Below are 55,063 nucleotides of genomic sequence, written 5' to 3'. Positions count from 1 at the left end.
ACCGGAGTTACTCCTGAGCACTGCAACTCTACAGCTTATTTTTGGGAGCTCGCAACATGCATGAATTTGAACCCTGGTGTTCTTCTATTTTGAGTGACCTGTTATTGCACTTATGATTCCAGCTGCCTTCACTAATAGTCTGTAGTAGCTGATTAGTGCTCTGACCTTAACCTCAATGTGTAGAGGTGTGGTATTGGTTATGATTTCAAGTGCTAGGGTGGGTGTAGTCGAAAATGCTCCTGTCATCATCAAACAATGTAGTCTTTGAAATGACCTTAATTTGTTTCTATTCCCTTTATTCTCTAGACTTTTCCACCATACTGCGAAAAATAATCTAGGTAGAATAATCGCAATATATAGCCATTTGGCTACCCATGGTTTGATACTCCAAGTTTTACCGACAATTCTCCTACATTGTACCTTTCCTGTATATGTTATTAATGTGACCTTTCCAAACAAGTATCCTGTCATACCAAGGAATTTGATTGAATCCACTAACTTTAATTATATGCCCTGAAATTTAGGGTTTTTAAAATTACCTAATGTTCTTCTCCTACTAAACATCAATTCCAGTTTAGCTGGATTAATTGATAAACCTTTATCATAACACCACTCATAAAGCAACCCAATGGCATTTTCCATCAGTAGTGAAAGAGTCAGGGGATCCTTACCTGTAGGCATTATGATATGTACCATCATCTGAAAATAGTTGACTATAGAAACCTGGTTTGACCAGAAGTTCTATTAAACTGTTTACTGTAATTAACCATAAAAGAGGTGACAAGCAGCCTCTCAATGGACAGCCTCCTTTGACATAAAAGTGCTACCACCTAAGCACATATTGACTATCCTTTCTTCCAAGGTCTTCACCCATCTTGTAAGGTGATGGTCGACATTGTAATTATCTATTGCTGATATAACGCAAGAAGTATCAGCATTATCTAACTCCTTGTATATCGAAGAAACAATCTAATATATCGTTATTAAATAATAATTTCTCAATCCAGCCTATTAGTGAATGGAAAGCAGTTTTTCCTGGTAAATAGGCATACTGATTGGGATGTATCATTGTATTAATTCCACAATTCCAGCATTTTGGAATATGCCCCAATGCCAGACTACGTATCCTGTTGAATGAGGGCAGGGAATATTCCATCCTTCCTGGCTGCCTTGTATTTCTTGAAGGCATTTGTAGGCCTCCCAAGAAATTAGCCTTATCCCAGTTTGATACTGGTAATTCATCCTCGGCTAGAATAGTGGAAGAGTCTGACCTGGGGAAATGAATTCTAGCCATCAGGTTCAGGCTGTCGTCACAGGATGTGGTATACACCCCATTATCATCCTGTAATAAACCTAAAGGATTAATATCTTTTTCCAGAAGTTTAAAAATACGGGCACTTCCTTAATAGTTTCTATTTACAAACAATAGTCCCTCCAGGCTTTACGCTTAGTTTTCCTTTACTCTTTTTTTATATTCTTTAATCATGAAGAAATAATCCCTCCAGTACAGTTCAGAATTCCACTGCAGGGCTTTTTTTATGTAATGCTCCGACCCTTTTCCTTAAAACTAGCCAGATCTTTATTCCACCAGTGATGTCGATTCTGACAGTATTTTTTCAGGATATGCTTCTACATAGGCAGAGTTTATGACCTGTATAATGTTATTAGCAACCTGCTCCAGCTCTGTTACATTAGTAGGAGTAGGTATGCAACTTGTAATATTATTAATAATGTTTCGTTAGTTTTGGATTCCTAAACCTTATTTTGTTAACTTCTGAGATTTTAAAATCAATGATACAATGATCTGAGGGAATCTTACCTGGTGTCACCTTCCACTCCATTATCCAATTAGCAATTGGCAGAGGCTAGCGATACATCCAATACTTCCCTTCTATTTTTTGTTATAAAAGTGGGAGTGCTGCCTACATTCAGAATGGATAAATTTTTGCTTAATATAGATTCCAAGAATGTTATACCTCTTGCATTTAACTATTTAAACTACTACTTCCTTCTGTTTTGTTGGTTGATTGCCTTTCCTTCACTTGATTGATTCTTACAAAGAAATGAAATGCCAAAATGGCATTAGTGAATGAATGTTTGAAGCATTTATTGTTTTTTTCTTTGTTCGAATAAAACATGATTTTGTAAACTTTAAGGCTTACAATTTAATTTAGTGGTTCCAAAACTTAGTAAAATTTGTTTCAATGATGAAAATTTATTTGTTAAAAATTTTGCTACACAAGTTGGACTTTATTTTTTCTGTCATCTTTATGGGACAATATAATTAAAAAAAAAAGAAATTGCAGAAACATTTTATTAGTCTGTTTAACCACCGTGGTGTCAAGCTTTTTAATTTTGCCTCTTTTTTTATTTATTTTTAAAAATCTAAGTGATACATAATTTTTTTAATAAGTAATTTATATAACAATTGATACAATGAATGATTGAAAGGATAACAATAAATACATATTATTTACATATGTTGTTGTGTATGTACAGTATAAATATATTTTTCTTATTATATATAATTAGTTATAGGGCTTCAGTGTCCTCTGATATCACATTGTCTTCTTTTACTTTTTCATCTTCCTGAGGAGGTAACGGCCCGAAGAATTCTTCTTCAGGATACATTTTCTTAAATATTCTTTCAGCTTCTTCTATTGAAGAATGATAATCAATATCATATGGAGTCGGCCCTGAACACGGATGGACGTTATGAGGAATGCTGTTTGAAAATTCATAGCTTGTATTTTCAATTGTGAAAAAACACTTGAAAACTATTTCAGGTTTCTCATGAGTCTCTACATCTTCATTTTTAAAGAGGCATTTTATAGCAAAGTTTAAATCATCGTAAGTATCGTCTTGCTTAATGCTAATCATGTGCACGACGAAGGTATCTTTTGGGCAGGAGCAAGTGGTACTGTCTAATTCAATCACTTTTAATGTATTTTTTCCTTGTTCAAATAAGGGGAATTGAAGTAGAGATACACCGTTTTTGCCTTTTTTGTAAAGTGATTTGTTTGTGATTAAAATTGCCCTGTTGTACTTTAAAAATGAAGTTTTTGAGCTGAATGACGAAGGAATTTCATTACCAGCGATGACGACATGACTACAATAAAGATTCTTTCCACATGATACAATCCCTTTGCAGGTGTTTTCTTCATCTAAAATCAATTCATCAGTAGCTTTATCAAGACAGTATATGCCACCAAACACAGCACTAAGACGGCAAAATGCTTGAAGCAAATCAGAACTTCCGTACATAGTCCATAAAAATGGAGAGTTTCCATAAAATCCGAGCGAACTGAGGAAGTCTTGCGCATTCTTGACACCTTCTAAACAAGGCGTTTCTCTTGTCACCATTGCAATGCTGTATAAAATTTGATTTGTTATTTTTACTGGCAGTTTTTGGTCTTGGAGAAATTCAAAAAAGGTCTTGTCTCTGTACGGTTCGAATTTGTCATTTTCAGGTTTGTGCTCTTGAATTTGAGTCAATATCCTCATTAATATTCTTTTCTCTACTACATTGACTGCTCTAGATGAAAATACATCCGATTTAGAATATGGTACAGGTTCAATTTGTGAATCTAAATAAACTAAAATGTTTGCAACATTTAAAAATTCTATGTATCTTGAAACTTCTGATTCTAATAATAATTTGACCATTGGACCTTTTGAAAGAATAAGCTTGGGTGTTATGTCTAAATTGAATTTTCGAGACAACGATTTAATTTTTTCCTCTGACAAAACTGTTTTAACTACACCATTCTCTTTGTTTTCATCATGGCTTTTTTTATCAGACTCTTCATCATCAGGCGATTCTTTGATACATTCTTTACTCTCTTCTTTGTGCGTTTCTACTGTATTCCATTCATATTCAACATTGGAAATAACATTGGAATAATCAATTTTTTTATATTTAAATTCCCCATTGCTGTCATGATTGGATGTCTGGGAAGCCTCTTTACAAACTTTGAAATTATCGAGCCACTGAAGCAAGTGTTCAATGTTGAAAGTCCCCCAGGACTGGCCGTAATAATTATTTCTATCGATGTGAAGGACCTTTTTTCCTATTCGTGAAACAGCGGCTGAAACTATGGATTCGACCACCCCAGTCCCGATGATAATGACATCAAAATTTGTTGGAAGTTCATCCATAGTTTAAGATTTATTCCTCTACAAAATCCTGAAACAGAAAATATTAGTTAATTAAAATCATTGTTTATTCATTTTTAAAATACAATAAAAGGCTTTTTTTTTTTCATTTTTGATGATAATTTCTTGCATAGTTCAGGAAATTTCATTTTGCTGTCCAATCCCATAATACTTTTTTGTCCAAATTATTTTTTTTTGCCCATACTCCACCCCTTAGCAAGCGCTCAATTCCAACCTCATTCTATGGCAAGAATCTCTCATCGAGGTATGGGCAAATGGCACTACATGTTCTTCGATTATGTAATGTGAAGTTAGAGATCTCCCTTGCGCAACAACAAATTTGTGCGGGCATCCAAGGAAATTCATCCCAGAACATCAATGACCCACCATGGAAACCGTACAGCATGAGGCGCACCTTTCACCTGAGCATCTACATATGAAATTACACCCATCTGAAGATTTGAGGTGAACGCTCATCTGTAAAGAGAACTCGTCCACAATATTCTAGTGTTCGATTCATATGTGAATTGAAGCTTGGCCATTTTCTGAGCTGTGATAAGAAGAGGTCCATGAGGTGGGTGCCGGGCCCTCAGGTTATTTTCATTGAGCCTTCTTCTTACAGTCAAAATTGAAACATTTCAGACCTGTCTCATCATATTTCTTATCTCATTTCCCATAATGCTGCAGTTTCGTAGAGCCTGATGGATGAATCTATCATCTCTTTCCTGTAGACCTAGGTCAACCCTTTCCTGGACATCTAGTATGAGTGAAGCCCTGTTTCTCTGAAGCGCCAAAGAACCCTACCTACTATAGATCGATTTACACTCGGTCTCCTGGTGACAGTGCTGGATGTATCCTTCCTCTAATAATGTTATGACCCTCACCCAAATGCCTGACTGTAGCCATTGAAATCATAATATCAAATGAAATCAATGAAGGACAAAGATTAATTGAAAGCGATCTTCAAACGTAACAGAGTGAATTGGCATAATGCTAACTTTTGTGCAAATAGGGTTAATCAGTACGTAAGTAAATAAAGGATGTAAACAAAGCCAACAAATTTACTGTTTATTTTGACTATGATAGCTCCTAATTACCTGTAACTAATGTAAAAAGATAATGGATTTAATTTTAAACTAAATAAAGTGGTGCGTTAAATGTATCCACCATTGTATTTGTTTAGAGAAACGGAACAATCAGACAGATAGGTGCTAAAGATTTTCTGGTATGACTCATAGGAACTTATCCATTGTTCGAGTAATGTTAGTACGTTGAATTATAATTAAATTAATATATTACAAACTTACATTAAAATTAAAATTGTTGATCTGCGTATGTTAGATGACTCATTATGTTAGACATTTTCGTGTTATCACTTAACTACTTTTAAACTTTAGACACGGACGAATCAAAAACTGAAATATTAAAATTTGTTTTGAGAAATGATAGAAACTGGAACCTCTAGCCTTGATAAAGAAATTTCCCCATTCGTTGTCAAGAAGTTACGTCACATTATTACGAAAGAGACGGAGAGAGAATATCTTATTTTTTATATTTACGTATATTCTTGTTATTAATAATTAAAGAAGAAAATAATTAAAAGGAAGAACTGTTTTGTTTAATGTTCGTACTTTTATATTTTAGCCTAAAAAGTTCGACAAAGAGATCTCGCATCATGTTCCCAACTGTTGATTGAAAATTTTTGATTTTCAAATTTCTTAAACACTTGTTTTTGCTATTTAGACTTTTAGCTGTTTTTTAATTTCATTTTCAAACTTGACTGCGGTCTGAGCAATTTTTGAATGAAAAATTAGGTTTTTTGTACAATTGATTTTTAATTTCACCACTTCTCTTCATGATTTAGGCTTTTAGTTCTTTTTAACTTCATGTCACGAATGTTCTGCGGTCTGAACAATTTTTGATGAGAAACTTGCTTTTGAGACAATTGATTTTCCATTCCACTACTTCTCTTAATTATTTAGGCTTTTATCTGTTTTTTAACTTCATGCCACAAATATTCTGCTGTCTGAGCAACTTTTTGACAAGAAACTATCTTTTGGGGTCAATGGATTTAAAATTTAAACTCTTCCCTTCATTATTTATGTTGTTAGCTGTTTTTTAACTCCATATCACGAACATACTTTGTTCTGAGCAACTTTCTAATGGGAAACTACTTTTTTTTGTACAATTGATTTTTCATTTCGACACATCTCTTCATTATTTTGACTTTTAGCTGATTCACGAATGTTCATAACTTCATATCACAAATGTTGTTTGGTTTGAGCAACTTTGTGATTGGAACTAGCTTTTTAGTACAATTGATTTACCATTTCACTACTTTTATTCATTATTTATGTCATTAACTCATTTTTAAGTTTATGCCACAAATGTTCCGTGGTTTGAACAACTTGTAGATGAGAAACTTTTGAGACAATTGATTTAGTGTTTCACCACTTCTCTTTATCTTTTATTTTCTTCTTTTCTTTTTTAGCTTCTTTCCGACTTCATACCATGAATGTTCTTTGGTACAAAAACGTAATTTTAGCTCTAGATTTGCTCCTTGGAGTTTCTCAAGGTTCAATCATTGGGCCATTGTTATTTTTCATGAACATAAATGATTTCCTCCTCTCTTTCCTGCTCCTAATATCACATTCAAGCAAGTACCTAATACTAATGGAAATATTATATTTCATATTATGAAAATCCTGTCTGTGCTATCATTTTTTTAATACTTTTTTTTTGTTATGATTTACATATTTATTTATTTCATACTTCCATTAATTTTTTAAAGCCTCAGCACGCAATGTGTAAAAAAAATGATATATATTAAAAAATTCTATTTTTTCATTGCAATTCAGTTTTTATGCAGGTGTTATTTTGAATTAAATGTGTTTTTAACCATTTTTTAACTTCCCTTTTCAAATATTCAAACTGGTTCAAAACTGATATTTGTAGTTATTTTTAATTGTCTGAGCTAGATGTTCAGGGCCAATGTTTTTTAGAAAATAAATTTTATTGATAGTCATGATTTTGAGCGACTTAAATCGGTCTAAAGCATGTTTGGAAAACATTTAAACATTTTTTCAGATGCTCTCAGAGGAACAGTTCCTCAATGAAGATAGCGCAAAGTATGAAAATATTGAATAACATCAAAACCTGTAAACAGAGTGTCCTAGTTAAACTTTGTACCTGGTACATTCCTTTTATTATTCTTTTCCTTTTAATAAATTACAATACCTCATGTTCTGTTTGATTATAAAATCCAAATGCTTGTTTAGATTAAATTGTCTCAAAAATTACAATGTATGCAATAAGTTACTGAAAATAAAGTACAATAAACTAAACTATTAACTTAAAAATATAATATTATAAAATTATGTACAAATAAATGGTTCAAATGCATTTTTTGTTCAAGACGTTTTATTTGTTGTTTGTTATTTTGAGAAAATGAAAAATTGTTCATAATCACATGTTTCAAGTTTTATCCCTTCAAATTATTTTTCAAGCACAAAAGCATTTCGCTTCCTCATCTTGTAGTTCCAAAATTTTTAGCCGACATGACGTTCTCCTGTCACAAATATATACCGGCTACAACAGTTCTTCCGCTTGACCTCAAACCTGTGCTCAAGCTTACAAATCCTTCCCCTCATTTATCAATGTCGATGAAGGAAAATGAGACTTTTGTGCCAAAGTCATTTAGCCAGTTGGAGCACTTGTTTGGCCCCTCAAAAATCGTAAGTGATTTACATAGTGTGTGCCCGGTTGTGTCGAAGGAAGAGACATTGGATCAGGATAAAATCGTTAAAAAGGAATCGCTGATGCAGAAGCCACATCTGATAAAGAATGATAACATGTCATTTAATGGTGATGAATCAGATGTATCCATCCATGTCAAGTCAGAGCAGAAAGTTGAAGTTGAAGGTAAATTTTGAGTTGTGTGAATTATATATAAATAAAAAACTATCACATGACAAAGTGCAATTTGTTTTACCAATAACAAAAACATTTGTTTCTTTTAAAAATTTTACATTCTACTATCTGCCTACTGAATAAGAAATAGGGAACTAATATTTAAAAAAAATCATCCTTCTAAAACGAGACACAGAAAAAGAGAATAGTTAATAAATTTTGCATTTTGTTTATTAGGACAGAATTATTCATCTTTCTTGTTATTTCACTCATATGTTTTGATTATTCAGGATTACTCCAGTTAAATTCTATACTTTTTTTTTAAATGTACCTTTTATAGAATTGCAATAAAGGATTTTATAAGATAAGAGTCATAATCTGTTCATAAACTTGTTATTAAATTTAAAAATAAATATTTAATGACCCTAATATAATATACATAATTAATTCTAAATTTAAAAAGTAAAGTGATTTTATTAAAAAGTAAAGCAAAATCAAAGTAAAAAAAATCCTTTAATACTGGGAATTTATGCTCAATTATCTCCCATCAAAGGTAGACTATTTTTCAATATTTTGATGGTCTTTTGGCCTAGATAAAAGTGCACTCAATAACCAATTACTGATGTTATACGCATAAATTTGCACATCGTACATTCAGAGAATAATTTAAGACTTCCCAGCTAAACTGGATTAATTTACTGGGCTGTAATTACCAGTTAGTTCTAATTTAATTTAACAATTTTATTGTTATTGTAAACTTTATTGTAGAAAATTATCAATTAATTAGATAAGTTAATTTTTATCAGACTACTGATGAGTAAATTTCACTGAGAGGCACCCATTCAGAAGTTTCTATTTCTTTCGAGATTGGGAAATATGCTAAGAAACTGTAATGAAAAAATAAAATATGTACAAACCTTTACTAATCATCTATTCAAAACCGTGGTTGCCGAGTGGTTAGGGCGCCTGACTCGTATTTCTTATGCATGAGTGTCCATGTAAAGACCATGGCATTTAATTTATAATAGTTTGAAAAATGTAAAGTGGTTTTACTCCTCACACCCAACAGGTTATTATAAAATTGTTGCCTGTATTAATAACCAACAAGCACACAACTGATAAAATCTTAAAGTCTTAAATTGAAAAAAGCTAGAAATTTAAGTCGCTTCCCAATTCTTTATATCTTACTTTACTAGTTTATACAATTTAAATTGTAGTTTAGTTTACTAATTTCATGATAGATTAAATCTTGTATAGTTGAACAGGATGAAAGTAAATCTGAAGAAGAAATACCAATGCTCATTGAATATATGGATTACAATGTTGAATGGAATGGAAAAACGCACAAAACTCATTTCTACCATTATTATTCAAATGACAGCTTGGTAGTGAGAAGAGGACAGCTATTCAAGATCACGTTTATCACAACAAAACCATTACCAGAAGGCGATTACTTCACAATCCTTTTAGAATTTCAAAGTCTGTTTGAGTCATGCTTATTTGTTACAATTTTATAAATTAATTATTATTTTCCAGATTGTTCAAATCCTGATTTTGGAAATGGTACTAAAGCTTTAGTAAGGGTGTACCCATTAAATCAAAAACGGCCTCCAGCCCATGGAAACTGGTCAGCGTACCACGGGGAAATATCCTCAGAAACAAACCAATCCATCACTATTGATGTACACATTATTTCATAAATGCAGATACATTATTTTTGTTTGGAAATAATTTTAATTTTTTTCAGATTATACCACATATACATTGTATGCTAGGTAGTTGGAAAATGTCATTTTATAATAAAAACGTTAATATGCATATATGCAAAACACCAATTTATGTAATTTTCAATCCATGGTTAGAATGTGCGTATTCTAATGTGTAAATGTTAATTTTCAATATTCAACTTTTTGCTTCTTTAATGAATTTGACTCCTAATTCAGACGGAGATGAAATTCCATTGGAAGAAAACCAACTAGTTGAATACCTGATCAAAGATGTTGGTGATATCATATTAGGAAAACCCGATAAGCCAAAGTTGGAATTTTGGAAATATTCTCAGTATGAAAATAATGTTTTACCTGCAGTATTTTCAATGCTTTATGACAACGGACAGTTGAAATATCTCGATGCTGGAAATATTGTTAATATTACAAGGGCATTAATCAAAGCAGTAAGTTTAAATTGTGTTTTAAAATAATATGCATTAAATATAAAACAAAATGTAAGTTTTGACAGAACTATTTATATTGTATGTATCTGTATTCTGCAGGATGATGAACCTGGTCATTACTGATCATTTCAGTCTGTCACCTCTCACAATTTTATAAAAGGAAACTTGACTTTTCAAAAATAATCCTTGTCTAACACTGAATATGATGAAAGTCTGATAGACTAAAACAGTGAGAATGGGCAAACCAAAATGATTGGTATTGGGCAAATTACAAAATTTTTTAATATATATTGGCCTTGTTTAAAAGCACACACTTTTAATTATAACATTTTTAAAAACAAAACTAATTATTATAACAACAAACAACAAATTATTACTATTATTAATTAGATGTCTAACAGTAGACTTAAATTCATAAATAATTGTATGACAATCTTACTAAACACTCAAATTATAAGGGGGAAGATATAATTACTATACTAATGTTAAATATTTTGGTTTTAAGAAGTCTTTTCAGAGGATCTTCGGAAAAGACTTCTTTTATCCAGCAGGTCGATAATCTAGTTCATCTTTATATTTTGGTTTTATTGAAATAAAATTGTAATTTGGATAGCATTCGTTATGTCATTGATGATAAAAACATTTGTCTGGCCCTGATCAAATTTTGCTTAAGTACATTGCTCAAAACTTTTAAACACTGGCTAAATAAACAATTTTTTATTTTTCAGTGCTGTTTGACATTATGGACATGTAAATGAATTGGCATTATTTAGTCAGTAATTTATAATTAATTAGTCAGTAATTAATTTATATTTTAATAAGTTTACTATATTAAACATTAATAATGATAATATACTTTTCTTAACAATAAAATTTAGATAATGAATCCTATGGTAGATGAATACAAGTGGGGGCATATCAAGGAAAAACTCACTTTAGCAGGAAGCAAATCATTAATCGAAGCGTATCAAAGGAATAAAATAGTAGATACTAAAAAATACTTTCTTGGTGAAGTTGGACTGATGGTGACAGGTATAGTTGATGATGCAATTATATATACTTAGTTGTAATCAATGGATTTTTCAGCATTTCGAGCGTTAGGAATTCCAGCGAGAGTTGTAACCGGATTTGGTGTCGTTAGACGCCTTGTAAACGATTGTAGTTTTGCCTGCAACAAATATTACACGACAGACCATCGGACCATACATGATATATATGAAGAACTTTGGTAATCGCGCTCATTTATAACAAGCGATTTTCAAATATTTTTTGATATATTTAATGTAAAGGTATTTACGACCTTGGATCGAAGTTTTTATTCCTCGCAAAGACATCTGTGAGGAATACTGCGAATGGCAATGGGTCTGTGAATATGGACCTGTATCTCGTGACGCTCTCCGAAGGAGGCATCTAGAAAGGCCCTTTGGAACCCTGTATGCATACAATTCTTTATATTCAGGAGTTTTGCAGTGGGAGTATGATGAGAGAGATCCACAAAAGCACAAAAAATTAGTAGATTATGACAATTCAGTGTAAGACAAAATTATTATCTGTAAAGAATACCTTCACAACATTTGTAATTTTTGATATATATTTTACAATTTATAAAAATACTTTTAGGCTTCATAAGCGAATCTTCACAAAGGGCACTCATCCTCGAACTGTGTGCGATCTCACTCAAAGCTACACTATAATCAAAGGTACATTTCTGACAATATTTTTGAAATTGGGTTGCTAATAATTGGTGAAAATAATTTTAGAAAGCGAGCCAAAGATACACAAAATTCTGAAGACAACCAAAAGTGTAGGTGATTATATTGCAAATTCCCATAACGATGACTTAGAAGTAGATTTTCAATATGAGGACGAAGTTTTAATTGGGAATACCATTAAGTAATATCATATACATTCTCAAGGATGTTGAATTGAATGATTATTATGAATTTTATTTTCTAGATTCCTCATGATTCTCAAAAATAAATCTGAAATAAACAATTTATTCCTTAACTATATTCTAGTGTTTGAATCGATATATTTAAATGGAAAGTTGCATAAAATTATTCACAATTCTGAGGACAATTGCATGTTGAAAAAGAAAACAAGTAATAATTACACTTTTATCATAAAATAATGCTTTTCTGAAATAAAATTGTTTCAGTGGAGTGCCGTGAGATTGAATTCAAGTCAGAGCGATACATTGACAAAATTGAACCAGAGTATGGACTTTGCAAAGTCTGTCTGCAAGTTAGAGCAAAACGTATCAATTTTACATATATTACTGAAAAATACATTACAGTTAAACAACCTCCATTATTAATGACTGTAAATTATATTTCTACCTTATATTCCTACATTACGCGTTATTTACAAAGTTTAACTTCTGATAGATATTGAAAGATGAGATGAATCAGGATAGTCATTTTGTTCACATCGAACTGACTAACAGTCTTGATAAAGACATTATAGACAGTAATCTAATATTGCAAGAGATTGACACAAACAACAAAATAATCTTGAAAATACAAAAGTAAGGAAAGATTTTTTTTGTGTGAATAAGCAGTATTAAAAACATTGACTTTCAGAATCGCTGGCCTTGGTAAATTTATTGCAGATGTAGAGCTTGGAAACAAAGTCAATGTTGGTACATTTTATTTTGTGGTTAAATTCCTTTCTGAGGTGATTAACTGCAAAGTTTTTGGACAGTTGGAGTTGAAAGAGGAAGAGACTAAATGTGAATCTTAGAATGTGCTTAACCTAGAAAAGATTTAAAAATAAATAAATAAAACAATAGTATTTATTTTCTTATAATTTATTACATTATTTTACATTACAGCTTGCAACTTCATTATGGACTTTCATTTTTTTTTCTCTTATGCACTTGCCTTTGTTGATTTTGTCTGAACTATATTTTTGATTTTCCCTGAGACTTCTGATTCTTCATTATTGTATAGAATTCTTCTAGGAATCAAGGTCTTATTGTTTGCTTTTGCTTTGTTTTGTCTCTTCTAGACACAGTCAAAGTGGTATTTGCTAGAGCATGTCCTGTAAATACCAGTTTGAATTTTTACTCCCTTTCTGTTGAGAAGGAATTTCTCTTTCTCCCATTGGGTTGTATTTGTAAGCAGTCTTTCTACTTGCTTCATGTCACCATGCTTCATGTCACCATTGTTTTGTTCAAAGAGATCGGTGAGAAAAGAAGATGGAACATTAATCACTATAACAACCTGCACAATGGTGACATGTGAAAAGAAGAAAGTACATTGGAAACATAAGACAAATATGAATATTCAACCACTAAATTCTGAAGAAATTAGGAATGCAATAGATAAAATGAAAACTAATAAGTTCCCTGGAATTAATGGTCTGCAGATAGAGCTATTTAAGAATGGCAGAGGAGATTATTATAGAATTCTCCATAATGTAATTATATACATATGGGTGAAAGAATCTATACTGCACCAGTGGACCAGTACTCTTACTACTACCAGTCTGCAATACACCAGATCTTTCCTTTTCGGTTGTTTCTTGAAAGAGGTACTGAATTTCAAGTGTCCCCACCTCTTTATAAATTTTAAAAGTGCTTGTAATAGTGTCGTAAGCCCAAGACTGTATGAGGCTATTCAAGAAATGAATATACCACCCAAGCACATTAGGTTAGTAAAAATGACAATGATGGATATGTCAAGTGTAGTCTAGATTCAGGCTGATGCATCTCCTGATTTCAGGACAGATAAATAACTAGGTAAGGTGAGTGATCTCAGGAACCGCTCAGGAATACAGCTGATGGCATATGCGGATGATATAGATATCATAGCATGTTCACTTCCAGAACTATGTAAATACAAAGACAAGCAGCTTTAACCATGGGTTAACCATTAACAAAGAAGACCATATAGGAATTACCCGCTGAGAGACAGATTGCAAATAGTCTCTAACTTTTTTCAGAGAATCAATGGATTTATCTTTCTCGGGCACAAAATTAACTCCTATAATATCAGGAGAGAACCATAGCTGCTAATAGGAGGTATTTGGGCTTTACAAAGAATATGAAAGATTAATCTCCAGGAATATAAAAATCAGGCTTTATAAAACCCTCTTCTGCCCTGTACTGACATATGCATTTCAAACTTGGGCCATCTCCAAGACAGGTTAAAAAATCTCTTGATTTTCTCAAGGAAAATTCTTTGAAGTATATTCAGTGCCATAAAAGAAAGGTATGAATGGGAAGAAAAAAATAAATAAGGTGTACAAAAAACTGAATGTCTTAAATGTAATTTAGTTTAAGATTAAATTGGGCTGATCATGTTGTGAGGATGGAGGAGGAGGAAGTGCTACCAAAGATGATGGATGGACAACTGGGCACAAGCAGAAAGGTGGGAAAGCCTAGGTGGCTTGATTGTGTGCATGATGATCTAAGAGCTCACTACTGAAAAGCAGCCGCACATGAAAGGACTTATGGCATAAACTTATTGGGGAGGCCAGGACCTGCAAAGGGTTTTGGCGCTCTTAAGATAGATTTGTTGTATTCTCTAGTAACCCAAGATTTCAATTCTTATTTAATGTGATTATGGATTTCACCAAGATGTGTTTTCAACAATTAATTTACCTGTTATTAAGTTATATTAGCAGTGAATATCTTTACGATTAATTGTATTTAAATATCATTTCAGTAATTTTATTTCTCTACTGGATTGCTCAAACTCAATAGCAGATTTTATTTTGTTAACACACCTGAGCTATGTTTAAAAACTTAATAAGTAAAAAAATACATATGTCCTTGTTAATTGTGATAATTTATTACTATTTAATCGTTTAGCTGGTAGACTGGTAATCTACTATTTACTGTTAACAGTAGAATGCACAAAATTATAAGGAAATTTTCAGCAAAGAATGTTTAATTATAACAGATGATTTGTGTGCTTATACTGCATCATGGGGCCCATCAAGAGACACCAAAAGGGTTCAGTAAAACCATCAAGCATGACAGATTCCGAATACCAGGCTAGAGTTCACGGCTCAGGCTTCGATATAAGTAGAATCTGTAAGGATGATTTCAAGATTGAGCACCCAACTTTGATTTCGAGTCTTCATGATACTGTCACCACTTCAACAGAGGAACCACATATCCCTTCCAATATTGGTTCGTATGTTGTCAAATGTGAAATTAGAAACGAAGGTTTAGATCTGTTAAACGACGTGTACATTTTGTCTTTTTTCTGTAGTTTTCTTTTAAAAAGTTTTCAAATTACCATCTTTTAGTCAATCAAAAGGAATTTTGTTGCTTTACATGGAGAATTTCATTGCCAAATTTGTAACCACTTGAACCACTATAATTTACAAATTGAATAGCATTTAATGTAAAAATTAAACTTTCATTCCAAAAAAACAAAACATTATTAAACATATGTTCTATACTACTTATTTATAATTTATTTAATTAATATAACTTTTTAATATGGTATCATGTCCAATATACAGTATGTAAAATTAATATGGTTGGCTGGGAAGGGCACAATAATAATTTAAAAAAAATAATAATAATAAAGGTCATGATGGCTCAAGTGGTTAGAACCTAGAAACTTAGGTTAGAACGGCTTATTAAGCTGAGGGTCGTGGGTTCGAATCGTGACACTAACTTTTTCATCTCAACCAAAGCCTTACTTAAAAATAATAATTAATTGAAAGAAGTAATTTGGACAATTTGACTAAACATAAATGGATTAATAAATAATAATAATAAAAATGAAATAAAATATGAAATTATTTGTAATCGTTAACAAATAAGATAAAAGTTGTATATAATATGAAAAATATGGATATACACAAAATATGAAAACATTATTATTTTTTAAATTAAATATTTTTTATGGGGGCATTTCAACTACTAGGTCATATTAACCCCTGGGGTTCCAGTTGAAGAAATGTAAAAATTGTAATGTGTTGCTGAAAATATATTTTTGTTCTCAAAAATTCTTTACAATTCTTTTGTGCTTATTAGTTAGTGTTGGATCCAGTGCTAAAAACATAATGAAGCATGCTTGAATGGGAATTTTTCAAAATTTTTAATTAATATATATGTAGAAAGTGTTGGTTAGCTAATTTAAAAGGGAGGACATTACAAGGGCAAAATTGAAGCCCTAGACCTGTGAGGATTGTGGATGGGGTGGCACAACATGTACCACTAGTAAATATTAAAAAAAAAGAAGAAAAGAAATGACTTTCCTATATCTCTCGTCGTGGTGTGGCAGTTCTGTGGTCTCCGTGGTTTCCGCCTGTCTCGGGTTTATCATTAAATATGTACTATTGTAATTAAAGTCAAAATAGAAAATGACCCAGTCATTCACCTCTTATGGTGTGAGAAACGCCTTACTGATGTGGCTGTATAACCAGGCTATGTGTTGAGGTGGCTATGAAAGGATATTAGCTGATGTCTCTGGTTCACTCTGGCAGGGTCGGTGCTGCCTCTATTTTGCCCATTTTCTTTAGGTTATAGTTAAGAACAGCAGAGGTCTATAATTTGCCTCAAATCCTGCCTGCTGAGAGAGAAAAGTTCCTTCACCTTCCTTTTTGAGAAATTTATAAATCTCTTAAACTGCCTCATACCTGGTGTCGTCTTTCTCAAGCTGTTGTGTACAATCCAGTGCACCTAGTTGTAGTTCTGGTCCCATGGGTGGGAGGGCCACCATTTTTTTTTCTAGTTGGTCATTTCCTATTTACTTGCATCTCCCGGGACCCATTTTAAGCTAATCTTATGCTTTTACAAAGCTACTAGGAATTTAGGCACTTTCAGACAATTTGAAGTTGAAAGCATACGAACTTAGTGACATTATGGAGTGCCTGTTGGTCTGAAAGATATGTCAATCCGTTCATCTTTCAAATTTTTCTTCAGTACAACTCCTGTGGAGAGTTGTATTACATGGACCTCAGCTTGGAAATTTGTTGGGATTAGTCCAAAGGGCTTTGCTACAGCCATCTGTGCACCGTATGTCATAAGGCTCCTTACTTTAGTCTACCTTTCTTCCTAAAGTTTCTATTGGACTTGGAAGGGTCTGTCAAATTAGGCTTTATTTCATTTATATCTCTAGAGTCTATTGTCACTCTCAAAAGCCACCTTTTGTACCCGTTATAGGCAGTAGAAAATGACCCAAGTGGTTGAATACCTTTATTTATTTAATTAAAAAAATAATCTTATTTACAGTTGAATAGCACTAAATAAATATAATTAAAAAATATCATTAAATGTTTTAAACTTTCATATTTGCAGAAAAACAAGCTGAAATAACTTCTGTTATTAAAATTGTTAATGTTCATTTGAATAAAGATGAAAATGGAGTGGAGCATAACACTTACTGTTATGAATGCATGAAAATAAACAAACCAAATATGTATTTGGTAGTCAGACGGGGGAGCTTGTTTTCGATTTTTGTTGAATTCTCAAGAGGCTTTGACCTACAAGATGATAAACTTTTATTAACATTTTTTATAAAAGGTAAAACCATTTTGTTTTATTTTTGACGAACCTCCCTTTCCTAACAATTTGTTTTAAAGGCTGTGCATATCCCAGGACTGGAAATGGGACTAAGGTTGTGGTGCCCGTACTTCCAAAAACGTTCTTTGCGAACAACTCATATTCATGGAATGCTTATTGTGAACCAGTGTCAGGCAATGGAAAATACGTTAAAGTATTTGTGAGTAGATACAAATGGACGTAATTAGTAGTTTCATTAAATTTAAACATCTTTCACTAGATTCGACCACCAGCAAATGCAATTGTGCACAAATGGAAAATGCTAGTCAGTGCTGTGATTAGTAAAACAATTTGTAACTTTCAGTGTCCTGGTGAAATTTACATCCTTTTTAATGCTTGGTGTAAAGGTGAATTAACGCTTATTAAATTAGTTTATATACATAGTACATGAATTAATGGAATACTATTTAAATAGTGATTTATAAAAATTGTAGATGATGAAACATATATAGAAAGGAATGAAAGAAGGATGGAATATATTATAAATGATGTCGGATTAGTGTTCAAAGGCACTGATCAATCTTACGAAAAAAATGTTTGGAAATATGGACAGTTTGAACAAAATATTATAGATTGCTCACTCATTATAATAAGCGATATTGCAAAAATACCATATTCACAATGCCAAAGTGCAATACAAGTTGCTATTGGAGTGAGAAAAGCTGTACGAAAATATCTAAACATGTATCTCTTATCCATGCCAATTTTTTGTTTTACACTTCTTCATTTATAGCTTATAAATCCACTTTTTATTGATAATTTGAGACGTCTAAAAAAATGTTGTAAAAAAGAAATAATTCATAAAAATAATGGCAGCCAATCGCCCCTAAAACAATTCTTCAAATCTGGGATGCCAATAGTAAATGCAACACATTCACTAAAAATTGGAATTATTGTGACTGGTTTGTTGTTGGCTTTTTGCTGTTATCACCTTACCTTTCTATAAATTACAATGTACTGACTTTTACTATTTTATAGTACTGAGATCATTGGGCATCGCTGCTCGTACAATAACTGGTTTTAGGATTTTATTCAGTGAAGACCCATCTTCCGTTATAGACTACTTTTACAGTGAAGCAGGCCACCATCCTTGGAGAGGGACAGATGTGGTAAAGTAAGTAACGCTTGATACATTTAATGTATACAAATTCATTATAACATAAAGGATTTCTTTTTGGTTAGAGAGTATGCTGAGTGGGTTGAAGTCTACTTGAATAGGAATGATGTTGGTAAAGAACATTCTGGTTGGTGCTACCTTGATGTTCAATATGGGCCTTCTCCTGTCACTGCTATTAAAAATAAACAATCTCAAATTCCATACGATACAGCGTTAGTGGTCCAGAAATTGAATGCTTCTATAGTGTACTGGAAAGTTTTGCAGGGTGACAAGCCTCTTAAATTTATACGAAAAAGTAGTTTGAGGTATGTGTATCATAATGTTGTGGATATATATTTTTTTGTCTATGTTACTTTCCATTTACTAATTTATGTAAAATGGTTTTCCAAACCGAATTTTTGTCAGTTTGATCAAATTTGATTTGATTTTTTCATTTTTTGTGTGGTATTTTCAATCTTTTGCAAGTAATAACATTGTACATTTTCATTTGTTTCAGGGTTTGCTCAAAAATACTGACGAAAAAAATTAACTCTTTTGAGGAAGAGGATATTTCTCAAAATTATAGGGAGGGGAAAATAATAGATAGAAAAAACTCTATTGCTTACACAAGTATAATAAAATTTATGGATAACACCACATTAAAAAAATCATTCAATTCTATCACTTTGTATTTGTAGCTCCCCCTCCACCGGAAAAGAGACAGACAAAACAGTCCACCATAGATCTCAGAGCTGCAGGTATTTTCCAAATGAATTTTCCTGTTGCTTTGTATCAAGTAGGAGAGTAATTTTTTTTTCATTTAAGAAAATATTACCCTTTGGAAGGATGGTTGGTTGTTTTAAGTTTTTTATGTTCACAAACAATGGATTGATGACTGTGGTCAGAGTAAAATGCCAAAAACTAGCAATGGAAAACCATTTCCAAAAAATGGAAAACAAAATCATCAAAGCTTTGTTATCAAGCATACTAATATTTTTATACTGGCCAATGTCCTTTGGCCTTCTCCTTTAATTAGCGATGAGAATATTGGAGTAAACTGAAAATAAATATGGAATAAATATAATATTTTACATATAATAATTATTATAATTCTGAAAATGAATATGATGATTATATTATTTACTTTTCTAAACTTAATAACTATTGTATTTTTGTTTTCAGGCATTCCTTTTCTATGTAACAATACTGATAGTACTGCAAGAGCATTTTTTACTTACTCATATAATAATGAGCCATCAAATAATGTGAGTTTAGAGTTTTGTCCACAGGGATTTCCAAACGACGTGTTAATAGGGAATCCTTTTAGGTATGAGATATAAAATTGAAAATAGCTTTAGAACAACAACAATATTTTTAATTAAACTTGTAGAGCTACAGCAGTTCTGTCAAACCTTGCTGAAGGAACTAATTATACAATTAGAATAATTTGGCAAGTATGGTCAAAAATAACATTTACAAAAAGAATGAATATGATTACCCGGGTAGCAAAAACATTTATATTGAATGCAGAAAGCAGTAATGACACACAACACGATTACAAATAAGTTTATGTACAGCTTTGCTAAATACTTTTTTTTTTTAAATTTCAGGTGTAACACAAGAACTTGTCTTAACGTTTAACGATTATATTAAACAGCTGAATGAAGTTGGCACATTCAGTGTTCTCTGTCAGGCGACAGTCCTTGAAACCAATTATGATTATTTTTTTGAAAACGATTTTAGGGTTATACAACCTGAGTTACGAATAAAAGTATGGTCATCTTAATGAAATTATTTAAATTAGTTACATGTACTTTTTTTGTAGCTCATTGGAGATTTAGAATTGTATAAGAAATCAATATTAGAAGTCTTTTTAATAAACACACTGCCGATCAATATAGTGCAACCAAAAATGATTATGGCGGAGTGCGATTGTCATAAATGCGTGTTCATAAATTTTGACGTGTAAGTTTAACTTTATTACCATTGAACACTAAAGTTAAAATCTGGAGTGAAATTGTTGAAAATGTTTTAGAATAAAACCACAGGATAGAGTTGTAGGTAGATTTACAATTATACCCTACGGCATTGGAAAATACACAATAACGGCAAGATTGATTGGAAATAATATAGAAGCAACTACATTTCTAGACACGATTGTTCTTAAATGAAGGTATCAAGGATATACAATTTTGAGAATGTGAGTACAAGATATAGTGAACTAACAAAGTTAATAAGTTAAGTAACAACTTACAACTTATTATGACTGTAAAAATTAAAGATATTTTAACCAGATATTAAAATTTGTCGATTGATAACTTGTTAAGAAGCTGTCATGTTCTTAGGCAAGACGAGGAGTCACAATATCAAATCAAATTTCAGGAATAACTGACCAATTTTTTTTAGGTATGTTATTATAATGTTTTATAAATATTATAATCACTTAATAAATATTTGTTTTTGTTAGTAGATACTTATGTTTTTTACTGAGAATTTACCAATGATAGGGGAATTCAGAAATGAAATGCTCACTTGTTCTACAATGCAAGCTGATATGCTGATTAAAATCAAGTTATTTTCCTGGCAGTGCTGCAAAGTTGGTGCCTAAGTTCTGTTTTGTACAAAGAGCTTTTTATTTTATACTAATTTATGTTATAAATTTGTAGCAGTATTTGCACAATCTATTTAAAGCCTTTTGAATAAGGAAAATACGGAAGAAAAATATCCATGATGGTATAGCACTGATCTTTCTAATGAAGTTTATGTACATGATTAATCTTTATACCCAATACAGATTTTATTAATTATGTATCCTTCTTTCCTGTTGTGCAATTTATCTGTAAAATGTTTTGAAGTTTCATTATAGATTCGTAAATAGAACTATGCTAAAAGCTCATTATAAATCCTCATAACCAACTGGTGGACTAGATTGAACAAGGAAAATCACCGAAAAGTAATGTTCCAACTCAAACACCACACCTGCCCACCAGTTCACATAAGATAATCTCTCCAACCCAGTCTGCTTCCTTGGGCTTTACTTAGATAGCAGTCTTACATGGGACACACATACAAGATTAAAAAGATAAGAAATCAACAAATGATATGGACTACTAGGATCAAAATCGAAACAAAGCAAACATAACAAACTAACCATTTACAAAACACTTATCAGACAAATTTGGACTTACTGAGTCAAACTGTGTGGCTTGGCCAGATCCTCCAACAAATCCAATCCTTGCAATCCAAAGCTCTCCGCCGGTCCATTCTAGGTCACTAATCAAATGGTCTGTAAAGCCCTTAAAATCCCATTCGTTGATCTGAACATGCCATTTAAAATGATGATGGCCTCCTAACCTCCTATCTTAACTCTTTCAACTAAATAAAAACATTTTCTAGCACTGGCTGGTTTCTCTTTCCACTGGTCTGACAGATTTATCAATTTGTATACAATTATCTGTACTTTTTTTCAATGTATATTTATTTTGTACAGATAGCAATAAATAAAATAAAACAAAAGCAGTAATGTAGGAAGGGTAAAGGTTATGAATAGAACCCAGATTGCATATTCTTTTTGCTAACCATTACTAATTATTGCTGATCAGATATTTATCTGAAACATATCTGCATAGTACAGTGGTTCAAATTTTATTCTGCATATTTGTAGAACATTGTGTAAATACACTATATTTAAAGGTTATTGTAAATTTGAAACATTTTTCATTATAGAAAAAATTAGGAAACTATGAACATGAGAATTAAACTAAAATTTGATTTGAATTTCTTAACTTGCCAAGAACAAAGATGTAAACAATCTGGCATAATTGAATTATTGAATGAATTGAATTATCTTGAAATAATCAGCATCTTTTTTGAGGCCCGTGTTTCTAAAACTTCTAGGTGCTGGTTTTACCTTTCCTGAAAAAATACTTTTTTGAAGTAGTTGTGGAAAAAGGCTTCATTTGAAACAGCAAAATAATCAATCTCAGTCATCTTTCATATTTTCAACCTAGTAAACCCACCAAAAATGCCAGAAGTTTGAAGTTAACTTCTTATAAAAGAGTAGGCTGAATTTTTTCTTTCAACACAAAACGGATTAAGTTAAATCAACATTAAAAAAACAAAAAAAACATCCTTGATAAAAATATTTGATTTAATGAATTGAGAAAACTTAAAGAAATCTTAAAAGGAAACAATTAAGATGTAGTTAAGTGCAACCCAACTTACAAAAAACTGCAAATAACCCAAAACAAGCTTTTACAGCTCTATCAACCCAAACCAAGATTGACGTAATTTACCTAAATTCTGGGGTTCAATATGTGTGTATTTTCATGGACTCAAAATGTCAAAAGTTTTTTTGCTAGAAGTGCAAGTAGTACAAAGCCATAATAAAAGGCATCGAGCAAAAACGAGCACTTATAGCAAGAGCCCAACATAATCTCTTTGGGACCTTGTAGAGTCTCAAAGACTTTAGGATATAATATAAAGTAAATTTAGCTGTAGGTTTTTAAATTAATTTTTCCACTCTTATTATATCAGCAGTATGTAAATAATTAGCTATATCAATTGTACATAAAATTTTAGGAGTCATAAAAGGAATTGACCTCGGGTCACTGGTGTTACAAATATTATATTATACGTATGCATGTAAAATATTGTAAATAAAATTAAGTTGTTATACAGGGAATCAACAATCCAATTATTTTAGTGCCTGGCACATTTAAGGATTTTTATTATATATAAATCCGGACTCTAGAGATGAATGAGTTATTTGAAGGAAAAAACGGCGCTTCGGTTATGTTAAACCCTCAAGACCGTTCCCTATGTAGGGTTTTAATCTATTCAAGCGCCTTGCAAAGAGGTAATTTTACTTGGGATTTTTTACACAAGACAAAAATGAATTTATTTACTGTACATTGAAAACATTATTCTGTGGAAAAAATGATAATATAGAACAAAATAATGTTTTCTTACTTGTTATTATTGTATTATGTGATGCCATGATAATTTGTTTTATTTTCTTTACAATGTCTATAAATGTACATCATTATTATTAAATCCATTAGAGTTTGTGATTCGATTGACCAAATAACTTCTTTCAATTAAATAATCTTTATGTAAGGTATTGGTTAAGATAAAATTATTATTTTATTATTACTGATGTGTTATATTGTTTGAATTGCCAGGATAAATTTCTGTTATTTTCTTTGTAACATAAATTTTTGGGCTGGAAAAGGGGGCAAAGCCTACTTCATTCTGCCATTTATANAATCTTTATGATATCTCTAAATGTTTATTATTATTAATTTTACTACCAAATTTTTAATTGTACACAATGGCAAGTTAAATTTTTTATTTTTTTATGTTATTATTAATTTAATACTGCATTTTATGGTTTGTAATGCCAAGATAAATTTGTGTTATTTTCTATAAAATGTATTGTTTGGGCTGAAAAAGGGGGCAAAGCCTACTTGATTCTGCCCTAAGCTCAAACATGTATAAGTGCTTATTTTTTTTATTTTATTTTTTTATTTTAACGAGGGTTCGCAACAGCAGAGGTCATATAAACCCTCAGGGTGCCGGTGTTTTTGGAAAAAAGCCGATTTGTAAGTATGTCGGGTTCGAATGCAGGGCCGCTGGATTCGAACCCGGGACCTTTACCTTACAGTGATGAGCGCCGTGTCAACGACTAAACCTTGCGGCCACCGATGCCCTATAAATGCTTATTGTTCTTAATTTTACTACTACATTTTATTGTATGCAATGCCATGAGAAATTTGTTTTATTTTCTTTGTAATATGTAAACTTTTTTTTCTTTTAACGAGGGTTTGCAACAGGTTATACCAACCCTCGGGGTGCTGGTGTTTTTGAAAAAAGCCTATACACATTATTATTAAATTTATTTTATACAATGCCAGGATACACACCCTAACTGATACATTTAAAACATCTATCTTAAGCTATGACTCCAAACAGTCCCTCATAATCTGATCTATCCTTTTGCCATCAAAACCTTTACTTATTCCTTTTAATATACTTAATTTGAAAGGCCAAATGTATTAAAAAAATCCATTTTAAATTAAATTTAAGACTAATTGTTCCTGCACCTTTTTACATAAACAATAACACACTTCACATGCCAACAGTTTTTTCATCCATCAAAACATATTACAGACGTTTTCATAGTAAATTACAAAATCACACTAACACAACTACTATTACTCCATTCTCTACAATTACGATATAAACCTCTTTAAAAGAATATGGATAAGAGACATCGTAAATGATTAATATAATTTATTTTTTTATTAATCCAGAGTGGCTGACAATGGGTTGCTTTCTCTGAACACACCCGTAATGCCACAAACAATAAATTATCCAACCTGCTGGTTGTGTACAGTACATGCACAGTTGTAGATACAAATAAATTAAGTAAAAAATTCCTATTCTATTTATTTATTATTATAGATTTTTAAGGGCGTTTTAACGGCTAAGATCTTTTCACACCCTAACATCCAAACCTTCTATCTTAAGTTAGCTATATCCCTTCTGAGTGCTATAAAGCCCTGACTCCAAACATTCACTCATAAACTAATTTATTTTATTGCCATCCAAAGCTTTAGTTTATCCTTTTAAAATTCTAAATTTGGAAGGCCAAATGTATGCAAAAATCCCATTTTAAATTACATATAAAATATATTCCTGTTTTTTAATTAGAATTTCCAATTTTTGTTCCATAATTTAAACATTTCCCATAGGCTTGTATGGCTAATAATAATAATGGTGTCAGACTAGCAACAGTCTCAGCATGAGTATAGGCTCATCCTTATGCTTTTATTCTTCCATTCAAATATGATAGACAAACTAATGTTACATAACAGTAATAAGAAACAAATATACACACCTTTTTTTATTTTTTTAAATTTATTTTTATTTTATTTTATTTTTTTTTTTAAGCTAACTTTCTTATTTAAATTGCGATTTTGGGCATTGCAGTTTATTACCCCACAATTTGCATTTTCTCATATTTCATTTTTCTGCTCTGGCAGTCTCAAAAATTCCTGAAAAAAGAAAGACATCTTGCAAGCACACTCTCATTCAAACATTAGCAGATAAACATTCAATGATATAACAATTTGGAAAAAGGCCTAAATCTCATTATAAATTCCAATAAATTTGAGAAAGCGAGAAGAAAGAAGAAAAGAGAAAGAAACACTGGGGGCCCAGTAACTGCTTTAAATCACTAGAAAGGTTGAGATGATGATTATTATTATTATTATTATTATATTAATATTACTATTGTATGTACTGAAAGCCAACTCCCATCTGCATGCCTGAGACTGTAACCGATTAATACAAAATAAATAAAAATTTGTACTTAAAGTACTTATTTTGTACTTTATAAATTATATGATTTTTTTGTGATTGAGATTTTTCTGTACTATATCCTTTCGAAATGAGTATGAACTAGACGAAAAAGAAAATATATATCTAGATTAAAAAAGTTAATTATTAGTCGATGTTCGATCTGACATTCATGCTGATGCTTTTAATTATTTTAGTGCATATTATAATGTTTGAGGCTTTATTGGTACATATTATATGGCATATTTGAGAATTTTTTACTGCATATAAATGTAGACTCTAGTGATGAATTGTGAGGGGCTGAAGGAGAAAAAACGGCGCTTAAGTTATGTTAAACCTTCATGACCATTCCCTAAGAAGGGTTTTAATCTATTCAAGCGCCTGGCTGAGAAGAAATTTTACTTTGGGATTTTCTTCTATCAAGAAGAGACAAACCAATCTAGCGTTTCTCATTTGCACATTTTCTGAGCTTCCTCGAAAAAAAATTGAATCAAGGTTATAATTTTGGTCTGTGAATTCGTGAAATTCACCTTCATACCCACAGAATGAGCGTGTGAACGACTTCGTATTTGAATTGAACGTTTATGAGCTCGAATTCGGAAAAACTGCACTTATTCTAAGCACTACTCGTTAACGCGTTTTCGTACACGCAAATGATATTATTTTTGTTTTGTTTTTTGTATGCAGGCCTAAAACATATCCATGCTAAAAATTACAGTTGTGAATCGTTTCATACTTTCAAAGAAGCAAATAAAGTCCATAGTAAAGTAGTGGATACGGACTAATTTCGTAATTATAGCTGGTTTGTATACGGTATTATCGATCTAGAGTTAGGCAGTAGGCTCGGTATTGCAAGAGGTCACGGTCTCTGATCGAGGAAGAAGAGTATAAGGGTAGAAACGAGGTCAAATTCAAGAGAGGTCGGAGTACCAGTTGGCGATGTCGGATGGTTAAGGGCTTAAGAAGACCACCTGTAGGCGGTGCTGGCATCGTTACGGCTGTAAGCTTCTTCCTCCACAGTCTGGGTAGAGATGTCCGAAGAGTCGGCTGCGGACTTGGCGGGCTCTGATGATTCTCCAGAGATCGAGACGTCAGACATAGGAGTCCAGGCCGGCCCCTTAGACGAAGAAGAGACGTTTGTCGAGAAAGCAGAAGAAAACGAGAGCGAAGAAACCAACGCTCTTGAAGAAAATGCGTCCATCAAAGAGAAAAAGAGACTCGACGACAAAAGACAGCGAGGCCGGTCCAAAGGCAAAATATCCCCGTCAATCCTTAAGAAAAAAAGAAGATCGTCCTCTTGTGCCAGTTCTATAATTACTCATCCATCAATTTCACCTGAAAGGCTTAAGGAATTACGGGAAATAGTTGAAAAAGCAGCTCAGGTGATTTCCTGCTCTTAGCAAACTATACCGGTGATCAACAATTTTCAAATACAGCACTATTGCACGCAAATTAATTTTCAAATTGATATGGTATTTTATAATAAGAATTCTTCTAAACCTTACGAGATGAATTTGTTTAGTGGTTGTACTACTGTTTGGGGGGCTATACCGAAACTTTTCGGTTGTTTTTAGCATGCAACATTCATAACGCACTTGTTGCAAGTACAAACACGTTGCTAGTTTGATTTATTCTCTTAAAACTAAATATTTGCTAAAATTTTCAAAAAGAGTGCAAAGAATTAAAACTAGCTATTTATTACGTTTTAAATAAACTACTGAAAACCACAGATCAATTATTTATGGAGATGGACTCAAGATTTTTAATACTAGTGCTTACTAAGCCATTACCTTACGACAGTTATGAACATTTGGTAAAATAAATATTGATTAAAAAAATTGTTATCCCTAAATTTTAAAATATCAAAATTGTGCAAAGTAGTTTGACACATACACTTATATATGTTACATAGGTAATTTCATTTTTTTAGATTTGTTATTATTAGATGGAAGTTAAAGTTATTGTATTATTTTTTATTTTTTTTGACTAAATCATCAACCATAAAGTTTCTGCTTTGCTTTGAACTAGAAGAAAACGGATAAAATATCCCCAATTGTTCTGTGATTGCGCGGGACGGTTAATTGATAAAAAAATCAAATGTATGTCCGTGCAATACATGCTGGATTTTTATTTGTACAGATATGTTTCATTCTAAGGTGTGGATATTTTGAATGGAGGTCTATTTTAAACTAGCACATCAAGTGATTTCTATTTATAGATCTACGTAAAGATCTAGTATCTCAACGACTCTGGAGTGTATTTATTTTCTCCAGGTTAACACGCATCTTAAAATAGACGTGTTAGGTCAAGTTTTGACACGAGATCGGTTTTCCATCCATTTCAAACGTATATTTGAAAATAAAAATGTCAAAAATAATACTCAAGCACTATACTAAAGGGCCTAATTTTATAATAAGATGCGTTAACTAAGCCCTCTTCGTAAAAAACAAAAACGAAACTTTTTATTCGTATTCATTAATTTAAGTTAAACAGTATAATACTCAGTTATATAGTAGAAAAAGATAAACATAATAAGAAAATTGAAAATGCTCTTGTTTTAAGGCCAAAGGAACCTGAGAAAGTCCGCCCGATGTGTATCACATTATGAAAGTATAGTCATGGCTCCGTACAGGGAGCGAGTCGGAGAAATGTTGAGTACAGCGGTGTTTTTTAAATTAATTTTTAGAAAATAGTTTGGTGATGATGTTTTGCATGTGTTATTTATTATTAGAGTGAATGAATGCGGCGAGAGGACAGATGACTGAGAGTCAACAACGCTACCGAATCTTACTTTTTGCTTAGAGATATGAAATGAAAAAATAAAAATAAAAAATAAAACCCTAGCGTTTAGTATAAACATATATAAATTATATAGAAATTATATGACTCGTAGAAGAAGTGTCGACCTCACTCGATTAAGAATAGGTCATACGAGGTTGACACATGAGCCCGCGTATGTGTCCGGCAAGTAGAGAAAAATTGCTCGATGTGTCTCACATAATTGAAGCGTGAAACCTCTCGGCTCCATATAAAGAGCGTGTAGGAATGCCACCCGACATGAAAATTGTGCTTGAGCATGGGAACAAGTATATGATAGTTTTACTGTATATAATAGTTTATAGATTTTGGTGTCCACTAGTGTGTATTGAGTGAGAATGTATTTATTGGCGTGAATGTGTAGTGTGAGAGGGCCGGCGGAATAGCACGTTCTCTACCTTGAGTGTATGGTGTCTAAATGAGAAATAATCTATTTAAGAATGAGTGAGAGTGAATGGTTTTGAATCTAGCAATTGCATTCGTCGGGTGCTGAAATGACCTAGTAGAAATTGAAGAAGCGTGTTCGGATAAGATTTTTGACGAATGGGATTTAAGATCTTTATGGATCGTTTGATTGGTGACTTAGAAAAGAGCATTGAGGATACGGTAGAGACTTTAGATTGAAAGGATTGAATTTGCTGGATAATTAAAAAATAATGAAAAATTTCTTTAAAATACAAAAATGCACATGACGTTTCAAATATTGCCCAGTACTAAGGGGGGCGACGGTGGCCGCAACGGTTTAGGCGTTGACTAAACTCAGCTCATCACTGTAAGGTAATCCAGCGGCCCTGCATTCGAACCCGACATACTTCAAATGGGCTTTTTTTTTTCAAAAACACCGGCACCCCGAGGATTGATATAACCTTTGCTGTTGAGAACCCTCTTAAAAAATGTACTAATAGAAATACAATTATGAATAATTTTGAAATAAATCCAACAATGAATAATTTTTTCCTTCTGTGGGATTAAGACAGAACTTAAAGAAAAACTTGGTTTTAAGCCGAGGGATACTTATTTCATTTTTAACATCTTTTATTACAGAACTACCGACAACGCATTTATCGAAAGCTTTTTTTTTTCTGCCGATAAATTTGTTCACTATTTTTTAAAAGTTTATTTTCTTATATTATTTATGAACTCTTTTTGTTGGTAATTTAGAAATAAATTTTTTAAAAATGTTTTTGTTTTTCATACAAAATTGAGACATTTTTAAGGTGTGGAGCTATAAGGGAACAACTTCGTTGTACTTCTACACCAAAAATTTAACGTTTTTAAGAAATATTTTGCCAGCACTGCTGGAAGATGTTCCTTTGCAACATCGGTTGGATATGTATTTTCAGCAAGATGGTAGCCCGGCACATAGTGCGAGGTTTGTTTCAAGTTACCTCGAGAAAAAGTTAACGGGAATGGCCACCCCAATCACCGGACCTAACTCCGATTGAATATTTTTTGTGGGTACTTAAAAAATAATGTCTACGGAACTTGTGATCTCTTCGGTAGACGATCTGGAAGAAAGGATAACCTTAGTCTGCCTAAACCTAGAACCGGCCTCCAAAGATCTGCTAAAAACAGGGCTTGGAAGATCAGAACTTCAGCATGTGTGGCCGGTGATGGTGCCCACTTTGAACAGTTTCTTTATATGATAGACAATTTAGAAATACATTTTTTTTTCAATTTTTTGTTTTTCATACAAAATTGAGAATAAATTTTGAAAGCCATGTCAGATTTAACAAAATCTTTTTTTTATGTTTTCAGGAGACACTATCAAATAATTGGAAAAAAGTAATTGGGTCACATAAAAAAAAATGTTGATTGGTGTATTCTGCAATATTTAGGGGGGAAATCTATTTATATTACTCAAAATAAAATTTATCAGAAACGTTTGTTTTTAGCGACCAGTTTAATATTTTGTTTAATTTGTTGAAGTCCTGAGGAGCGGTCAGAAATGAAGTATTTTAGAAAAACACATTTTTTTGCCGAGTCATCTTCAGGGCCTGGATAAATTACAATTTCTCTCCTCAGGCCACGCCACGGTAAAATGACCTTCAAAAAACACAAAGCAGAACACACTTTTTTTCCAAAGTCAAAGTTCCAACACCAACAGCCTACAAATCCGATGTAATTTATAAAATCAATTGTATGAACTGTCCAGCTATATACATTAGGATTAAATTACAATATTTGGACAAACGGAAAAAAAAGATACATCTATGAGTGTAAAACACAAAATAACAATCCTAAAGCATGGCCACACACCGATTTCGACAAAATACAATATTAAACACTGAAAAAAATACAAACGCAATTTTTAGAAATGGTTTACATTAACAGAGACACATACAGCATTAACTACATAACAGATACATGCAAACTCAGCGTAGTTACGATATTGCATAAATCCCGTATCACAAATCAATCCAGAAAATTCCCCTTCTCGACTTCTTCTGAGTCAAATAAAACCGCCTACGACCAAAGAAATTTTCCCAGATTTACCGCGTCCCCCACCCTGTCACAATCTTATGAAAACAGCAGAATATATGTAAATTCATTTTTCACAATTTCACATAAAACAAATATGTCACCAAAAGAATAGCGCCACATTTTATGCGACTATGAAATACTTGGTTCCATATTTATATTAATTACATTGGTATTGCATTTTTTCCAATCAACGTATGCTTTGTAATTCACCTGTGTGGCCCTGAAGATGACCCGAATAAAGATCGAAACGTCGGCACAAAAATGTCTTTTTCTAAATACTTCAACAAATTTATCAGAATCCATGAAATACGTGCATTTTAATTTTTTTAATTTGCTTTCATTAAAAAATGCGTGGAGCACAAACATCGGTCACCGGTGTATAAATCAGTAATCAGTACATGAAAATATTGTATAGTACTGTGTACTATTTAGTGACCGTTAAGTAATGATTATTAAGAGATTGTGAGATGCGGTCCGGTTTGATGTAAGTTTATAAAAACATTTTCTTTATCGTGCCAACGTTTGGATCTTTATTGAGATATCATCACGACCTGGTATTAATAAACATTCTTTCAATTATACAAATACATATAAGATATGACTATGAATTAATACAATTTTGTATAAATACTACTACTGTACTACAATATAGAAATTTTTCGGTTTAATCAAAGTATTTGTACTCAAGCAAAGTGTGTGTTTTCTGTGTAGATGTGTCTTTTGTGGTGGTGTTGAGAGTGTTAGTGAGATGTTAATGTTTTTTGTTTATATATGTTTAATTTTGAACGAGTGGGGAAGAAAGTAAGAATAGAAATTTATTTTTCTACGAGTCGCTTCTTTGGGACCAATGAAACCTAAAATTCATAGGTAAATTTAATATATTGTGTACATCATTGAATAAACTCATTTTAAATTTTATATGAATTTGTATCATTTAAACAATGTTTATAAATCCAAGGCTCTGAAGTTGATCTCAATAACGATCGAAACATTGGCACGATATATTTAAATAAATATTTATTAACGGTCACTAATCACCACACATTGGCACGATAAAGAAAATGTTTTTCTAAACCTACATTACACCAGACCGCATCTCACGATCACTAAATAATCATTGTAAGTACGTTGTGTTAATGATTTGAGTTCTTACACATCCTGAACATTTTACAACTGGTCTACTAAACCAACCTTTTGGAACTGATATTAAAAGAAATATTACTAAAAAACAATTAAAAAAAAACATTAAATAAATACTTTCTCATTTTATTATAGCATCACAAAACTTTCACAATCCTCGGGAGGTACCCGTCTATAAAGGAAGCACTCAAGAATAGGGGTTGGGTACAGAATTTCGACCTCCAGCGACTAACACTGCCGAAGCAGAGGCAGTTCGACGATGACGGTTGATCTTATGAAATAGCATTTGTAGAGAAGGGCAACAAAATAAAATGTGAGAACTTTTTTTAGTGAGCGTTTTGGCCCGATTGCAAAGTGCAGACGAGACGGAACGACTGGTCATATCACGTCTCCTTCGCCACACACCGGTGAGCTTCCTCTGGGCGACGTCGGAAAACATCGACTGGAATTCTTTGAGCAAAACCACTCTCGTTTCGAGGTTTCCGAGAGTCTACTTCACTACTAAGGTAACTCGTGCGAATATCACTTTCAGCCTTTAGTTAACCTTCACTTAGTCATCAAGTTAAACGAAAAACGCCGGAGTTTCTCCAGAATAATTTTATCCGATTAATCTACTTTTAATAGTGATGGATCATTAAATAGCCACAATAGCCGTTACTGGATCAATCAATAACCCGAATTAGTGTCCTCAGGTTAATCGTCAACAGTGATCAGTCAATGTACCTATGGTGTAGTACTTTAAAGATCAAATAAGGACACATCTTCGAGAGTACGATGAATGGCCAAGTTTAACCAGAAATTTTGAAAAAAAAAAGTTCATGACAATTTTTGGTTTTCTTTGTGTAACTAACTGTAAATAATAAAAAAAGGTAAATATTGTTTAAAGAATCATGAAAAAATGTTAATATGAAAAATGATTCTAGGAGGTTGGTTTTTGTAAAGTTCAAATACACCTTTCTCGGCAATTTTTCCACATGAGTAATTTCTGTCAATGGGTTTGAATTTTTTTAATGGACGATCACTGAAATATTTCGTTCAAAAGTATAGGTTGTATGATAAACAAAACTAAGTTTTTAAAATAATTTTCATGACAGACAATACAACTAGAAGTCACAGCCGTGCTTTCCTCTGATCTCTAGACTTCAATTGCTTCGGATGAGCTCCAGTCAGTCAAACATCCAACGAATAGCCGAATGGGACAACTTTGGAGCATCAACCACTGCGTACGTTATCTTCGGTGGAAACCTGGAATCGACACCCACAAATTAAAAGACAAGAATTAAACAGACGCTTCTGACAACTATACAAATTATTACGAAGAACATCACATGTATCACCAAAATAAACCAACATTTTTTAAGACACTACTGAAGCTTATGTGGGACGATGGTAAATTGAGCCGACCTCACCGCTACCTGAGGTGGGATTGTCCGTGAGCTTTAATCCCTGATGTAAAAGAGGTGTCTGGCAATGGTCATGTGTATAGAGCCGTGGATAAATAAATCCTTAACCAATCGTTCAGTCTTGTTTCCGACTGTCTTCAATAATTATGTTGGGAACGCACGAAGAAATCGTTAAAGTGACTGTGGTCACCGGGCACCCGGGGTGTTTGCACTTATTAATAAATAACTTCAAATATCGCTAGCAGTTCACAATGGAACCATGAGAAATCAAATGGAGGTGAGTTTCAATGTAGACATGCAATTTATATTTGAATTAGAAATTGTAAACAAGCTTTCATCAAGTCACTGTTATGAGTATTCGAGAACCGCAAAATCAGCAGCATTCAGCTTGTTAACAGGCTGTGTTCAGGAAAGTTCACCCTTAAAATTAATTAATCATTTATTTAAAACTGAATGCGTTTTTGATGACATTGCATCTACATAATGTACTTATGACTCCAGCTTCCTTCTGCCATCGGCACTTTACATTTCCTGGTAAACAGGAATAATCCATAACCGGCACATTTTGCATACCTACTTGGTTAACCCCATGAGGTCGGCACAATTTGACACCGCACCCAGTTTGGACATACGAACATCCAAAGATATCCTCGGAACAATTCAACGCGCCCTGCTTCGTTTCCAACACTACCTAAACCATTAACTTTATCCATCTCTACTCCCGGGAAAGCAACTGAAGCGGATATGAACCCGGGACATCCTTACGAGGTCTACCTTGATTTACGTTTAATAGAAGACCAACACATACAAATAAAAAGACAGGAACTGACCTGACGCTTCGCACTACTGTATAAACTACTTGGACGCAAATCTAACATGTCAGCAAAAAACTCACTACAAAACACTACTGAAATTGATTTAGCATTTGGGCTGAAACTATGAGGCATCGTTAAACTTATCATATCCAACTTCCGATCAAAAGTCTTTAAAACATAGTAGACGCTCCTTACCACCCTTAACAACGACCTCAAAATACCCTTTGTAAATAAATTAATCCACCATCAAAGTTGCCAGGTTTCATTCAACATAATCCATCCCTACAATCCCGTCAGACGATTAAAGCGGAGATTGCCCCGGGACTTGCTTACCCAGGTCTAACCGTTGAGAAAAATTGGGAGATCAACAAAGGTTGTTGTTCCTCCTGTCAGTATGATTTGTAAATATTTTTCAGAACTTTACAATTGTTTACAATTTTTACATTACATTGTTGTTTTTCCCTCTTGACCTCTACAAGCGATGTTTCTTCAATAACTTGCTGTTCTATTTCTTCGTCATGTTTCTTCTTCTTTTTCTCAGAAGATTTTTCTACATCTCTCAAAACCGGTGAGCTTTGGGATAACTTCCTCTTTCGACTGTCACTTCCACCTTCGTTCCATTTCCCTCACAGCTTTCTTCAGCTTCTTTTGATAGCCAATCAGCAGGAGTTTTGTCATTATGTCCACCATATTTATCGAGCAGACTTTTCATTGTCATTGTTTTTTCAAAGATGCCTTTTCCCCTTAGCCCCATTTCCTCGGATAATTATCTACGTCCATGATTATTCTTTTGATTTTCGCTACCAAGCCATGAACACCTCGCATTTGTAGATGTCATTAAGTAAACAGCTAGGCACACCACCTCCCCTTTTGTTGTCATGTTGACAATTTCTTCATCCAATTCAATTCCATCCTCGAACCTCAATACACCGGGAAGCATTATTTTCCGTAGCAAATGGCATTTACTGCGCTGTCTTTCATCACTATTCTTTCAAATTGAGTTAGAAGACCTTCAAGCGGCCTTATAACTCTTCAAGGGCACGATTTATCCTTGTGAATGAATTCTAGAAGTAAAAAGAAATTCCTATGGTTTGAACTTTTTTAAAAAAAGTGATAATTGCTATTAAGAATAGGTTTTTAATAGCCTGCATATTTCAGCAGTGTTTCGTGGGTTGGTATCATCCCGCGCCGTGAACTGGAAGTCGATACGGCCTTAATTATTAACAGCTAGCTATCAATATTTCCATTTCTGTTGCCTAACTCGAGATCAGTGTTGCCGAATGATCGGCTGTCTTGTGCCTGTAACTGTTTTTGTTCCAAATCGGCCTTCGGAGAGAAATTCCATCGGGTAAAACTTGGAAACATTAAACGCAAAACAGAGGCCGACCCGCACGAGGGGCAATTTTTTCGAAATAGAATTACCCAATATTGAAAGTTCTGTGGCAAAATTGAGATTTATTGATGTTTTTCAGTTGTATAGATTCAATAATCAATACACTATAAATTGATATAGTCACACGCACTATAACATCGGTGTGTGTGAGAGAGAGAGAGAGAGAGAATTATGGTGGGTTGACCACTTAATTTTTACTCGATGAGGTGATAGTACCCCCTTGTGGGCATCCTTTGGTTGTGCTAACTGGTCCTTTCCTCTGCTTGTCTCACCTTTTTTGGTTTTTTAACATTTATCCAATGCATCTAGATATGGTGTGATGTACGTTTCTTTCTCTCTCAAAACTTGGAATCCCCTTACACGATTTAAAAAACAAAAATAACAGACAGTTAAACGATTTAAAGTACTTCACTACCTACTGGACCCGACGATCAAGGTTACCATTAAAATCAAAACTTTCTACCTACAGACATATTTGCATGTTTGAGTGCCAAGTTGGTCAATATGCATTGGCCAAATATTCCAATATTCAAAAATTACGAAGTTTTCCGTCAACGATTTTAAGACTAATTGTTTCTTACATAAACCCCTTCTTATATAAACAATAACACACTTCACAAAGATCTTCACAGTGTTTTTTCACCCATCAAAACATCGCCCCCCTTCCCAGGCGCTTTTTATTTTACACTGCTGCCGGTGTGTAAACTAGTTCATGGAAAAAGTTGACGAGTTCTGTTTTCCTCGTGGAACTCGCCCGCGACATCGCGAAAATCATAGACTGCGAAATGTAATTTCACCCTTTCAACCAACGCATCCTGTCAACTACAGCACAATTTTATATTCGACAAAAGACCAAAAATATATCCACTATTTCTCAACGTTGAGAAGAAAGAAAGTAAAAATAATGTTAATGATTATTTCGAGATCGTGAGGTGCGGTCTGGTGACGTAGGTTTTACAAAAACATTTTCTTTATCGTGCCAACGTTTCGATCTTTATTGAGATCATCTTCAGGGCCTTGTGTTGACTGCATTTCAACAAAAAAGTTCTCTGTTTGATAGCCGTTGCAAGTTTCTTCTCATTGTTGGCGATGTCCTTTAGAATACTCTTTGCTTGGTGTCCATATGTAGTTGAAATCTGTTCATAGAATAGTTTTTTCGTTCTTCTCGTGTAGAAATGTGTGGTGTTTAACCGTTAGCCAATGATTATTTGGAGATCGTGAGATGCGGTCTGGTGTGACGTAGGTTTTAGAAGCACCAAGACAAGAGACCAAGCAAAGAGTATTCTGAAGGACATCGCCAACAATGAGAAGAAACTTGCATCGGCTATCAATCACAGACCTTTTTTGTTGAAATGCGGCAACACAAGGCCCTGAAGATGATCTCAATAAAGATCGAAACGTTGGCACGATAAAGAAAACGTTTTTGTAAAACCTACGTCACACCACACAAAAATGTTATTCTTCCTTATTCTTTAATGCTTAATGTCGATGCAATTAAAAATTGTTGAAAGGAAACAAAAACCAACAATCTAGGCAAGTTTTTTTCGAAAGAAAGATGTATTTATATAATTATATAATTATAAAATAGTGAAGGCCACAGATGAAGAGATAAAGGCAACAAATTATAGTGAGGTTTTAAGTGTGCACAATTTCGCTTTTTCCTGTATTTTCTTTTTCACCTTCGAACTGTGTCATAAAATCATAACTGTTATATCTCACGCACATCCGAGTGTAATCAAATAGCCTCTAACAGCTATGATTCCGTGTCTCTAGTAAATCAGACGGAATTGAAAAAGCCCCTTTTTATAATCCACCCCCTTTCTAATTGCACTGTTACAGTCATTGAATAAAGGTTTAGTCAAGATATCAGAAGATACGACCAGTTTTGATAAAAAGTAAGGAAACTCGCGTGACTTTGCAAATTCAATCTGAAGAAGGATTGACCCAGTTTTGCGAGTCTTCTCTTGTGTGTATAAATACAATAAAACAGTGTCAACCGTTCCGGGTCTAACCGGAATCGTATAATTTACAAACTTTTCCCTTACAGGTCGGCATTTGTAATTATCTGCAGCAGTCGCATTGGTTTTGCGAGGCCGGCATCTCGAACACGATGTTTCCCAGGTGTTACAGCATATCCAACAGCGACGACTTGGACGTCTTTATCAAAGACTTTCGTCTGACGGCGTGCGTCGGTCTTCTTAAACGGCTGACTTCCTTCATCGACGAGTCTCAAGTGGTATTCGACGAAAAAGGAAAGGTATGGAGAGGTATGGACAAAGAGGACTTTTCATTAAAGGCCGTATTCCGCAGATACCGTTGAAGACGGTGGAGTTCGCTGTTAAAAGGATAACGGAATTTGTAGCGAAAGAGAGCCACGAAGACATAGACAGAGAGACGGAAGAAAAAGTGTGGGATCACCAATGGGACCAATTTTTGACTTTTTATTATCAATTCGTTCATCACGGGCACAAATTTGTCGCAGCGAGTGATGCTCAAATAACGGTCGAGTATATTATATTCTTCCTATTTTAAGTATTTAATAATTTAGTTTATAAAATGTACGACTTTCATGATCAAACATTACAAATACAACTCAGCTTGAAATTATAAAGCAATTTGAAATAATTGAATCTAAATCGCAGGAGATATATTCATGCAGTAAGATGACATTGGCCGCGTTGGACGATTGTTGGCCTCAAAAAAATATGGACGGTACCAACAATTTGTGGATCGTCAAGCCGGGCGCGAAGTCTAGAGGAAGGGGGATCGTCGTGTTGAATAAATTAGAGGAGATCGTGGCACGAGTGAGTTGCTTTCAATCAAACGAGCCTAGATTCGTCGTCCAAAAATATATAGGTAAATAAATAGATATGGCCTTTTCATGGCAGAAACTATCCAGTCTTTTTATCGCAGAACGACCTCTGTTAATATACAACACGAAATTCGACATAAGACAATGGTTTCTCGTCACGAGCGTCTACCCTCTGACGATTTGGATGTACAAGTGAGATTAAAACTGTTGCTACTTTACAACGTTGTCATGACGATATTTTTGTTGTTCTAGAGAGAGCTATCTCAGATTTTGTTCGCAGCTTTTCTCCCTGAATAACATGCACGAATCTGTGCATTTGTCGAACAACGCGATTCAGTGCAAATATAAAAATGCTCATAAAAGGGATCGCGCCCTACCAGATGAAAACATGTGGGACTGCTATACGTTTAAAACATACCTGAGGTACATATCTTTGATTTTTTTCCTATTTATCATATCTTGATATATTTTAAATTTTTTCGAACAAAATGATTCAATTTTATTCGATCTTTTTGGTGCATCGCATTAGCTGCATTTATTATATCTTTAAACATTTATTAACAGAGTCCCATTTCAGGACTCTCGGCCTCCCATCGGATCGGTGGGACTCCGTTATTTACAGAGGGATGAAAGAATGCATCACAGGTGCTCTCCTGGCAGCACAGGAACACATGGAACACAGAAGGAATTGTTTCGAATTGTACGGCGCCGATTTTATGCTTACTGAAGATCTCGTACCGTGGCTGATCGAGATCAACTCGAGTCCTTGCATGTCGCCGACTACCTCTGTCACAGCAAGGATGTGTTCCCAATGTTTGGAAGACGTCATTAAGGGTATTTTAAATTTTTACACCTTTCGATTATCTCATTTTCCTTGCCATTTAAAAACGGAGGCCAACCCCCTAACCATCCCTAATCAACGATTAACATTGATGATAAATATATTAAGTTTTGTGGTCCGATTGACCAATTAAATTCTTTTCAATTAATTCATCTTTAATTAAGGTTTTGGTTGAGATAAAAAAGTCAGTGACACGAGAGATACTTTTTTATGTCAACCGAAACCTTAATTGATGATAAAATAACCGCATTTTTAACCAAATCAGACATTCGGCACAATATTTATGTATTAATCTATGTTTTTAGCCCTGGTTAACCATTTAAAATGATTATTTAAATGGATCTATAATTTTTATGTAAAGTTGGGTTGAGGCAAAAATTATGAATCATGTATGGTGATTAGTGACCGTTAATCGATATTTATTTAGAGATCGTGAGATGCGGTCTGGTGTGATGTAGGTTCCAGAAAAACATTTTCTTTATCGTGCCAACGTTTCGAACTTTATTGAGATCATCTTCAGGTCCTGGGATTTACACCATCCACTATTCCTAATAATACTACATTTATTCTATCGAATACAAATAAACCAACATACATTTCCATACCATTTATCCAAGGCCTATCACACAGATTAAACACATTTCTCTTGTCCGATAACTTCAAAATAGCCTTCAAAAATTATAAAACGATTCAAACACTTTTTTCCAAAATTAAAGATCCCACACCAATAACAAATAAATCTGACGTAATCTACAAGATCAACTGTTTAAACTGCCCGGTAACTTACATGGTCTTGCATCCCAATATCTGTATAAGAGAGTAAAGCAACATATGTATGATTGCAAAAAACCCAAGCAAATTCCTACAACACTCGCTACCCACCATTTTGAACACCAACACAATTTCGACTTCAAAAATCCAAAAATATTACATACAGAACAAAACAAATATAACGTATTTAATAATACTTATTTATTAATTACGTATTTATTAATACTTATATTTAATATAATATAACGTAATTTCTTAGAAATGGTTTATATCAACCGAGATAAACACAGCATCAATTACAGAACAGATACATGTAAACTCAGTCGCAGCTACGCCAATATCATTAATCACATTCAATACAGATAACATACCTATATCATCACATTATATTCCGCACATCAAATATTTTTCACATAGTCTAATTTACCAACAATTCAGCTTTCCTTTTCCAATTTATCCCTTTCTATATAATCCTGAAAGGATAATCTGGCCACCAACACATTTTTTCCCTTCGTCGGCTCCTTTCACCTCAAAAAAGCCCACGCCTTATACAAAAATGTCTTTTCTATACCGTCATCCTTCCCCACCCCTTCAAAATCCAATGTATATAAACACAAAAGAGCAAAATCTCACTGGCACTCTCGACACAACATTCAAGAATGACACATTTACAAAGAAGACAAACACTTTGAGTGAGTAGAAATACTTTGATTGAATATATAAAATATATTTTGCATTGTATAAATTCACTTTTCCACATCCAAAATGTAGTTGTTAAATGTAAACAATGTTTGTAAATCCCAGGCCCTGAAGATGATCTCAATAAAGATGGAAACGTTGGCACGATAAAGAAAATGTTTTTCTGGAACCTACATCACACCAGACCGCATCTCACGATCTCTAAATAAATTATGAATCAATTTAAACTATTTATGTAGTTCGGCCGTTTATGATCATCCAACCAAACCACGCATAGTCCTCAAAAATTAATCAGTTTATAATAAAAATATATTTCAGAGCAAAACAGGCTAGAATTTCAGACCTATTTTATACCAGGGAAAAGGATCTTCCTTCCTCGGCACCCTCAAAAGCCACCTTTTATACATAAAGTCATAAATATGTAAGAGTGGAAGGTCGAGTGTGGTTATGGTCCCCAGTTGTTATTGCATAATCTCAGGACAATGTTTAATACTGATTTGGCTTTATGCAAAATGTTTGGGTTTTTGCCTATGTGCTTTCTCCATTTGAGCTTTCTCCAATATCTTTCTCTTCTTTCAACCTCACGGTGAATTTTTTTATTAGCAACTGCTACTCTTTTTAAAAATGGTTTTTTTTTCTAAGGAATCGTCGTAACTCAGTGAGACAATCTGAAAACACTCTTAGGTGATTGATTATTTCCGAAACCAATAATATATATCCACTTCTGGGATATAAATGAAAATTGACTGAAGTTATTGGGCAATCTTTTAAATGGCTATAACGAAGCTTCCTCTGTTTTACCCCTTATATTTGTTCGTCAGTTTATTTGAAATAGTAATTAACATAAAACTTATTTTTAGTTGTTATAGACAAAAGGTACAACAAGGAAGCAGATACAGGTATGTTCGAATTAGCATACAGACAGCAGGTTTCAAGCCCTCAGCCGTACATGGGCATGAATTTGACAGTGAAAGGAAACAAAATCGGTAGAGGAGGAATGAGATCAAGAAAAGGGAGTGAAGATTTGACGAGAGATCTAGGCTCGCCGAACGTTAAAGAGGCGATCTCGAGGCTGAGCGATCGTTTGAAGGAGGAGCCGAGGCTCGGAGAAAGTACAGGGAACGGAGAAAACACCGATGATGGGAAATATGGTGATGTGGTGACCACCAGTTCGGGCGTGAGCTCTGGAGTTTCGGACAGCGAATATAACAAGCGTCGCGTGAAGGTCGAAACCAAGAAACGGTCGTACAAGAAACACTGCTGCGTCAAAAAGGCCAGCATCACACAAGCGGTGGCGCGTTATAAATCGAGAAACTACGACGAAATAGCAAAGCGTTTAAGACTCCAGAGTGAAAACATCAAATGCAAAACTGTGCAGATACCGCAAACAACAGAGTTGTTCGACTGGAAAAAGAGGATCGAGCAGACGAGAGCCGACTGCAGGAAAATGCTGCAGAAAATCACGCAGATCGATAAAAGCGACTTGATTCCAAATTTGAACAATAACGAAAAAATATCTTGCAAAAAAAGTAAAACTTGTGGCTCGAAAATCAATCTGCCCGACATAAAATCGAATCCAAAATGTGAGATAAACAACAACAACATAACTACTTTGACCAAAATCAATTCAGGTAACAGCAATAACCAACTGCCCTCTTGCGCTTAATTGTAAATTACTAGTAAATAAAAACAATATTTAAGACTATTTATTTTCATGTATTGTAGCCGTTAATTTTGCCAATTCAATTGCTGAACTAATCACGCCTTAAACATTTAGTTTGGTTCAAAATTTTAATGATTATTGTGCCAAAAAAAAACATGGTTCTGAAAAAAGTAAATAGCTGTAATAAATAAATTATTTTATGCTAAATGACCAAAATGTTTCAGAATTATCTCTGCCTTGTATTTTATCAGTTAATTTCAATTTAACTGAACAAAATATGTTAAAATTATATTGAATAATATTTTGGTTCGATTTGCTATAAATGTTATATTGTTGTTATATTTTATTTTTGTGCATTGTTATTTAAATAATTTAATTGATGTATTACAAAATGTGTTGTTTTATTTTCTACCTTTTACACACAAATCAAAATTAAATATCTAATCTTTAAACAAATAAAAGTCAACAGATGAAAAAGAACAATACCAAAAGTTGTGAACAATTTTGATAATTTTAATTGAACATCAGAAAAGAAGAATTATTGTCACAGCGTACCAAAACCAATGTTGAATTATAGAACATTATGATTCATAGAAATTCTTGCCAAATATGAATAAACAATTTAAATCTGCAGAATTGGAGAATAAATCTATTTATTATTATAGATTGAATTTAGTGCTGTGGAAAATTTTCATACTTCTCCAACAGCAGTGAAAAAATCAAACCACCAGAATGTTAGAAAGAAGCTTTATAGAAAAACAAACAAAGAAGAACAAACTATTCAAAGATTTATTTACAAAATCCAATTGTAAACAGAAGTGGGAGATTTTATGTGCTCTTTTTACTTTGATGAATGGAGGACTCTAAGAGAAAATTAAAAATATAAAGGGTGGCCATTTTGCCTCTCAGTGTATTATAAGTATTACGCAAATAAAAATGTACAGTTTTATATTATTTTTATTTAGAAAAGTACTCAACCACTTTAGGTTATAATCTTCCTTAAACAGAAAATTTGGTGTTAAGAATAACTCACAACCACCAGACTAATTGTAAGTTTATAGTTCCCATTTTTCATATTTCAATCTTCATTTTACAGTTTAGATTCTGCCTTCTATTGTGCAGCTCTCAGAAACTGAACAATTTATCCATATTTGTAGGGTCATCAGCAAGAGTATATTATTTTCATGTCTTGTTAGAGAAGTCATAGCATTTTCATATTGTTTTCACCTTGGTCTTTTATGCTCAACTCTTCTCTGCAAGTGCCACAAAAAGGAAGATCCTCCCAGACAACCCTCGTATCGGTCTTCGGGCATTTGGGGCCTACAGGCAATGAGGAAGTGGACAGGAGCCAATATGATTTCTCTATGCCCTGATCCTTATTTGTGGCCTAGCATCTTGCCACAAAATGAGGGTTGCGAAGAGATCTATAGAAGGGCCATCCCAAGAATTACAAAGGAATTACTGGTGGATAACCGCAATGGAATTATAGTTGGACTCCTGATTGAGCACTACCATTTACAAAAGCACACCTGATAGGAGTACAGATAGAAGGAACACTATACAGATATTGCCATGAAGAAGAGGAGAGCACTGACCATGTTCTATGTTTTTGTGAGGTCTATGTAAGTGCAAATTTTTGCAACTAGGAGAGGAAGCTGCAAGCAAGACTGCACTAAGGAGCCACCAGCAAGGTTATGGAGACTGATTAAAAGCTTGGAGCTGGTCAGAGAATTATAAAAATAGAGGACATAGACATATCAGGTTGAAGTACAGAAGGCTTGTGGCTGCCTCTTTTATCCCTATCCCTCTAGATATTACATACAAATGGGTGCGATGTCTTTCCTTAAGCCTAGAATTAACAGCTTCATGTTTGGATCCCTTGATGGATGAGATTGAATGTTTCACATTAGTTTATTTTCTCTAAGGTTGACATTTCTGATTGCGCACCATTCATCCAGTCACAAATACCAACATTTTATTCTGAAAGGGGCTATCACATCTGATTTTTTTTTACTCTTTCTCTATCTGATACTCACTTTTTGACTGTATTATTCAAATAGGTAAAACAAGTGCTATTGGACAATTGCCGCAATCAATAATTCTCTCTGCCACTTAAAGTTTTATTGCAAGATAAGCAAAGGGATTTTCAAATAATCACAAAAAATGTCTCATTAACATCAATTGTATGTTTATAATTATTTATATAGATAATTACTCTTCATCATTGGCAAAGACATTGCAAATTTAAGTAACAAACAAAACATTTTTATACAATAAAGTTTATACATTGGTAGAAAAAAATTATCTTAACATTTGAAAGGAATGTGTCTTAAATAAAATTGAAAAAACTGTTACAATAAATAATTAACTGAGATTAAATGTTTAATAAGCACTTTTAAGAAATCTAATTTAATTTTTGATGAAATGTATTTAATTGGAATGGAAAGTGCTCTAAAAATAAATAAAGCTATTTTTAATATTATTTTAGAAGATGGGATAATTCAAATAGTATTTCATTTCCTATCACCATATGAAAACATTTCACTTAATCACCTGGTTCACTTAAACACTAAATTCCAAATGTAAAGCAAGAAAGGAGTAATACAAAATCATGCAATACACCACACATAAATCCTGATACACATCACAAAATTACACAAAGAGGGCTCCAAGGCGAGAAACATTGGTACAAAATGGCAGACGCCAAGAGGGCTGTAGGTGGGAACAAAGGTGGTAATCGTAAGAAGCTTAAAACATTCCACAAAAAAGGAGCAGTTAAGAAAAAGATATCCTCATCAAAAGGTGCTTCCAAGATTAAAGCTAGCTCTGTTGCGGGTAGAACGAATCAGAAAATTAAACTTCCATCTAGTAACAAAAAGAAAATCAGTAAAGGTATTATTAACAATGCATCAGAAAGGAAAAGTCTTAATATGAGTGTAAACTGCAATGAGGACAATAAGCCAATAGAGGTGTTGATGGCAGCTTTGGCCACAATGCCGAGTTTAAATGTAGACGAATTACTGAAACACTATATTGCGGCAAAAGACGTCGAACCTCAAAATAGTGTGGATAACATTGACATTCCAGATGTCCCAGAAGGGCGAAAAACTTATGGAAAGGGTAAAAAAGTGTCCATTAAGAGCAAAAGGATCATAGCTAAAAAAAAGACAAAGACGCCGGTGGGGATAAAGGTGGACAAAGCACATGTAAAACCTCAGAACGCAGAAGACGGAGCAAAACTAGGAGCGAGTGGAAAGACACAACCAAAAATAGCCTCTAAGAAGAGCCAGATATTGCAGAAACCTCCAAGTGATCAGACAAAAGAAAACATGGGGGAAGTCAATGAAGAAAAATCTGCAGAAGAAAATTCACCTAATGCTACTGAAGAAAAGGAAGAACAGGAAACTAGTCCAAGTCCAAATGTTGTTATTTCCCAGTCTGTGCAAACTGTCCAAAAGCCAACAGTCACAACTGTAGATGCGGGCGAAGAAACTTTAGATTTGACATCAATTTTGGATAAAAATCAAAATAATGCATCACCGGTTTTTCATATGGACAGGACGCAATCTCCATCTAATGCAAGACTCCCTGACAAATCAAAGGATGTCAAAAAGCCAGGAGAAATAGCATGTCATGAAAGCAATGATTCAGAAAAAAAATGCGATACGCTCATTGGGATGTATCTTAGAAAACAAGAACAAATTGAAAAAGAATTCCAATCCATATGCCAATTTGTTAATAGAAAAAGGTATAATCAACTAAGGCTAATGGCAGATGAAGCACTGAAGGTAATTTGCAATGATAAATGTATTTTATTTACTTTTATTTATTAACACTACACTTGCAGCCTCTACAGAACAAGTTGATCAAATATTTTCATTATTTATTTTTTTATTTTCAAAATCAGAACCGTTTAAATCACAATGCAAAATAACCTCATGATATTGTCAGTATATTTAGGTCCTACTTTAAAAAAAAAATTATTTTTAAAATATATATTACAATTAATTGGTCAAGCGGACGACAAAACTAGTGAATTTAAAATATATATTAATCATTTGGTATAGGGATTTGAAATTACGGACCAAGTTAATAATGGTACAAGTTTATTTGGATTATGATGAATCCAGTTTAATACACAAAAACAAAAATTAACTTATTTTATTTATTTGCACAAATATAATGAACTCACAAAATACTCAATTTCAGAATGAGACAACATTTGCGCTATGTTGCCATTCGAATGGATTTCAGTCAGTCAAAAAATTTTTTCATGCTAGAGGGTGGACTGAAAGATTTGGTAAGAATAACATAAAATTTACAATATAAATTTAATTTTTAATTTTCTACACTTCATGTATACTTTCATTGTAGCTAATCCAGACGAAAAGCCTTTACAGTACAACAATCTGATGCCGGCTCCAGATAATGAGTCTCTTGTCCTTTCAAAACTCATCAGCCGGATGCCGGTTAAGTTTATTTGGGCTGAGGGTCTCATTAACTGGTCAAACATTGCAACGTCTACAATTGTCAACAAGTTCCCTTATTGCAGCAGGTCAATATCAACAAAAGTATGTACTATTTTTAAGGAACATTTACAATATGCAAAACAAATCCTAATGACTTTTCAGTTTATTAATGTTGTAAAAAAACAAAATCATTACACTTCTTACATAACAAAATATTGCAGACTGGTCTTCTACAATATCTGCAAAGCCAGCATTGGACTTACAGCGCTAATTTTGCTTATGTGAAGTACCCAAGGACGGTTTCAATAACAAATGAGGATGACATGAAATATTTTGCTACGCAATACAGAATAAGTGCATGTGTTTCAATGCTTAAACATTTTGTTGAAGCATACGACGAAAAACGAGAATTAGTCGCTGATCATGGAGTGGTAATTAAGTTAAATTATCATATTATTGTCCCCACTTTAATAAAATAATTACTGTCAGATTCCAATTGAGTGTATGGATTTTGCTATACAACGAGTATGTGAATTTGTCACATTCGAAGAAGGAACTGATGTTGATCAGTGGAACATATCAATGGTTACGGAGGATGACTGGATACTCTTTCTTCTGAGGTTTCTTGATGTAGCTCATTTTAATGCAAAATACAAAAACACTTGTGATTATGACATTCATGTAAGTATTGTTTATTCAATTATTTAATAAAAATTAGGTGGGTTTCATCATTTTTGTTTAAATAAGACAATTTCCAACTATTATTTTCTTAAAAAACAAAATTTCTTTTTTAATTATTAAAAATAATAATAAAGAAATTGTATGAATCGTTTGATGTTCTTCATAAAAATAATCCATTTATTTTCAGAAACTAGCCGAAAGTGCAAGAAAATGTGTCACCAGAGTAAGAGATTTTTGGTCTGATATAGATCACGAAGGTGTGAAAAACCTCTGGATTGTTAAGCCTGGAGCTTCAAGCTGCGGAAGAGGAATTCGCATATTTAAATCACTTGTCGAAATTGCTAATCACTGTAAACCAGGTTTTTCATATATTGCTCAAAAATATATTGGTAAGACATAAAATTATAAAACGACTGATATGTTCTGTCAATATAGTCTAACTTTTATGATTCTTTTTTCAAGAACGTCCAATGATTATTCACAAAACCAAGTTTGATATTAGGCAATGGTTCTTGGTAACGAGTATCCAGCCGATGGTAGTCTACATGTATGAGTGAGTAAATTTACAGTACAACTAAATAGAGAACAATTGCATTGTAAGTACTACAATTTTTATTTTTGTCGCCAGTTTATGTTACCTAAGATTTTGCTCCAAAGAGTTTTCACTTGTGAACCTTCATGAATCGGTCCATTTATCAAATAATTCTGTTCAGTGCCGATATCAGAATGTTTCAACGAGATGTGGTGAACTTCCTAGTGACAACATGTGGGACAGTGATCAATTCCTGTCATATCTCAGGTAACAAATCTGCAATGCAGAATCTGTATCCTTTACTGGTGACGTGTGTGTTGTTGCAGAGGTAGGAAGGAAGATGACAAATGGTTTGCAATAACGTTGCCAGGAATGAGAAAGGGGATTGTCGGAGCCCTTCTGGCCTCCCAAGAGGGCATGGTACACAGAGCAAACTGTTTCAATTTGTACGGTGCAGATTTCATGCTTACGGAAGATTTTGTACCTTGGCTCATCGAAATTAATGCTGGCCCTTGCCTGAGAAGTACAACTTCTGTAACTGCCCGATTATGTCCGATGGTTATAGAAGACACACTCAACTGTAAGTTTCTCAGTTCCAACTCTTCGGCTAAACGTTATCAGTTTCTGAGGTGTTTTTTGAAAAGCACATTGTTATATGTTAGATTAAATTTTATATTTTCAAGTAAAATTTAAATTTGAATTTTTAGAACACAGTGAAATTTGGAGACATATGTTCAAATAATTTGTTTACATGGACATATGTCGATTTAAATTTTACTATCTTACATCTGATATAGTACGTAAATATAAAGATTAAAAATCTCACCATTTCAATTTCAAATTTTAGAAAATATTTACATTTTCTGCCTAAAAATGACTCACCCTCACCATTTTGTACATTTTTATAGCCAATATCATTTTCAAGTCAGAATAACGAAAAATTTTCAATGGTGAATAGTAACACAAGGCAGCTTCATCCCATTGTAAAACTTTCTCCAGATACAAACAAAAAATCAGTTTAAAATTCTTGATCTCAGTAATTGCTGAATTTACCAATAATAAGGAACAGAGAGCAAGGAACAAGCAGAAATCTAAAGAGTATCAAAATTAAACATTTTAATATTGAATTTCATCTCAGTCATATTGGCTACAATATTTTCAACAAATATTCAATATATTTTATTGAATTCTCAAAATCAATAAAAAATACTAAGCCACTTGTTTCTGCTGCCTTGATAAGTTGCTAGTCTTGCTTATTAAAGTTAAATTTTTAAATAATTGCTCCTAGCTTGGCTGTAGTGATAAACTTTGATTTCTACTTATAACAATGATTTTTCTAAATTTAAAATTTGATTAGGTAGCATATAATTGCATTTTGATGATTTTATTGCTGGTATCATTATTGTATTTTATTTATACTTGATAAGTATAAGAATATTAACATTTTCATACTGTTATTTCCATAAATATTTATTAAAATATAATGTTTATGAGAATAACAAAAAAATAAAAATATTCTTGTGCTTAAAACTCAAAAATTAAAAAAAAAGTATAAAATATATTTACAGCTGCTTCAACCATCGAAAGATAAATTTAATCAATAGTTGTTTGTTTTTCACAAAAAATATTTTGCAAAAACCTCATAATGATTTTCATGGCTCTAATTGTATCTTTCTGACCTTCCTTTAGGTAATGACCAAATTGTTTTTCTAAATGTTATTTTTTAATTTTTTATTTTAAATGACGAATAATACAGTCCAATTGACAATCTCTTTGTGGTGTTTTTCTAGTTTTTGCATATTTAATATAAGTTTCATTCTACATTTTATGTGTTGAATTATTCTACCTACACGTTCATAGCTTTATTAAAGTTTATGTTATACAACTTTCACAAAATTTGGAATTAGTTTACTTTAAACCGAAGTCAATAAGTGGTCTATTTTAAATCTATTACTAATAGGGCAAAATTTCAGTGTAATACATTGCCCATACATTAAATTTACATTTGTTTATAATATAACAAAACAAATCCATTTACTTTGTAAATCATACACTGAATATTGTCAAATAATAAAGGAATTGCATTATTTAGTACATAAATAAGTAGCATTTCAAATTTAAGTAATTTTAATTTTTTTAAATATCAAAATAATACTTAATTGTTAATGATTAGGTTGCATAAATATTAAGGATTTTCACTGATTTTTGTTTTGCTTTGCAGTTCCTTAATTATAAAGTGTTATTCAAAGAACTCGGCACTCCTCTATTTGTTCTTACGAATAAGTTTTTTCATTTATGCCAGTAATTTTTTTATTAATATAAATTTTAATGCCAAATTTAAATGGTTGAATTACATAGTTGGATTGTATACTTAGCGATTATTATATTAATAACCAAGGTGTATGCAATTGTAAGGCTTGGCCAAGGTTATTTTATATTTTTTCTTTTTCAACAACAGACAAAAAGTTTTTGCAGTTATTTTAATAAAATCTGTTTAAAATAAACTCAAGTATTGAAAAATGGAGGTAGTTGCCAGAACGTTCTGAGTAAACTTTAAATGTTTTTTCCCTTTGTGTTGAAAATCCATCAGATAAAACCTGGAAAAGTTAAAGTAGTGTTGATGTACAAAATTTATTGGTGAATGACCTTACCCATTCATTCAATTTCATAAAAAGTGAAAAACAAAATAATAAATTGCACGTTTTAAAATTTGGCTAAAACAAAATTTTCACTTTTTATATACATTTGCAGAACAAAAAGCAAAAACAAAAAATTTAAACAGATTATAATAACTGTAAATTAACAATAAAATTTTGTTTTAGTGGCATTGAAAAAGAAAAATGTAAATGGAGCCTTGGATTGTGGCCATTTCAGACTTGTGTATTCACAGAAGGTTTTTCCATCTTCGATCAACCATAAGTCCGATATAAGCATTTCTGGAAAAAGAGCTAAAATTTTTATGAGCAGGGGTAGTGTCCAAAACACTGGTAGGCAAGGATCAACAATACTGAAAGATGGCTTTGAAGATACTGACAGCCCTCTGACGTATGAAAGTCGATCTTTGAACTATGAGAAGTTGTCTTCGAAATTCAAAGGGCATGTCAAAGTCGAAACGAAAGTCACTCTTGCGCCTCATGCAAATCACCATTCTCCATTGGGTCCTGGATCGATTCTATCAAGATTTGATGTTAGTTACAAGCCAAATCTTCTTGCACAGTACTACAGTGCAAACATTATGGCACCGCTAAAACATCCGGACAGCCTTCAAAGCCCAAACAGTACTGATTCAGCTATGAACAGTCCTTCGGCATTTACAACCATCACTACCATCTCAAAAACACTCCCATCATTAACAGCAGTGGACACCTCAACAATGATTGAAAGCAACAACAGTCTAACTTATCAGTGTGCAAATGAAGAAAATAGCCGGTTTTCACAACCAACTAATATATCTGCATTGTCTACTAATATGTGGATGTTGGAAAAAAAATGTAATTGAATTGGCTATGTGAAAAAGATATACCCTATTGTGTTGAGTTGGAAATATAAGTTAATAAAATTGTTGATCTTATGTTTGACAAGACTTAGTTTCATAAAATAATTATTTTTAATATTAATTACAAATGCCATAAAATATAAGAGTGAAAAACACTTATCTGACATTATTTCATTTGGCATATTGACAGATTTTTTTAATGTGTTGATAAAACACCAGTAATTTCATACATTTTTAGTATTGTTACATATTTATTTATAAAACATAAGTTTATTAAGTTGATGTAGATTTACTTGGTGGCAAGTAAGGAAATAAATAATATGTATTCATATGCTAAATTTCGGTGTAGAATGTCTGTCTACAACCTGAAGGAGGTCATATAGATACTGAAGGCAACAGGTCTTGCATTAGGTCTTATAGCAACAGACTTTCCATTATTATTAAATTAATAGGAGATTTTCTTTTAGTGGTACTATCTAACACGAGAGAAAACCGTACCAACCCGAGGCCGGATGAATTAAATGAATGTGGCCATTTTAGATTAATATATACACAAAAATATTTACCACCAGGAAAAGAAGAGATAGAGGATCTGTGTATAAATGGAAAAGAAGCTAAGATGAATTATGCACAAGAAATGAAATTGAATAAACAAAAAGTTCCTTGGGTTCAGAAAGCGGCTGATGTGTCAGAATTATATAATCTTCGTTCTTTGAATTATGACAAACTTTCTAATTATGCAAAAGTGAAAACCACCACACCAGATATTAAACTTTGGTCGTATGCAAATCACATGTTTCCTTATGGACCCGGTTCGGCGATAAATAAATTCGATATTCATTTAGCTTCTTTTGATGACGGTTCGACGAATATGGCTGCAGAATTGAGTTCAAAAGCCCACGATATAACTGGAACGTTCTTTTCTTTCCCGCACCAAGGCAATAAAATGAAAATTATTTGCCCCTATAACGATACTAACACAAAATCTTATTACTCGAAAATCAAAGGAAAAAGGACTCAATCTAAAATAAGTATAACTGAAGATGCTCCCCCAAAAAAATACGAGTCCCAAGGAAAGAGTATCTTTAAACATTCGTTTAACAGTCTCAAGCCATTCAATTTATAATACATTCACAATGTGTTTTTTGTTCACTTTACTAAATTGTGTTCCTACATGTTTCATGTTTATTAATACATATATTAATTAACAGTACAAAGAGTTTTTATAAGTAAATTATCTATTTGCAATAGTTTAAATATGTGTTGACAAAATATGTGAAAAGGAAGGTCAGAAAAAGAGCAGTAATTTCATTATGAACATTTACCAGCAATTTGTTATCAGTTGGAAAGCATTTATTTAGGGATATAATATTGCATTTCATTAATAAACTGTCGGATATGTTTTAGTGGTGTTAAAACTCAAGAACGGAGGTGAGGTTTTGGAATGTGGCCACTTTAAACTCCTTTACACGCAAAAACTCTTCCCGAGACACTTTGACCAGAAACCAGATTTGTGTGTTCATGCTTGTAAAGCAAAATTGCATAATAACCCCAGAATGGATACACCGTATTCTGTCGGCTATTACGCTAGAAAATATGTGTCAAATTGTAACAGCGATGATGAAGCAGATAAATTGAATTTGTACAACAGCCGCAGTTTGAACTATGATAAGATGTCAAATTATAGGAAGACATTTAAAGAAAATGTGAAATTCCAACAGTCGAGGCCCAACGGACACAACATACCATTAGGGCCGGGCTCCATCGTCTCCAGATTTGACATAAATTACTCGCCGAGCATAGGCGCTCTAGTGACTTCTCATGATTCGATGACTCCTTCAGTGAACCGTACAGAGAATAACCAGCAGAAACCCCCACCGATCAAGGCTCATCCTACAGTCCCTCTTAATAATTTCAATACACCCAAAATTGACTTGGAAACTATCACTTTGGAAAGTCCACAACACAATGTTATTCCCCAAAACCCACAAATTCAATACAGAGCTCCTCTTCCAATAAATCTTAAAGTGCTTGCTAAAAAGTGGTAACCATTAAAATTTATGTCAAAATACCATTTTTTAACTGGTATTCAATAAATGGAACAAAATAAATTGTATATTTTAATACACAAAAACCAAAAAAAATGAGTCATTGTCTTTTAAATAAAATCTTCACATTAATGTCGTTGGTTTTGTGGGGTACATATACAGGAATTAGTCCACTTATGCTGCAGAGCCAATATCCTGAAATGAACTAAAAAACACAGCACCACAAATTTGGTATGGAAAACTAAAGCACAGTTGACAAAATATAAAGTAACTTATTATATATTAGATATTGGATTATTGTTAACATGGCCAATTTATTTTTATGATGTCTTTACCTAATAAAATATCACTGTTCTTCATAATCCTGCTGTAAACACTATCTATCTCAGGTTCTTAATAATAAAAAGTACATTTTTTGTTTACTTAGGTTTTACTTAGTTTAGGAAAATATGCAGTTTAACTGTTTGTAATTTTTTTTTTTTTTAAAGATAGTTCCTACTCACAGTAAGTTGTTTTCCAACGATCCGGATTTCGAGCCCTTAGCTCATCATCGGGTTGAAGGACTTCTACAACCATGTCTCTTGGCATGAATTGCAAAAATGAACCACCGATAAGTTACTATAACGATAAGTTAATACGTTTCTGTGAGAAGGAACTATCTTTTTTTAAAAAAAGGATTGAACACCGCACTCACTCCATCATTCATCATTTCTATTTGTATTCCTACAATGTTTAAGGGTTATGCTACAATGGTCTAATTCTGATTTACTTTTTTT

At 32.9% G+C, this 55,063-nt stretch overlaps 5 protein-coding genes across 16 annotated transcripts; 4 read left to right on the top strand and 1 right to left on the bottom strand.

Annotated features, from left to right (window-relative positions):
* Positions 1-2,297: 2,297 nt before the first annotated feature.
* On the bottom strand, positions 2,298-5,613 carry LOC106672606 (rab proteins geranylgeranyltransferase component A 2). The gene is made up of 2 exons (XM_014404154.2): positions 5,463-5,613; positions 2,298-4,186 (listed from the first exon to the last, which is right to left on the bottom strand). Exon 2 carries the CDS (start codon positions 4,156-4,158, stop codon positions 2,533-2,535), a length of 1,626 nt encoding a protein of 541 aa, XP_014259640.1. The 5' UTR covers positions 4,159-4,186; positions 5,463-5,613; the 3' UTR covers positions 2,298-2,532.
* Positions 5,614-7,564: 1,951 nt separating this feature from the next.
* On the top strand, positions 7,565-13,027 carry LOC106672609 (annulin-like). Of its 2 annotated transcripts, none has more exons than XM_014404160.1 (14): positions 7,565-8,076; positions 9,322-9,543; positions 9,601-9,746; positions 9,812-9,929; positions 10,008-10,237; positions 11,116-11,269; positions 11,324-11,465; positions 11,527-11,769; positions 11,858-11,937; positions 11,998-12,130; positions 12,194-12,339; positions 12,396-12,559; positions 12,625-12,764; positions 12,820-13,027. In XM_014404160.1, exons 1-14 carry the CDS (start codon positions 7,713-7,715, stop codon positions 12,977-12,979), a joined length of 2,442 nt encoding a protein of 813 aa, XP_014259646.1. In that variant the 5' UTR covers positions 7,565-7,712; the 3' UTR covers positions 12,980-13,027. The 2 variants fall into 2 exon arrangements, with proteins under 2 accessions (XP_014259646.1, XP_014259647.1); XM_014404161.1 differs by having other exon boundaries at positions 7,989-8,076; positions 9,330-9,543.
* Positions 13,028-15,024: 1,997 nt separating this feature from the next.
* On the top strand, positions 15,025-21,670 carry LOC106672607 (annulin-like). Of its 9 annotated transcripts, none has more exons than XR_001341282.2 (19): positions 15,025-15,377; positions 17,502-17,726; positions 17,786-17,925; positions 17,986-18,112; positions 18,200-18,429; positions 18,499-18,667; positions 18,744-18,879; positions 18,948-19,187; positions 19,379-19,491; positions 19,560-19,619; positions 19,687-19,710; positions 20,044-20,188; positions 20,252-20,397; positions 20,472-20,632; positions 20,687-20,826; positions 20,897-21,061; positions 21,207-21,267; positions 21,332-21,457; positions 21,528-21,670. XR_001341282.2 is itself a non-coding variant. In XM_014404155.1 (17 exons), exons 1-16 carry the CDS (start codon positions 15,170-15,172, stop codon positions 21,030-21,032), a joined length of 2,400 nt encoding a protein of 799 aa, XP_014259641.1. In that variant the 5' UTR covers positions 15,025-15,169; the 3' UTR covers positions 21,033-21,061; positions 21,143-21,219. The 9 variants fall into 9 exon arrangements, 3 of the variants coding, with proteins under 3 accessions (XP_014259641.1, XP_014259642.1, XP_014259644.1); XR_001341283.2 differs by having other exon boundaries at positions 21,329-21,457; positions 21,531-21,670; XR_001341281.2 differs by having other exon boundaries at positions 21,329-21,457.
* A 5,389-nt stretch (positions 21,671-27,059) lies between these two features.
* Positions 27,060-43,292, top strand: LOC106672555 (tubulin glycylase 3A-like). The gene is made up of 10 exons (XM_014404079.2): positions 27,060-27,605; positions 32,800-32,929; positions 32,995-33,170; positions 38,323-38,532; positions 38,586-38,777; positions 38,918-39,131; positions 39,189-39,279; positions 39,340-39,510; positions 39,665-39,921; positions 42,259-43,292. Exons 1-10 carry the CDS (start codon positions 27,255-27,257, stop codon positions 43,062-43,064), a joined length of 2,598 nt encoding a protein of 865 aa, XP_014259565.2. The 5' UTR covers positions 27,060-27,254; the 3' UTR covers positions 43,065-43,292.
* A 2,298-nt stretch (positions 43,293-45,590) lies between these two features.
* Positions 45,591-54,383, top strand: LOC106672574 (tubulin glycylase 3A-like). Of its 3 annotated transcripts, none has more exons than XM_014404106.2 (10): positions 45,591-46,849; positions 47,271-47,361; positions 47,436-47,632; positions 47,752-47,961; positions 48,020-48,211; positions 48,399-48,600; positions 48,674-48,764; positions 48,840-49,010; positions 49,070-49,323; positions 52,707-53,399. In XM_014404106.2, the coding sequence occupies exons 1-10, from the start codon at positions 45,755-45,757 to the stop codon at positions 53,363-53,365; spliced, it is 3,162 nt and encodes a 1,053-aa protein (XP_014259592.1). In that variant the 5' UTR covers positions 45,591-45,754; the 3' UTR covers positions 53,366-53,399. The 3 variants fall into 3 exon arrangements, with proteins under 3 accessions (XP_014259592.1, XP_014259593.1, XP_014259590.1); XM_014404107.2 differs by lacking the exon at positions 52,707-53,399 and adding an exon at positions 53,647-54,383 and having other exon boundaries at positions 45,592-46,849; XM_014404104.2 differs by lacking the exon at positions 52,707-53,399 and adding an exon at positions 51,566-52,314 and having other exon boundaries at positions 45,592-46,849.
* The last annotated feature ends 680 nt before the right edge of the window (positions 54,384-55,063 follow it).

Source organism: Cimex lectularius, unplaced genomic scaffold (assembly GCF_000648675.2).
Source record: "Cimex lectularius strain Harlan isolate CLEC.00 unplaced genomic scaffold, Clec_2.1 scaffold139, whole genome shotgun sequence".
NCBI classification, from domain to species: Eukaryota; Metazoa; Arthropoda; class Insecta; order Hemiptera; family Cimicidae; genus Cimex; species Cimex lectularius.
This window is presented reverse-complemented; position numbering and strand designations above follow the sequence as displayed.

Coding starts and splice junctions, on each gene's coding strand:
- LOC106672606 (XM_014404154.2), bottom strand. CDS start 4,158: ATGGATGAACTTCCAACAAATTTTGATGTCATTATCATCGGGACTGGG.
- LOC106672609 (XM_014404160.1), top strand. CDS start 7,713: ATGACGTTCTCCTGTCACAAATATATACCGGCTACAACAGTTCTTCCG. Junction 11,466..11,526: donor GATATATATGAAGAACTTTG/GTAATCGCGCTC, acceptor TTTAATGTAAAG/GTATTTACGACCTTGGATCG. Junction 12,131..12,193: donor TTAATTGGGAATACCATTAA/GTAATATCATAT, acceptor TTTATTTTCTAG/ATTCCTCATGATTCTCAAAA.
- LOC106672607 (XM_014404155.1), top strand. CDS start 15,170: ATGGGGCCCATCAAGAGACACCAAAAGGGTTCAGTAAAACCATCAAGC. Junction 20,398..20,471: donor TATATTGAATGCAGAAAGCA/GTAATGACACAC, acceptor TTTAAATTTCAG/GTGTAACACAAGAACTTGTC. Junction 20,633..20,686: donor AACCTGAGTTACGAATAAAA/GTATGGTCATCT, acceptor CTTTTTTTGTAG/CTCATTGGAGATTTAGAATT.
- LOC106672555 (XM_014404079.2), top strand. CDS start 27,255: ATGTCCGAAGAGTCGGCTGCGGACTTGGCGGGCTCTGATGATTCTCCA. Junction 38,533..38,585: donor TATTCGACGAAAAAGGAAAG/GTATGGAGAGGT, acceptor CGTATTCCGCAG/ATACCGTTGAAGACGGTGGA. Junction 39,922..42,258: donor TTTGGAAGACGTCATTAAGG/GTATTTTAAATT, acceptor ACTTATTTTTAG/TTGTTATAGACAAAAGGTAC.
- LOC106672574 (XM_014404104.2), top strand. CDS start 45,755: ATGGCAGACGCCAAGAGGGCTGTAGGTGGGAACAAAGGTGGTAATCGT. Junction 47,362..47,435: donor AGGGTGGACTGAAAGATTTG/GTAAGAATAACA, acceptor CTTTCATTGTAG/CTAATCCAGACGAAAAGCCT. Junction 47,633..47,751: donor GCAGGTCAATATCAACAAAA/GTATGTACTATT, acceptor AAAATATTGCAG/ACTGGTCTTCTACAATATCT.